The sequence below is a fragment of the Vidua macroura genome, chromosome 10 (assembly GCF_024509145.1).
Source record: "Vidua macroura isolate BioBank_ID:100142 chromosome 10, ASM2450914v1, whole genome shotgun sequence".
Classification (NCBI taxonomy): domain Eukaryota; kingdom Metazoa; phylum Chordata; class Aves; order Passeriformes; family Viduidae; genus Vidua; species Vidua macroura.
Window position 1 is genome coordinate 23,893,693 of NC_071580.1, and position 70,259 is coordinate 23,963,951.

Sequence of the window (70,259 nt, forward strand, 5' to 3'; positions counted from 1 at the left end):
CTTCCTTCCTTCCTTCCTTCCTTCCTTCCTTCCTTCCTTCCTTCCTTCCTTCCTTCCTTCCTTCCTTCCTTCCTTCCTTCCTTCTCCTTCCTTCCTTCCTTCCTTCCTTCCTTCCGAACTGCCTTCCGAACTGCCTTCCGAACTGCCTTCCGAACTGCCTTCCTTCCTTCCTTCCTTCCTTCCTTCCGAACTGCCTTCCTTCCTTCCTTCCTTCCGAACTGCCTTCCTTCCGAACTGCCTTCCTTCCGAACTGCCTTCCTTCCTTCCGAACTGCCTTCCTTCCTTCCTTCCTTCCGAACTGCCTTCCTTCCTTCCTTCCTTCCTTCCTTCCTTCCTTCCTTCCTTCCTTCCTTCCTTCCTTCCGAACTGCCTTCCTTCCTTCCTTCCTTCCGAACTGCCTTCCTTCCTTCCTTCCTTCCTTCCTTCCTTCCTTCCTTCCTTCCTTCCTTCCTTCCTTCCTTCCTTCCTTCCTTCCTTCCTTCCTTCCTTCCTTCCTTCCTTCCTTCTTCCTTCCTTCCTTCCTTCCTTCCTTCCTTCCTTCCTTCCTTCCTTCCTTCCTTCCTTCCTTCCTTCCTTCCTTCCTTCCTTCCTTCCTTCCTTCCCTTCCTTCCTTCCTTCCTTCCTTCCTTCCTTCCTTCCTTCCTTCCTTCCTTCCTGCCTTCCGAACTGCCTTCCGAACTGCCTTCCGAACTGCCTTCCTTCCTTCCTTCCGAACTGCCTTCCTTCCGAACTGCCTTCCTTCCGAACTGCCTTCCTTCCTTCCGAACTGCCTTCCTTCCTTCCTTCCTTCCGAACTGCCTTCCTTCCTCCTTCCTTCCTTCCTCCTTCCTTCCTTCCTTCCTTCCTTCCGAACTGCCTTCCTTCCTTCCTTCCTTCCGAACTGCCTTCCTTCCTTCCTTCCTTCCTTCCTTCCTTCCTTCCTTCCTTCCTTCCTTCCTTCCTTCCTTCCTTCCTTCCTTCCTTCCTTCCTTCCTTCCTTCCTTCCGAACTGCCTTCCTTCCGAACTGCCTTCCTTCCTTCCTTCCTTCCTTCCTTCCTTCCTTCCTTCCTCTCCGAACTGCCTTCCTTCCTTCCTTCCTTCCTTCCTTCCTTCCTTCCTTCCTTCCTTCCTTCCTTCCTTCCTTCCTTCCTTCCTCCTTCCTTCTTCCTTCCTTCCTTCCTTCCTTCCCTTCCTTCCTTCCTTCCTTCCTTCCTTCCTTCCTTCCTTCCTTCCTTCCTTCCTTCCTTCCTTCCTTCCTCTTTTCTTTTACTCTTTTAGTGAAAGACAGCCTGCCATTCTCTTATATTATATAGAGAGATACATGTATAGGTAAATCTCTACCTAAATCTATACATTTTCATCTAAAATATAGAAATTAGGAAACTTTATTTTCTTTTTTATCTTCTTCTATATTAAATGTACTTGGTACATCTTACTGAAAAGTGAAATTACCATATTTATCAATTCCTTATCTCAAATTACTTTTCCATTGTCAATGTCAATAAAACAGATATAATGCTCCTTCCCCTGCTTTGCATGCATGTGCATCCAGTAGCTGAAAGCACGTGGCATCCCTGCTATTAAGAACCAATCCTGTCTGGGAGAAATCTTAATTTCAGCCATGTATCTTGGATTGTCTTGCTTGGCCCATCCCCAATAACTGATGGATTACATTCATGCCTTAGGAGCCAGCTTGCAGTGTCACATGTGCTGCATTTTAACAGCACTGAGTGGACAAACTCATTGAACTACTGCAGACAATATTGGGATTTTTCAACTTAGTTTTTTTTTAAATATTAAATTTTCATCCTAAGTACTGTTTCTATCAAAAAATTGCTAACTTAGAGCCAGGAATCCACCAAAAGATCAGACAGATATCTAAATGCCACTGTTACCTACAAAAAATTGTTTTCTCATGTTCCAGGATGCCTTGGAGAGTTGCACTGGTTCATTCCTCAAACAGGGTGGGGTAGAACAAAGCCAGAGCCTTTCCCACAGCAGGGATGCTGTTGTGGGGCTGGAGATGCAGACAGAGAAGAATTACCCACACAGTGCTGTGAGAGGAGCAGATTAATGAGGTTTACTTCACTGAGGGTCCCCTAATCAACAGGAAAGAATGACCTGACATTCTGAGAGGTGCAGCAACACAGGATGAGGGGACTCACAGTTACCCTAATTTGCTGCTGGCTTGCTGAGCTGGTATTTTTTTCTATCTGAAGCACTAAAAGGGATTTATGTCAAAAAGAAAGCAGAAATAGACACACTCACCTATCCAGGAATTTTCCTGGAGAGGGGTATAGTTCTGGAACTGCTCTGCACTGACAGCAGCACAGTGAAGGAACACAGGCTGAGTGTTGGTGGGGATTTCCATCAGTAGCTCTGGAGACAGCATACAGCCCTCTGGGACACTAGCCTTAACTCCTTGAGTTACCACAAGAATGGTTCTAAACCTCCTTCTAAATGGCTACAGTGAACCCAAAATTGGGCACTAATTGCAACAGCTGAAACAACCTTTTCTCTTCATCAGGATTGTAGAACTGGAAGCAAAGTCCTTCTGTCATTGAATTCTATCACTTATGAGTTATGTGGAAACTTGAGGCCTAAGATATTTGAAAGTATCTCTAAAAGAGTTATTCAGATGAGGTAAAGAGGATTGTTTCTGTCGGACAAAAAGAATCTTTAAAATATTCTTCTAATGGACGAGAGGCCCTGCATTAAATGGCATTTCAGCTTTGATGGTCAAGCATGAACAAGCTAAAGGAGATAACTCTTTTCTTAGCTAAATTGTGCTTGTTGTGGAAGTATCAAAGAAAAAACCTCAGACTTCTTTCTATAGATTCTTCTAATTCAAAATCTATCCAACAGTATTCCAGTTCAATGTCTAAGTAAAACAAACTTTAACTGATAAAGATAAGAAGTGGCAGTTGCAATTACAAAACTTTGCCACAGAATAAATACAATTAAGGTATAGATTACAGTTACAGATATTAATGCATAGTTCATGCAGGGAATTCACATTCTGAAAAAATCTTTTAAAGGAAAATTTAACCAGCCTTAATGGCAATGACAAAGCACTTGAATGGGGTTCAGATTTTCCATCCACGCTGGAGTTAGTCCAGAAGGCTTTAATGCAGAATGTAAAAGGTTCTGCTCACTGATTGCTCTGCCTGGTGACTTCTTTCATGACCTTGGCCAAACCATGTTGTCTCCTCAGTTTTTCTGATTTCACAAAGGCTGATGATTTTTATCTGCTTCCTCGAAGCCTGAATAAAGAGCTTTGAATAAGTGCTCAGGAGAACTAACAAACAAATAAATTCAGTATTCCTCATTTATTTTAAAAATCAAGGTTGGTCAGTTTTATCCACTGGCCAATAGTTCTCTAGAGCATAATATTTCAAAATGTAAACCACCTTAATAAAAGTGAGTTCTCAAGGCAGTATTTTTTATGTTATCACTAACACAATCACAAGTGGCATTATGAAATCTCTAAAAGCTAAGCTAAAGTCCTTAGTTAAGAGAGGAGGGAGGCTTTTGATTAATAATGTGTGTAACATCTGCACCCAACTCCATCAACAAAATCAGATGGAGCAGGGGAGGTGAAAATGACTGAAAAAAGACAAAACCTCAATGGCTGAAAACCACTCACTTTACTTCTAAGAGTGATTTAAAGCATATTTTGTGCATCTTTGCTGAAGGTAAACACAAAATGTGCTGAACTGGCATAACTGACCTCTGTGCACCCTGTGTACACTGCTGCCTTTTTCCCATCCTGGAAATGAAACTCGAGATCATTTTAGTAATGTGAGAGCAGATCTTTATTTGCAGGTCTTCAGGGGAAGTTATGGAAAGATGTCCACAAAAGCTGCCCCCTACAGGGATGAGTACACAGTTATAGGTTTTAGGAAATCAGCACAATTGATAAAAGCACCAATTAGGAGGACAAGGGGAGATGCAATCCTCCCCAGGCCAAGCCCCTTCTCTGGAGCCCCCCTGGGCACTGGCTGTGCTCTGTCCATGAAATGGATCTCCAAGAGTTGCTCTCAGCTTTGGTTCCCAGGAAGAGCCAAGACAGCACAGGGGCCTTGTACCTCCCAGAGCTTGGAGCTCTGGGATTTGCTTTTTATTCCTGCCTAGGGAAGGGCCATGGAACAAGTACTGGGAAAACTTGTCACTAATAGAATAGGTGACAGAGCTACAGATATATGCACGAAGGAGACAGAGAATATAGAAAAGAAAAAAAGGCAAAAACCCAAACTGGCATCAACACCCTCATCCTCCCACAGCATCTGCACCCTGTCCCTGGTTTGTCACGAGGCGTCAGACAAGTTCCTGTTCTGAGACGGGAATGAGGGAATTCCCCCTTCTCTTAGGTGTCAACAACAAGTGTGTCCCTGCAGATTTCTGCTCTGGCGTGATCAGCTGAGAACTGACACCAAATAGTAAGTGTTTGGGCAACAAGAACTCTATGTGCAACTGGCCAGAATCCTTCCATTCCCTCTCAGGAGGGCAGAGCACAGCAATAAAGGCCAGGAGTCACAGCCAAACCTCCAGCTCCAAGGCACTGAAGGGGGCTTGCTCATACTGAGTGTGCCTGACCCAGCGAGAAAGGCTGGGATCAGCCAGGGATGGCCAAGGTAGAGCAGGGCCAGTCAATGCTGGGGGGAGGCAACCCCCACATGGGCCAGCAAACCGTATTTGCTGAGCCCCTCTCGCAAATAAAACCTTTGGATTCTGTCCCCTCCTGCTGTGCACCGCCTCTCCTCCTGCCACATCCTGGTGAGGTCCCTGCAGGACATCACACATGGACAAGGAGCCCCTTGCCTCCTTCCAGAGCACTCCTGGCGTTCAGAACATGACTCCTGGTGTTTGTGCAGAACAGAGCCCCCAGCCTGTGGGGACAGCACCTCTGACAGCTTTTGCAGCAGCAGCCATCACTGACTACATTGCAAGAGATTAATTTTCAAAAAAAAATAAAAAAAATAAAAAAATAAACCTAGTGAGTGCAATGTGCTAACAAGTTAAAAATAATAATAGGTGTCTGTGACCATGCTGCTTCTGTCTGAATCCTTCAGGGGGATTCAGTTGCTAAGAACAACTTACGCAGTTTGCCATATTCCCATGTGTTAAACAACAACCAAATAACTACAGGCAAAAGTCCCAGCTGTCAAGCATGAGGAGTGTAGGGGCTGCCTGGGGGAGTACCAGGCATTTCTCTCCTGTGTTATATCTGCATATTGGATAATTTAAAAGAAAAATTAAATGAGGCAAGGGCAGAGTGGGAAGCATGTTACAGACTCTTCAAAACACCATCCCCCTAAACTTTACAGGGAAAATTCCATTTGACTGGTCCTGCTGTGCTTTATATAGAGCTCTGACAGAAGAATTTTTCCAAGGGGATTGCACTTGCAGCTCTTTCAGACAGCAAGAAAGAGCTTTGTTCACCTACCCAGATAGAATCTCTCTCTGGGCAGGTCTCAGACACAATGGGAGGAACTGGAAGCGTTGGGAGCAGCATCCATGACTGCTGACTCTTCCACACAAACAGCATTTGGGTGTTTTCCATGAGAGCTTTTCCTTTCAAACTGCCTCTAATCAATCCAGATTCATAGGAACGAGGCAAGCAATGCCATCTTTGTTTCTTCACACACAGATAAAGACTGGAAAAGTAATTTAGGCTTTTAGCAGAAGTAAGTTGATTTTTTGTGACTTTGCTTTATCTCCACAGACTTAGTATTCAGCCATATAGCTTAGCCCTGTGTTGAAAAAAAATATATGAGCTCAGTGTTTCATTTTTAGCAAGTGGTTTTGCAAGAAAAAGGTGCTGAGAACAAGACAGTCATGGCACATAGGAGAGGGCACCTTATCTGCATTTCTCCAAATGTAGAGTTTTTCCATGGGAAGGTAATACTCTTTTGCCATTTAAAAACTTTGTGTATAGAGTACATAAGCAATAAATACGAAGCACAAAGAATAATTAATAAGATTTTAAGTAGATAATAAGTAAAAAATTTTAAACTTTGTTGAGAGGCAGGTCAGTGTAACTGCAAGGCAGAGCTGAGACTTGGAACTGTGCACCCAGGGCTTTCAGGCAATAGTGTGAGCAGTACCTGTGCTGTGCCCTGGCACCCTGTGATTTAGGCAGGCATTTGGCTGTGGTGGAGGTTTTACTGTCTCTCAAGATATTGATTCATAAACTGAATATTCTCTTTGTGGACCTTAGTGCAACACTCTTTTAAAGCTCATGAAGCATCACAGAACTCTGTCAAGTCAATATTTCATGTTTTATTAATTCCCTACTTAGCCAGTTTTCTGATTGGTTAAATGTAGTGTCTGTAAACCTCCTGGTTGTATTTTTACCTGAAAAGGCTCAAAATGCTAATTTAGGCTGATGGATACACACGTGCTTAGAAAATACATTTATTGGGAGAAAAATGTAAAAGAATTAATAAGGGATGAGCAAAACCAAAACACTGTGGGGAAAAGCTGTACAAGTATATGTCTATGCTGTTAACTAGTTATGAAATTTTGTGCAAAAGATGCATTCATGTCATAATTAATTTGCTCAGAATGTGCCTAGCTCTGCATATCTACAGCAATGGAGCCTTCTGTTACTCTATTAATGGACATTAATGCTGATGGTCACATGACACAGCTTCAGTCTCTTCCCCCACCTCACCAAAATGTGTTACACAGGAAGTAAACTATGTCAGAACTGAAATCAGTGAGCAGCTAAAATGTCCTGCCTTGAGCTTCTAGCACTTGCTCTGATTCTAGGAGATGATTGTAGACAGTCTGATATATTCTCATTTTTACAGGACCTTTTTATATATACATAAAATGTGTAAATAGTAGTAATGTATTATTGACATTGATGCAACACAGAGGCTAAGAAAGATGTGCAAAATCCAAATATTGCAGAAGTATTACATAATACACTACAGAACAAAAGGGGTTTAATTTTCACTTTCAATGTGGCATCACTCATAGAGTTCCATCTGGAATTTCGCAGAGTGGAAACAAACACATCAGTTGTAGATGTGATCAGCCCAATAAATCGTGCTGGAGACGAGACAGGTTTCAGAAAGCTGTTCTCATCCTGTGTAAAGCTGTCAGCTTCCCTGGATAAACTGCTCTGCAGACCAAGTGCACCCCACAGCCAGGGCTGCAGGTCATTTCCCGGGGCCATTCCCACAGGAATTCAGCTCCAGCTCCCAGTCACTGCGTTCCCTCTGCCTTTGCCCCATTGAAAACCCTCTTCAGGGCTCCTACAAGTACAGATCAGGATACTTCTTCTCGTTGTCTTAAATTAGCTCCTTAAGTTGAGGCATTTTAAGAACTCAACTCCCAGAAACTCTCAACTTCCTTTGGGTTTGCTTTGAAGGTTTTTTTAATCCCTGTACAAATTTTAAGCATTTGTGGAATTTTGCCTTAAATTTTGACAAAGTAAAGGCATAGAAGAGAAATCATAAGATGAGTAACTCTTCCCTTTATTTATTCCTGAGTAGAAGATCTAGACCTTAATACTTTTTCTAGCAAATATTACCATTAAAAAAAAAAAGGAGAGGAAGGCAAGGAGTTCAAGAAGTTTTTTACTTTTGGTCACTTCAGTTATTGTCTCTGTAGAGCCATCTGTACATTATCTTGACTGATTGAAGCCACATAACACAAAACCTTATCTTAAATTAATTTGGTTTTAGTACTTACTTTAAATTCCAATAAAGTTTGACTGCACATTCGCCATTCTGACACATTCTGAATGTGCTTATCTGCACAACTGAAATCCATGTTTTTCTCCACAACTATGTATAAAATAGATTTCCAATGCAAACTGACATGTTTCAGAGGAATTACAAAATCATTTTCAGGGCAGAATTGATATTAAATATGATTGATTTTCATTTTGTTTACATTTGCTAAACTTGCTCTTAAACCAAAAGAAAAATATGGAAGTGTAGTCAGTATTAGTACACCTATTGGTATATGGCAGATATATTGAAAATCAAACAAAAGCAAAAATATTTTGAAGAGGAGTATTCTGTTTCCTGCCCTGTCTAACATTTGTTTCACATTCAAGACTTCCATAAGCTTTAAGTGGGAGTTCTGGATGGGTCAGCTCTGTAGACTCAAATTCATAGGGAAAAGTGACACGTAGAAAGGAACTAAAAGCCAATTCACCTTGGAAACTTTAACTGGGTTGTACAATTTGCCACGATGTCAATATATTTCAAAGGTATCCCATAATAGCCAGCAGTTCTCTACAAAGGTCACTGTAAAATCATATCCTGTAATACTCCATATTTCTGAAATTGTTCCTTGTCTGCCAACTGTTCAGCTGAACTTTGTCAATGAAAGCAAAGTTTCCAGGGTTATCACTCTACCCCTTCAACTGCATTATCTACAAAACCATAAACCTGAGTGGAAAAAAAGATCTGGAAAGGTTTATAAAAGATTCCCTGAGCAGAGGTTGATTCCAGCCTCTCCTCCTGAGCTGAAGCTGGGTTTAGGCTCTCGCCACCATGCCTGCCGATTACAATGGGACCTGGGAAATGGTGACCAATGACAACTTTGAAGGCTACATGGTTGCTTTAGGTAAATGACAAAATATTAATTATATCAAGAGAAAATGGTTCAATTGTCAGTCAAATCCTTCTAAAAATTAAGGAGCTTTTTCTGTAATGTACATTGTGGCATAAGGGTTCCTGCCAATCACATTACAAATCAAGTAATTGTTTTCAAAATTGCACTGATCTAAATATATAAGCAAATGAAGGCTTGTAGCCAGAGATGTTATTCTTTACTTAGATAAATGAAGAAACAGATACAGGTGGGGAAAAAAGCCCCACACCAACAAGTTTTCAGATCTAAAAAGCCCCACACCAACAAGTTTTCAGATCTAAAAGCTCTTTTTTACTCCTGGTGTATTCGTACTGTAACAGTGGAGCCACAAGTTGGTTAAAGAGGAATAAGATATTCTATAGCAGTAAGGTAACAATAATGCCATTATTTAATGAGTGCTTTGAACTAATTATGGTACAGAGATGAAAACTTTGATACTTAAACTGATTTTCTACTAGTTTTACCAAAAAACCTTCATCCTAATTGATTGATCTGTTCAGATTGAAATAGAAGAAATATATAAATATATAAAATAAACTCTCATCATTATTCATCAACAACTGAAAGCAGTTGCAATTTTCTCAAAGCTTTAACTCTCTTAAGAGAGAAAGGCAAGTTTCACTATTCATGGTTTTTAGCTTCTGCATTTGTGGACAAAAACTCAATAACTTCAGGGACATCTGTAAATAATATGCATATACACTTGTGAGGGGTAAAAAGAGAGAGTGCTTGAAAATGAGAATGATTGGGAAAATGATTAGGACAATGTCTTGAATTTCAGGAGAAAGATATAAATTAATTGAAGTGATTTTTGTGCATATGTGCATACATAAACCATAAGTTATATATACACAATCAGCTATAGTAATTTAAAACTGCCAATGAATAAGCAAAAATAAGCCAACACCAAAACCACTGCAAAGATGCATATGCTGTAGGTGATTCTCAGAAAGAAATGGCAGGAAAAGGGTGAAAAGATATTCTTCTGCTCTTTTTCCCACCATTTTACATTTTGTTGATATTTTAAGTATTAATGTACTCAGATTCAAAGCACGCTGAGGTTTTGAGGGCTTTTTAAAATTCGTCTGTCCTTTTAATTAATACATACACATTTCTATACTTTAATTAAAGATTAGTTTTGCCCTCTAAGTCAGAAAGTTTGATTTTATCATGAACATGTTACAAAGTACTTAAATATACTATAATAGAACTACATATCATTTTTATTGCTTGTATAGTTCAAAATGCAGTTATGAAAACCATGTTTTAATAAAACCTCCCTGATTTTTCTCCAGGAGCTACAACACCAATATATTAGTCAGAAATAGCATTTCTTTAGAGGTCTAGACATTTTTTCCCTCAGAGAGAACTAAATTTTATGTTGCCTGGCTATAAATCAGCCCCGGAGATACCTTTAATCCACCACAGCAGATAAAATATACCCAAGAAGTCTTGAATATAAATACTGAGCAAGACCATTATTCCCCATGTTTAAAAGTCACATTTTTTTTCAAGCCTATCCTCTTACTCAATTCGATTAGTACTTCCCAAGTAGGATAATGAATCTAGCAAAAGAAAAGGGCTCCATTAGAGAGGGACATTGCTGGGCTGGCAGTGATTAATGCCCACGTGAAAGCACCAGAGGATGGCCAGCAAACCAAACCCACCTTTCAGTCTCTGCAGAGGCATGGGAGGTGATTTCATTTGCATACAGCACCACAGTAAGATTCCCTGGCAGCTGGTCAGAAATATTTATTGCAGATGGTGATGCTGCTGGCACTGGGGGCTGGCTGGGCAGCCTGGGATCGTGTCAGAGATGTTGTCCCTTTGGTGACAGCAGTGCTTCCAGTGCCAAGCAGCTGTGTGCATTATCATGTTAGTCCTCGTCATGAGCACAATAAGGGTGTCAAGGAGATCAGCACTGTAGGAAATGTTCATGGAATATGAAACAGAAACTGTCAACTGCTCTACACAGATACTTTTTTGACTTTTGACTTTGAATTTGTCTCCTTTTGAACTGCAATTTATTTGTGTGTCTGCTAACAAACAATAATGGATTTCATTTTTTATTTGATTGTTTCTTTTATCATTAATATAATTTTAATTCTTTTAAGCTAATTAATTAACCTCTCGTATGCTCCCAGACTACAGGTTCATCAGAAAAGTAACACACCCAGGTCCTCTTGATTACATACTTATTCTCCCTTGATTACATACCCAGTCTAACATGTTGAATTTCTGATAAGGAGTATTACTCTGAGATCCTTCTTTAGTGAGGCAAAAAGGCACTGTCAGGCTTAATAGCCCCTCTCGTTTCACATTCTTGAAAAAATTCAGGTGATTAAACACACCAGCATCTATTCACTCCTGGTTGTATGTTCACAACATTCACACAGATATCCCATTAATAAATAAATTTATTATCAGTGGAAGAGCCTCAAGTTGAAAGTGTACCTGTAAACACAAGATGATTTTTATTTGAAATTATCTTTTTCTCTGAAAAATGCTGCAGGTAAAAGCAGCATTTGTGGAACTGTGTTTCACTTGCTTTATTTTTTAATGTGTAAATTTAAGTGCTGTGGGGCTTTATTTTCGTTAGCAAATACTGGAATTTTCACTCTCTTTTCCGGTTTCTGACAGGTATTGATTTTGCAACTCGTAAGATTGCGAAACACTTGAAACAAACAAAGGAGATTGTTCAAAATGGAGACAATTTTAAAACCAAAACACTCAGTACTTTCAGAAATTATGATGTGGATTACACTGTGGGAGTGGAGTTTGAGGAGCACACCAAAGGACTGGATAACCGAGTGGTAAAGGTAAAAACCTGGGACCTGGTATCTGTTCATACTGCACTCAGCACCAGGAGCCTGCAGTTGCCAAAATCAGCTGAATACATTCAGTAAACCCCCCATATTTCACAGACATCAGAGGATTTTTATAAAGCAGAAGTAATTTGCATCCTGAGACAGTTTTCTTTCCTGCTACAAGCATTTATTAGAAATGCAAATCAGGATGGCTACTGAGATACATGAGGACAATCATTAATTAGGTTTTTCTAGTGGGGGATTTTTCCAGCTTTTCCCCATACACCTTATGTATCTAGAAAGCAGCAAAATTGTATTTTTATCTGTGCATCCTCCTTAAGGAAACTGGGGGTTGATCCCTGTGAATTTAGGACTGCATCAATAGAACTTTTCATTTTGGGATGACTGGGTTTGCACTGAGCAGTCTCAGCCAGGCAGTTTAACAGTTAGACATTGTTAAAAATAAACCTGCACTCATCTTTTACTGCTAGGGGAGCTTTGGGAAGGGGCAAGAAAAAGATGTGAGCCAAAGCTTGGAGCGTGGCAGGGCACTGGCAGGGCAGGAGGGCAGGGAGGCCAGCAGTGGGTGCTTCACTGCCTTGGGGATAATTGGAGTTACCTGAGCTCAGAACTGCCCCAGGAAGCTGTGGCCATTTGTTCAGACACCTTTCAGGGAGATTTGTGGATAACACCTGTATTAAGGGCCATGTTGTACCCCTTCCCTACCTCCTGTGGCAGAGTCAGTTCCTGAGGGAATCAACCAAGGCTCTCTCAGAGAAGTCAGGGAGGAAAACAATACACACGAGCACTGATTCACTTCCTGAAATCAGTTTCATGTTTCTGTATCAATACTGCCTCTGTTTTACTTTCTTCTCACCCTAAAAACTTAAGCAACACTTTCAGATGTAGAAAGGCCAGTAGATCTTAAATTTCCATTGGCTACCCCTGTCGGAGCCTTGCTAATCCAGCATTCCCTTCCTCCTTTGGTCATCATTCACTGAATCTCCATTATCAGCTCTGCTGATTTCCACACCTCTATTTCCACATCTCTGTTCTGCCACTCAGCTCGCAGCTGCCAAACTCTGAGAAGCTGAGATCAAAACTCTCTGTCAACAAGACCTGTTTGTTTTGGCAATTGCCACAGGAAAAGTGGCAGCATAAAGGACATGTTTATATTTGAACTCACATCCTCCCTCACTGGAGGGACACAAATTTAGCAGAAGATGAGGCTTGTTCACCATGGATCACTTTTAATTCTCAAACTAACTTTGTGCAGTGTAATTCCTATGATTTCTTCCGAATTATTTCTCATTCACAGCACTGCAAGCCATCAAAGAGTAAGACCCATTTTTTTTCACTATCCTGAACATCCCTATATCTAAATTTTCTTTCTGTTTCCTTGTCCAGTGGGCACTGAGTGGAACTAATTCCTGTGACAAAGTCTATGCTTAAAAACACTGCTCCCACACCTCTTCAGATCAGTGGAAGGCACCGCTAAGGATCTAAGGACTCATTAGTTTCATCACTCCTTAAACCCATCAATTAGTGCTCTGCCAGTGCTCATCACCACTACAAAAGCCTTGCTCTGCAATGAGGGAGGGAGGGAGGGAGGGAGGGAGGAAGGAAGGAAGGAAGGAAGGAAGGAAGGAAGGAAGGAAGGAAGGAAGGAAGGAAGGAAGGAAGGAAGGAAGGAAGGAAGGAAGGAAGGAAGGAAGGAAGGAAGGAAGGAAGGAAGGAAGGAAGGAAGGAAGGAAGGAAGGAAGGAAGGAAGGAAGGAAGGAAGGAAGGAAGGAAGGAAGGAAGGAACTGTGCATTTATAACCCTACCTGATTTAATTACTTTTGCCTAATATTCATTTCTAAACAAATCATGTAATTTGTTTCCGGAGAGGAGAAGGAAAAGGGACGAATGACATGCCATTACTTTCTGAATTGCTCTAAAAGTATTTTCTGGTCATTCTATTAACAAAACAATGCCTCAAACACATTAAAGTTAGATGAAGGTAATAAAATTGGTAGGCAACATTTAAATGTAAAGAGGGCATGGATAATTTAAAGAGCATGTAGCTTGAAAATTCCGTAAATAAGAAAGAAATTAACTGAAATGGAATGAGTTTTGTCTCATTATTAATGTAAAGCTCCCTCATAAGAGAAATAAATCATCTAGTGCTGGACTAGAAAATGAATTAAGCTCCCAATACGCTTGGAGCTTTATAATAACTGAGCTTCCATGGACTGTAACTGGTGTCTAATAAGGACTTGTCTGATACATGGTTAAATACTCCCCAAAAGGACAGTGGTTCAAATGCACAGCAATTCCAACAAAGTTGCTTTGAATGTACCCTGGCACATCTGTAGACAGATAATTCAGCCTATGAAGAGAACTTTTCCTTGCTGAGGGTTATCCTGCTCCTGGACAAGAATCAGCAAACCCTGTCTGCTGCTGCTAGACTGAATCATGCCAGACCAGGAGATGGCTGAGCGTGGAAGGGATCTCCTGAGAACACCAGGTCCAACCTGTCTGCTCAGGCAGGGTCAGCCACTTTGTCTAGCTTATGATCACACCTCTTTAAATTTCTTACTAATTGTTTTAATACTGTAGGAGCTGACATGTGAAGACCAGGTGTGCCATCAGACATTTAAGAAAGTGCATTAAAATATACAAACAAATTTAGTGTATGAGATGATAGCAACGTACTGTTCCTCTTGTTACTTTATGCAGAGCTAGAAAAGGTTAGCATTGCACTTTGCAGTACAAGCCTTCAAGTCTTCACTCATGAAAACCCGTTTTCATTAATGGCTTTAAACAGCAAGGAAAACATGCTCTTTGCTTCTATTGCATCAGTAGCTGCACACACTCAACAATTTACCAGTTAATGTGACCACATGTATGTGAAGAAACACATGGAAATGACAACAAAGCACTGCAAAAGCTCTCCTCTGTCACGCTGTTGGCATCCTGAATGCATTTGGGTTTTGTTTAAATGCTTTGGGGGTTTTTTATGAGGAAGTTGGAGAATGATAGGAAGCAACTGTAATTGTGTATTCACATTGTTTGAACTTATTTTTATATGTTCATAAATTTCTGGCTAATGTAACTGAGTTAATTATCTGATTCATGCAGTCCCTGGTGACCTGGGATGGTGACAAACTGGTCTGTGTTCAGCAAGGTGAAAAGAACAACAGAGGCTGGAAGCACTGGATTGAAGGAGACATCCTGCATCTGGTAAAGGCTGCTCCACAGATCCACAGCACATCACTGAGGCTGCAGCATAGGTTCAGGATTTCCATTTCAAAGGATTTTTTTTTTTTCTAGTTAGAAAGATCTTTAAACAGTTCTGATCTCTGAACTCTAAGGAAATTTCTCCTCTGCTTCAACTCAGGAATGCTCAGTTTCTGTCCACCTGCTCCCAATTAAGTCATAGCCCTGCAGTGGTTTTTTTTTGCTCCAGTCCACTTCCCTCCAGCTCTCAACCCTTCCTGTTATATTGGACCTCTAACATAATCTTATTCTTATATAATCACGGGGGGGGGGGGGGGGGGGGGGGGGAGAAGAAAAAAAACCCAATCAGATTGCAAGATAAATGTTACTCTTTTTTCTGAGCAAAACAATATGAAATTTTAGTACACTGTACTGATCTGTATTACAGTACAGTGTACTAAAATACACTGTATATCCCCTGGATATTCAAGAGGATCCCACAAACAGCCTATACTGCAATTATTTTTTCTTAGTTCAATAATAAATTCAAACATCTAAAGTAGCAAGCTATAGCCCAAAGATAGATGTAGTGAGTCAAGAGAGGCCAGAAAAGCCTGTGCAGGAAATCAGCAATCAGTGATGTGCAGAAAGATTTCAAAAATAACAGTATTGTAGAATCACAGAATCATTAAGGTTGGAAAGGACCTCCAAGATGATGAAGTCCCAACTTTGACTGAACACCACCACGTCCATTAACCTGTATCACAAAGTGCCACATCTGCTCATTTTTTGAACATTTCTCATAATGATCATGATTGCAGAGTTTCCTGGGAAAGCAGTCAAGAAATGAGCATGACAATACTGGGTGGCACAGTAGGTGGATGGAGAGAGATTCTTGAGAAGAGCCCATTGTTGTGTCCTGTGCTTTGCTGCAAGCAATCTGCTCCTGGTTTGCTTTACACATGCTTGGCGTGGGCAGTCACAGTGGCTCCCACCTCTGTGCCTGAAAGGGCAAAGACAGGAATTCAAAACCACAAAGTGCCACCCAACTACAATCACCTGTCCAGTGCACTTCTCCAGCTCTGTCTGAACACACATTCAAAAGCTGACCTAAAATGTTCTACATGCTGGCACCAAGATTTAGACTGAGGCTGGTGGAAACAAAGCCAAGCAGATCCTTACAGCAGTCTCCAGAAAGTGTCCTGCAGGTTTGGCCCATTGCTGGCCACCAAGGCAGCTTCAGTCCCTCCAGAGGCCTGTTTGGCTCAGGAATGCTGCCTGATGGCACCAACCAGACTGGCTGCATTGCAATGTGCCAGCCTTTAAGGGGTCACTGCAGCCCTGGGCAGCAATGGTGCACTGTTCTGGCCCCTGAGAAACAGCTGGGCACACCTCTGAAGCAAATCAGCTTTTTAAAGCAGTCCTCTTTTTTTTATTTATTTCCTTGTTTCAGTGCATCTCGTGAACTTTGAGGTAACATGAATTATAAACTATTACAGTTTTAATAACAGAACATGAAAAGGCCTTGAATTAAAGCAAAATTTTAATGCATTGTTAATGTTTATTCTTCTTAGAGTTCAATTCATGCATCAAAAACTAATTACTGCAACATGAGGTGCATACCTGCTGTTTGGTTACATATAGTGCTCTTTTCTTACTGTTCTCTGTTTCATAAGCATAAGTTTTTAATGCAGTGGCTCAGTTGTAGCAATTTCTGGCAGGATCTGATATATATGTGAAATAAAACTTCTACCACTATATACTTACTAATTGTTTTATTACTGTAGGAACTGACATGTGAAGACCAGGTGTGCCATCAGACATTTAAGAAGAAGAACTAAAATGGAGCAGAAAGCCTCCCAGATCTTCATCACAATGTTATGCTGTTATGTTTTGTCTAAAAAGAAGAATGAAGCCAGATTTTCATTCCTTTGACTCTTCTGTGTGAAGATATTATGTGCCTGTTTATGGAAACAAACACATTTTATAGAAACAACATCAAAGAGTTACAAACCTCATAAATTCCTTTGCCTTTCAGTCTAGAGTTAAATAAAAGTAATTGTCTTTCAAATTATGTTTCCCTACATCTTTATAATGACTTCCAGAGGAATGTCCATTAGCAACAAGGCTGAAAATTAACAGTCACAATTATTTCAGTCACAATCTATGTCTCCACAGTGCTGTATTATCATAATGTCTCTGGGTGACTGAGTAACACTGGATATTCACTGGACTGTTTCTATTTCATTTAGTCCCGGATCACTAAGTCCACAGTTTCAGGCAACAGAATGCCTCACTGAGCACAATACATGTCCTTTCACATCAGGACTGTTCCCTTGGATTTGGCCCAGGTCTAAAGCTGCTGCTGGTTATCACCTGATCAATATCTCACGGCCTTTGTGAAGTGCTGCAGTTATTCAGTGCGATCCTAACATGGATCAATGACAATGCTGTAACTTCTAGTTAGAACTGGCAGCCTAATAACCATCCCAGTGGAGAAATCTGCTGTTTGAAGCAAACCCTGCATTCAAGAGCTGCTCCATGGTGTGAAAACTAAGGCACACTTAGGGCTGTGAGAGGAAAACTGCAGAGTATACACAGTCTGCATGTAGCCTGTGCAGAAACTGCCCAGCATGCTGCAATCTTGACCTTGTACCACCTTTCAGAGATTGTAAAAAGAAAAAATCTTTTCCATGCAATTCTTCTCAGTTTTATTCAGGGTTTTTCAAAAGAGTTCATATTCTTTGCTAAAGGCAAGTTTAAGTTAACCATGGATGATGAACACTACTTCAGCAGATAGAAACTTTTATCATTCAACAAAACATATGCACACCTTCCCCAGAAGAGCTTGTATGCCCAAAAGCTCATCTGCTGTTTCCCAACGACATGAATTATTCTAATAAAATAGGCTGTCTTTCCTACAACATTGCCTTTCAGATAGAAAAACTTTCACATCAGCTTTAGCACTGTTAAGTTCCCTCTTGTCCATAGGCCACCATCCTCCGTTTAGTATGGGAGGAGTGAAAATCCACTAAACAGATCAGTGGAAGTACAGAAAATATGTGAAAAAGCTTTGGCAGAAATGGAGGAGCATATGCTTTCTCCTCATCTCCACCTGCTCCTCAGCCCACTCACTGTCAATAGCTCAGGGCAGGAAAGGGGGGAGTCTCCCAGCTGACAACTAGGTTACATCTGCAAAAATCTGATTAATATACCAGCAATACTTCTATGGCCATGGCCATTATCCTGGTTCCAGCTGGGATTGAGCTAATTTTCATTTTAGTAGCTAGTACAGGAGTGTGTTTTAGATTCAGTATGAGAATAATGTTAGTATCACACTGATGGTTTAGTTGTTGCTAACTCGTGCTTCCTCTAAGTCAAGGACTCCAGGTTCCCTGTTCTGCCTGTGAAGAGGTGCACAAGAAGCTGGGAGGGATCAGAACCAGGACAGCTGACCCAGACTGGCCAAAGGGATATTCCACACCACAGAACATCACGCTGAGCATATAAAGCTGCAAGAAGGAAGAGGGAACACTGTTGTGTTTGGGACGGCATTCCCCAGTAATTCCTTGGTTTTCCCAAGGAGCTGTTACACGTGATGGACCCCACTGTCCCGGCTGTGGCTGAACACCCACCTGGGAAGTGGTGAATGAGCTCCTTGTTCTGCTTTGCTTGCGCATGCAGCCTTTTCTTCACCCATTAAACTGTCTTTAGTTCAGCCCTGGAGTTCTCTCAGGGATTGGCTCTGTGGTGCTTAGTTGCCAGCTGGAATTAAATCACAACAGGCATAGAAGTGCATATGTCAGGATATTTTTATGAATTGGAATTTGCTTCTCCTGATAAAAGTTGATTTGGTATCAAATTTCCTGTGTCTGTTGCCTGGGCAATGCTTTTATGTTAGCTTGCACAGAAGAAACTGCACTTGGAGTTAGTAAACTCCTTATTTTGTCTTATTCAGCCCTGACCTGGACTTTTCAGTAGAAATTTATTTAATTCACAGTTCTAAGTCTCTGCTAGTTACAAGGATAAGAAAGTACCACAACTCATTAAGCTTTCAAAATATTATCAGAATGCAATCACTAAGAAACAAAATATGTATGTTTTAATCAGTGACATTTCTCCTGGTTGGTACTTGCCAGGAGTAACCCTGTTTGTAAATTCACACCAAATCATAAATCCAAAGAAAACCTTTCATATATCACAAGGAACTATCACCAATTCAGTAATGATGAGTCTGAAGAGGGAAAGCAAACATTCTTCAACTGGTTTCTTATTATGCTCACTAGTTCTGTCTAATGGTTATGGTTCAGAAGTAAAGGAAGAAGGGACTTGAGCACAAGTAGACTTAGATTAGGAGGAAACTGGATCTGACCCTATTTTTTTGCCTATCTTGAAAATGAAAATTTCAGACTTTTTAACAGAAAGTGAGGAAATATGCAAGCTTTTTTACTCTCCAAAACAACACTTTATTTTTGCACAGACTGATACACAAGAACTTGCAGCGTCCTTTACAACTGCACACACAGTGCTGGAGACAGAGGAGATACTAATTCTGTTGCATTGTCATTCCTTCCAAAGTTATCCTTGTTTGTATCATATTTGTGATGTTAGGCTGGTCTCTAAGCTGGTCAAAGTCCCTTATCTCCTTGTCAGCAGATTAAATACTTGTGCTGGAGGAACAGACCTTGCTGGTAAATCAAAGAATGTTCATTCACATTTTTTCAGCCCTCTGGCACACACTGCTGTCTCAGCTGTTTTGAACGATTACCATTTGCATGGATTCTTTTCCTCACAGAGAATATTGCTCAAATACAGCCCCAGGAAGGGAATTTATCAGCAGCCTTCTGATCCAGTGCAGTGGGCTGACCCTGGGTGGATTCTTGGAACCCACCAGAGGCTCTCTCTCACTCCCCTCTGCAGCTGCACAGAGGAGACAAAAAACCCCAAAGGGTTCATGGGCTGAGATAAGGACAGGGAGAGAGATCCCTCACCAGATACCATCATGGGCAAAACAGGCTCTAATTAGAGATATTCATTGACTTTATCACTAACAAAACAGAGCAGGACAATGAGAAGCAAAATTAAACCTTGAAAACACCTTTCTCCCAGCCCTCCCTCCTCCCCAGCTCTACCTCCTGCCCCCAGTGGTGCAAGGAGACAGGGAATGGGGTTATGGTCAGTTCCTCACCTGTGGCTTCTCCTGCTGCTCAGGGAGAGGAGTCCTTCCCCTGCTGCACGTGGGGTCCCTCCCACAGGAGACAGTTCTCCAGGAACTTCTCCAACGTGAGACCATCCCACAGCAGACAGTTCTCCAGGAACTTCTCCAATGTGAGACCATCCCACAGGAGACAGTTCTCCAGGAACTTCCCCAGTGTTAATCCCTCCCACAGGAGACAGTTCTACCAAAACTGCTGCAGTGTGGGTCACTCTTCCACGGGTCAGTCCTCCAAGGACAGGCTGCTCCAGCCTGGGAGCAGGGCCCCTCTCACAGAGGCCTCCCATGGGGTCACAGCCCCCTCCAGGATTCCCCTGCTCCAGCGTGGGCTCCTACACAGGCTGTGGGTGGATCTCTGCATCCCTGTGGATCCCCACGGGCTGTGGGTGGATCTCCATGAGCTGCAGGTGGATCCCCATGGGCAGGGGGTGGATCTCTGCCTCCCCCATGCCCTCCATGGGCTGCAGGTGGATCCCTATGAGCTGCAGGTGGATCCCCATGGGCTGCAGGTGGATCTCCATGGGCTGTGGGTGGATCTCCATGAGCTGCAGGTGGATCCCCACAGGCTGTGGATGGATCTCTGCCTCTCCCATGCCCTCCATGGGCTGCAGGGGCACAGCTGCCTCCCCTTGGGCTGTACCTCGGGCTGCAGAGGAGCCCCAGCTCTGGTGCCTGGAGCTCTCCTGCCCCCTCTTCCTCCCTGCCCTTGCTGAGCTGCTCCTCTCACACGATCTCACCCCACTCTTCTCTGGCCACAGCTGTGCAGTTACCTTTTCTCCCTTCTCAAATCTGTTCTCTCAGAGGTGTTACCATCACTTCTAACTGACCAGCCCTGGCCAGCAGCACGTCCTTCTCTGGAGCTGCCAGCATTGGCTCTGCTGGACACAGAGGAAGCTTCCAGCACCTGCTCACAGAAGCCACCCCTGGAGCTCCCACCCTGCCAAAGCTTGGCCATGCAAACCCAATAAATCCAGAATAGAAAAGCCTGAACAACTCAAAACCACTTCCTCGTGAGTGCAGTACTGGGGAAAGAATCAGTACCATTACCTGTCACTAGGCTTTTCAAATGACAATGACAAAGCTGCTTGGAACAAATGTTTATGGCGGAATTTCTAAAAACCTCTGCATTGAGCCAATTTTTCTTCCAAAAAGTTAAGCGTTTTATTACCAACTGCTAAAAGAAGAGAGCAACACTGCAGGCAGAGGCTGTAGAATAATGCTGTTAAAGCTGCTACCAGTTGTGTTCTGGGGCAAAGCCCTACAGTGCTGTCTTCCTCTGCAGCTCTGGAGGGTCACACACATGCACAGAATGCCTTCCCAATTTGCCATGGATATCCTGGATGCTCTGCTGCTTGTGAAAGATACTCCACTGCCATCTGGCAAGAAGTCTGAGGTTTTTAAATCAGCATTTACTTCAAGATCTGATGGAGACATAATTAAACAAAAAAAATGTTGCTTAGTAAGATTTGTATTCTTTTAAGCAAGGGTATATAATTTTCTTTAGTGGGGAGAGATTGATAGAAAGGATTTCTTTAGCAAGTTTTTTTTCCCACTAGAAGACATTATTTTCTTTAATTTGTGACTGATTTAAAGGGCAGAGGTTGCAGATACTTTAATTTCAGCTCGCTGATTACTTCTTTCTTATGCAGATTGTGAGGGTTAGAAGAAATCATTTTGTGAAAATGAGATTTAAAATAATACTAATGAGACAAGATTTTCAATAGCTGCAAAAAATTTTTTTTCAGTTATTCTCTAAATAGCACATTTGCTTTAATTATATCTCACACTGCAGTGCTTCAGTCACCATTAAATAGAAATGGGAATGCAATAGATGGCAGGAGATATTCCAGAGTTCTTCAAGGTGGAGGAATCCGTGGAAAGATGAGGAGCTTTCTTTTATGTGAGAGCAAACATGGCTTCACTTGGAGAAGGAATATAAACATGGAAGGAATAGGGGCACACTCTCCTCCATGCTTCAGGAGAGGAAAAGATGGACAGGACAAGAAGGAGCAGCCTGGAACTGCAGCATGGAAACTGCAGGTGGCCATCAGACAGTGCCTCTGCTCTCCAAAGAGCTGCAGGGCTGGAAGAGACCGGCAGATGAGCCTGAAGAGTCTCTGTGGTCCCACCATAGAATCCACTTTCTTCTGTCAGCAAACCTATCTGTGTACCTGCAGCAATAGTTGGCAAAAAGACTGGCAAGAAAGTCCCATAAATATTACAATTCTGACTGCTTTTATGGGGGAAAAAGTTCAAATAGAGCCCTGCAGTAAGAGAAAAGCTACTAATGTATGGTAAGACCCAGAAACAGGAACATTGGAAGTTTTCTTTACCTGTTTTCATGCTACTGCACTTGGGATTTCTGCTGGGTTTGGTTTAGGTTGCAGTCTTTCAAAGAAAGTTTTCCTGAATGTCTGATAAACCCTTCACAAAGGCTTTTCCTGTAAACTTATTATGACTTCAGAATTAAATCATGGCATGGAAGTTAAATGGGATGGCTCCCTGTGAAAGCTGCAACAAGCATACTTTGAACTGCTTTTTAATGTGTAGCGCCCTTGCTGCCTGTCACTGCACCCAAAGTTAATTGTTTTCCTGTAATTTCTTAATTGTCTTCCCCTGCCACCTCTATTTCATTCACTTTTGGGTATACACATGTACCATATCCATAGATATATATATATATATATTTATGCATCTTTACACACACATGTATTTACATCCAGGGATAGAAAGGTTCATAGGTGCCCATGGTATTTGTTTGCCTACACCCCCACATCTTTTGAACCAGTTGCCCAGGGTAGACTGGTCAAGCAAACCTGACTGTAAAGTATAAAGTCTCTAAATGTAATATTTCTACAATATTATGTGAAAATTAATAGTATGATAGAACACCTCCAGTAAAAGAAAGGCTACAGGGTGATCTCATGTTCATCAAGTCCCAGAAAATCATTTAGGATAATGCCTGTAACGATGGAAAACCTTCAGCTGGATGCCAATGAACTCAACCATGAGATAAAATCCCCTAGAAACCAAAGCTTGGTTTCAGAAACAGTAGTACTTGTTTCATTGTCTACTTTACAATATTTAATATTTTTTCTACTTACTAAATGATACGATTTGTCTTTTTTTGGCTGTCTCTCTAGGAACTGACTTGTCTTTTCAAAATTTGCTCATTTTTCCCTACACATGTGTATGGGAAAAGAACTTTAATAACAAAAGCATATGTTTTCTCTTGGAGGTGCCATAAAGCCAAAGTTTCCTTAAATTTCCTGATGATCAGACTAAAGCAGTGTCTTCCAACAGGGCAGCAGTCCTAAAGGCCATCTGAAGAGTTCAGTGTGCCTTTTCTACACATTGTCTGAACACACCCCCACTCCATGGTCGTGCTTTCCAGCTTGAGCAGAGAAAGGTTAATGAGCTTCGGCACAAAAGTGAGCTACAGTCATAATAAAAGTCTGTTGGTGTAACAAGTAAGACAACAGTAGGTTGTCAAAATATATCATTTTATCTTTTCTTGATATGGTTTTAGTTAATTTTAAGCTTTTGAAATAATTATAAGGGTGTCAAACTAGATATTGGAGCTTGTTTTGCAAGTAGTTCTACTTAAGTCAGAGCACTTGCAGGGAGTAATTTATTAAGTTCAGCCAGATCAGATCCTGATCAGGCCTCTACTGAAAACAGACTGTAGACTCTGAAGCTGCAGAATTGAATGTGTTCAAAGTACCAGGGTCAGAAAAATGTGTATTTGTATTCACTGTTGTTGATACAATAAATGAATGCAGTGAAGTTCCTGAATGTTTAGAGACAGGGTTTTAAGTTAAACATTTTTCTTTTTGCTTAGATATTGAAAAGAAGCAGCTAAAAATAAAGGCATGTGACATATGGCTTTTTTTTCCCTGTCATTTAAAAAAAAGTGAGAATTTACATTTATTTATATACACACATATTATATTGTATTCTTTTAATAATCACGTATAACTTAATTTAAATTAGACTTTCATTTTCTAAACACTTTTGGGAAGCCAAAAGCAGTCAAATAGTCAGGAAAATCACCTGGAGGATGAGCTTTACTGGTTAGAGGATTAAGGCAGAGTTGAATTGCTCCCTTTGTGAAATAACAGCCTTGATTCTCTGAAAACACAGATTGCCGTTTGCTACTAATGGGTGCTTTGAGTAGCATTACAGCAAATTGCTTTCCTTGATGGCACAAACTGAATACACAGCAAACACGAGCACTTAGTTAAAATGCTAGCACAACCAGAGCTGCTAAACAAAAATAACTGTTTTCAACAGCAAGGCCTTGGATGATCAGAAGGGAAGGATTTCTGGTTTAGGGGATTTGTGTCATCCAAAACAAGAAGCAGCCCCAGGTTTTCTACGGCCACGCTGATTGCACAGGGTTCTGCAGCAGAGCAAAGGGACAGAGGCTGGGGCTAAGGGACAGTGGCAGTTCCAGGTTTTTATAACTGGATTCTTCATAAGGATAAATTTCTAGATGCTGTTAATACAGTTTTTGTCATCTGTTTCAAATAAGGAAGTCAATCCTTCACAAAGTCACAAAAAAAAAAAAAAACAACAAAAAACAAACAAACAAAAAAACCCAACTGTTTTGCTTACCCTCAATATAAACAAATATAAGCAAGGCTGTGCATGAAAACACTATAACAGCTTCTCAGATCTCAGGCTCTATTTATAAAGTATGTGACAGAACTCAGTACCTGTCCTACTGCAAAGAATTTAAATAAAAAGAGACCCAGAACATATTTGGAATCTTCCAGTGAAAAACTGAACATATTTTGGCACCTTGGAATGGGTTAAATAAGGCTCAAATAGCTCACCTCACATTGTGAATTTGTTTCTTAAAGGGATTGACACAAAATTCTTTCATAGAATAAATGAGTATCACAACAGTGCAACCATTCTTCTAATAATCTGGGCTTGCAATTTATTCCAAATATTTGCAGTCTTCTGCCTTGATGGCCAGCAATAGAACAACCAAGAGTTCTCAGTCCATCCACTCTGGATAGAATTCTGCAGCCAAGTGTGTTCACAGCCTCACACCCAGCAGCCAGTTTCCCCTTAAATAAGTAATTTCCTCAAATAGTAGGTCAATGCTAGGGCATTTGAGGGACATGTTTTGTTTATTTTTCTGGATTCCACTTGGACTTAAGGACAAAAATATGAAAATATTTCTATCAATTGGTCTCACTTTATTAAAAGCTTCTAATTTATCCTTCTTCCCTGATGGTTTTGGTAATGAAACCATTAAACCATTACTATCATATCCTTCCCTGCCAGCTGCCTCAGCAGTAATTAATCTCCACTGACTGAGGAGCATAAAGGTGCTTTTATCACCATTCCCCCCCCGCATTATAATGATTATATAGCCAAAAAAAAAAAAAAAAAAAAAAGAGCATCTGCATCTTTTGGTAGGAGAAGATTTCATGTGAGAACTTCTATATCCGGTTCCATGTCAGGTCTTCTTATCTGGCAGTATTTAGAGAGAAAAAGAAATAAATCTTGGTTTCTGTAGTTCCCTGTAAAGTATGAAGTTGTAACTTTCAGAAGTTACGTGGAGCCACAAAAGAATTTGCAGCGTCTACTCTGGAGATAAATGCATTAATTCAGTAATATTTGGTTTTTTAAGAGCACTTATATGAGTAGTGCAATAAGCACTTTTTTTCTATACTATTGCATTCAGCATAGAAAAATTTCCTCAAAGTCTTGTCTACACTGCAAAGACTTATTGCCAAAAAACTGTTTTTGTCACAAATCTATAAACACAAACATGATGACAGCCAACAAAGCCCAGTTTTTGTCTTGTGGAAATCAAATCTACTTTCCCAAACAGCAGAATTCTCTCAGCCAACACACAATCACAAAAGATCCTGCTGACAAAATGACATTGTCTCCAGTGTTATTTTATAACATTTCCAGCTTCTGTTTGCAGCCAGAGTCAATCTTCTGAATCCCATTTCAGAGGAGCTTCCAAACAACTCCAGCACTAATTTCTAATACAATGGAATGTAACAATATGAATCAGTTCTCATGGAATAGTTCACGTCTAAAATCAGACAGCGTTTTCATTCAAGTAATTTTGTAACTAATTTTAAAAAGTTTCTAACAGTGGATAGCACCTCTTCCAGTTACACACCCATACAATAAGACTTGATTTTGTCAGCAAAACATACAAGTTTGCAGAGAACAGAGCAAAATCCTAAAATCTGTTCTATTTGGGGGTTTTGTAATGGGTATAGTGCAGCCCCCGGACACAGCAAAAGGTATCACAAAGGAAAAAAGCCTTGTTGGTCAGTTTGATGCCAGGAAACGTTCCCATGCCATTGTCTGCCCACATATATTTACACTGAAGAACTGCTGAACCGAAATTGAGGGAATTCACCTTTTTTCATTGAAAGACTGGAGTTAAAAGGCATCAGTGAAAATTTAAATAATTTTATTTACTTCTGCAGAAGACATTAAAAACTATCGTTTGGAAATATGTGATAAATATTCTTTCCCAGACAGATTTACTACAAAGCCAGTTTTGGGATTTTGTGTCAAGACATCAGAGAGGAAAAAGAAATGGAGATGAACAGAATCAAGGCGCCATCGAGTGGTGAATCTTGTACTCACACTGCCCTCTTCCCTCAAAACAAAAATAGTCACTATTGTCATACCTCTGTGGAAAATTGAATAACATCCTTGTCATTTCTTTTTAAGAACAGAACTGTTAAGATAATTTTTGTACTCATAACCCATCAGAAATTTCCAAGTGCTTTTACTTTGGGGGGATGAAATTCCAAAAACATACTGGCTACATGTTGTTAAAACTCCTCAGTTTTAATTTGGGAAGCCATATAAGAAATAATCCATCTCCAATTTCGATGGAAGAATTGCTAAAGGATATAAAAGTATGTGTGGGTGATGGTTATTATCACTGCTTGGAGGGAGGGGGAAGCTGAGTGTATTACAGAATGGCAAGACCAGCAGCATAAGAGTTGAAGCAGAAGCCTCTTGCATTAAAAGCCTAAACTTTTTTAGTCTAAACTGAGATTCTGTACTCATCAAAAGATTTTATACTTCATCTCTGGGAATGAATTTGTCCAGAAGATCTGAATGCTGCAAATCCTATATCAGGTTCCATTTATGTAATATACTGAGCAAGGATTGAAAAAGAGATATTCAAAGCTAAAATAATTCATTGCTACAGTCTGAGTTTAGAAATTCAAACAATGGGCAAAGATTGTTGAGATAACTTGCAGTCTTCAGACTACACAAAGAAGGTACACACCACACACTAATATTGTTGAATTTTTTTATATATGACTATATCTCTGAAAAAAATAATGATTCAGGTTCTACTAGAAATGGGAAACATTACATTTGTTACATTTGCCTCTGGAAGTATGCTATTTATGTGTGATTATTGTAAAAGAGCATGGATAAAATTTAATATAGCTTTCATCACAGCCTGCTCTCCTACATAAACAACTTGTTACTGGGTTATTGTGAAGAAAAATCTTCCGATACAAAGACACACATTCAGTGCTGCAGAAATGCCACAGAATCCTGTGTGCTGCTGGTTTTCTGAACACAAAGCAAACTCATAAACCATGTAACGATGCAGCTCCAATCAAAAATACAGAGGGCTTTGACCTTTCCTAGAAAAACACCTACATATTACACTGCTGTAAACAAATTTTAAAATAATAATAGATTTTAAAAAAAGTTCCAAACCTGTTGACAAAGCCACCTTCCATTTGACAGGCATATCTCGAGAGAATAGTGTTGGATTGTGGTCACATTTGTGGTTTCTAGAAGGTCATTCTGACACCCTGTGTAAATTACCAAGACAGCAGCAGGGTTTGGTTTTCTGTGTCTAGCGCACCACGAGGCTGAGCTGCATTGGAGCCCATGGGGAAACGACTGCTATCAAATGATAAAGACAAAAGACTTTGTGCCTTGGGATCTTAGTGACAACAGTGACATCTGTCCTTTCAACCCAATCCCCTTTCCTTTGCTGACGAAATGCACAAGGGGAAGGTAGTGTCTGATATCACTGCACTGCCACAAAAGCAGTTTTACCATCATTGCTGTTCCTTGGAGACAGGCACTGTGTAGGCTGTTGGATAGGATGTTGAGATCCTCGGATTCTGGATTGTTCTGGACATTGTATAGACGTTGCAGTAGGAGCTGAAGCCTCACCTCTGCATTTGGAAAACGCAAAACTGTCAGATCAAGAGAAAACAACCTACTTCCTTCCTTCACAAGCTACAGTCAATTATCAAAGTCCGGCCACAAACCTTTCACGTTGACTCAGTGTCCGTAGTGCTGCTTTTAAATTTCCTTTTATTACCACTTTGTATCTGGATAAAAAAAAACTCTATCTCCATTTTGTCTAACTTTAATAGAAAACAAACACAGTGTTTCAGTTTACCAAGGTGCTGGCAACCCATGCTATTCAATAAACAATTTTTGCAAGCTTATGGAAAATCTGATGCTGCATCATTACCCAAAAATGCTCCAGCTCTGTAGTCAACAGCAATAAGTTAAAAATATATAATAGCAAATAAAAATGGAGATCACAGAATCTCTCTGTCCTGAAATCAATGTCATTACAAAAATTTTTAAGTAGCTACTGGACTGATACTCCTCAGACAAGAAGAAATCATTTTAGGATTTCTAGTTCATGTTATCTCAAGACTATATTCAGGGCAAACTAAACTGCTCACTGAATCAGATCTTACGAACAGTTTGGCAGGTTTGAAGATGAGCAGAGAAAATGGAATAAGATTATCTGAAGCCTCAAAACTCAGTAAAAGAACATTAGCACCAACATTTTACTAGAGTGGAAGGCATTGTAAATCTGATAAAGAAAGAAATTACAAGCTCCAAACTTGGAATACCTGGGAGGATATAAACTGCTGCCTTCTGAAGCACTTCTGTGGGTTAAGGCCTGCCCTATTGCCACCAGTCTTAATGGAAATGGAATCATGCCAGAATTGGAACTGTGGCCTCCAGGAAATAAAACAAGAAGCAAGTGTTAATAAATCAGGAGCACTAACAGGTCAATCAGGATGGTTCTTGCTAAGTGATTACATGAATGATATAAAGATAGCACTTATCTAATGAATCAAATGGGCCCAAAGAAGCTGTAGCACAAGAGGTCAAGAACTGGAGTCTTTATATTATGTACAACACTTTGGTCTCTCTCACTGACAACCTTTTTTTTCTCAGAGCTGTCTGTTTAAAGACATCTCTCCTTGTTATTACCATGTGGGTATCACATACTACATTGCTACTACAATTAATACTTTAGATTTTCTCTTTAAATTAAATCCATATCAGATGCTGCTGAAAGTATGCTGATTGTCTTGTTGCTGATTTTAAAGAAGGTGGTATTTGTGCTCACTTAAAACCCCTTAAAAATAGTAAACCTTTCTACTGAAATTTGAAAACAGTCTCAAATAGGTTATCTTGTTGAGATGAAGACACCCAGCACAAAAATCCAAACCCATGTGGCTTAGGTTTGGCAGAATTGTGAGTTGAAAAGGTAGGTCTGTAATGAAAGTGTCAGGCAATATTATTTTAGATGACACAAAATACAAAACTTCAAATCTCTCCTTTACTGAGTCCAGTAGCTCATTCCTCTGCATATACCACATACATGATTGCATTTGAAGGAACAACCATTTTTGGAAACAATCATTTTATGCTCCATCAGGCTGCTACAGGCAGGTTGCAGGTTCTGGAGGGGATTTTTTCTAATCTGAACTCTAGCCTTTTGGCAGTTTTTATTTATTTACTGGCATTTAAATTCCTCATTATTCTAGTCAGGTTAATGTTTGGTGTGTGAGCCAGGATTGTATCCAAGGCTGGGATGTTTCCAAGAGAGTTTAGAGACAGCTCAGACTAAAGGAGACAAAGTGCATTCCACACCACTGCTGCCCCTGAGCCACCACAGAGTGAAATGCTGTCCTAACAAGGGAGGCTTTAATTCAGATTTACAGCAGGGTTTGTCTCACAGCTCTGCCACCTACACGTTAATAACACCTTTCCTTTAAACCCACCATGTTCCATCAATCTTCACTGGCTGCCAAGTTAAGGCTGCAACGAGTTTTGCTTCAGTTCACTGCACTGCAAGTATTAACTCCTGGCAATCAGCAGCACAGCACATTAACTCCACATGAAATAAACACTTCACAATACTGTAGAGCTGACCTGAAGAGGTGAGTGCCTCTGTTTCTCCTAAAAGCAAGGACCTTAGGAGAACAACACAGCACTTCAGGTTACAGGGTATCTCACTTAGGGAATTGGTAAACCACCACCAGCAGCTCAGTGAGCCAAGCCCCGAGGCCCTGGGGAGCTGAGCCCCAGGTGAAATGCAGAGATCCCAGGAGGTGCCACAGAACCCTGTGAGGAAAACCAGCAGTGCCTGAAGCCTGGAGAAAGAATTTGTGTCCTGGGTACATCAGTCAGGGCAAAGAAACCCTGGACCCCAGGACTGAGCTGCCTACTGCAGCAAGCAACAGTACACGTTATATTTATTGCATATAAATATTACATGTAATACATGTACATTACATTCTATTTATTACAGCTATTATTATATCAATAATAGATTACATTTATTATTTATTTTTAGGTATTGTTCTACCTGACAGCACTCCAGAGCTGAATAGGAATTTTCACACATTTGTGAGGTGCCACAAAGATAAGACTCTTGTTTGCAGACCTCTAGTCTTACTTGAGAGAAAAAAAAAAGTGGACTGGTACTTCATTGTTAAAACAGCAGTTAGAATTCATTTGGTACACTAAGGATAAACAATTGGTGCTTGTGACTGGTATCCCAAACTGCTTTCTTCTTTTTCTCTGACATAATAATACTGTATTTTTTTTTAAACCTTAAAATGCTATATCCTACTCCCAAAAAATCAAATTGCCAAACAAATTCAAAATAAATCTGCCAATAATTTTATAGCCAAAAGAATCTAAGCTGAAATCTCAGAAAAGTAAGGTTGAGTGGATTGGCTCTCCTGAGAGACAAATATTTGGGTAATAAAAAAAGTCTTTTTTAGTGCTTTGCACTGAGAACTTTCAAGGGATTTTAAAGTAGCTTTGCACCTACAGGAAATGTGTCCTGCAACACCCTGTTAGCAGTTCCTCTATTATACACTTGTAGACACACCTATATCCACCCTTACAGAAATGCTGCCTGTGCTCCTAACAAGAAGGCAGTTGTGGAATGGCCATTCCCACTGCACTGAAAATGTTCTGTACAGCTTTATTCTGGGTTTTGAAGGAAGCCAGGCCTGTGGCTGCACTCTTCTCATCTGCAGCCATCTCATCATTTCCCTGCCTCATCCTCTCCAATCCCCTTTCCCTGTCTGTGGTCCATAAGATATCTGGTAGCTAGAGGAGACAGGCAAACTCAGGTTTGCACCCTTCCTCTGGAGTAAAGAAAATGTCAGGTTTCTCCCAGGCCTGGGAGGAAAGAGCCAAATGCCCAGCCCAGGTGTGCTGCTCCAGGTGAGCTGCAGCAGGTGCTGCTGCAGAGCCAGGCAGGCAGAGGTGAGAAAGGGGCACTGAGGAACTTCAGTGCAATGCCCACAAGAAACAGAGTTACCTCTCTTTCACTGCTCTGCAATAAAACACTGCATTTGAGGTTTTTTACCTGAAAAATACCTTTCAGTAAACAAGCACAGGAATAGCTGTTGAGTTACACAAAGAACCTGAAGCAGATTGTGTTCTCATGTAATCCCTGGGCTTCTCAGAGACACGCCACGGTTCCGGTGTTTTGGATGCAGGCCCCAGTGAAACAGTGGTCAGTACAGGATACACAGGAAACCCCAGGAAAGGCAAACCAATACATATCATATTCCCTCTGTATACCCATTTAATTTCCACACTGGATCATGGTTTGGACTCAGAACTCATACTGGTAAACTTGCCTCTAACAACTTGTGAGGGATATTTCTTATTTCAAATTTAATTGCTTTTTTTCATTTCTTCTTTCCTCCTGTAAGGTCAGTCTTGGCTTATACCCTGTGCTTTTTCTCTCCCCCTTAGCTTTTCTATTACTACAACTTCCCAGGAGAAGCTAACAGCAAAATAATTTCTTCCTTTCTCTGCTGTTATTTTCTTGACTAACAAGCTCTACTCCATCTTTCCCTTACCTTGCTGACCATCTCTAATTGCCCTCTAATGGTCTCACCTCTCTCTGGACAGGACTTCATTGAGTTTTTCAAGGAAAAACAGTGTGTGCTGTATATTCCCCACCACCTACATTCTCTATTATGGTCACTTTCCTCTACATCTCCTCTTTCAGTGTTCCGCCTCAGCCATCTAAAAATCCTGAACTACACTCAAAATTCATACATTTTACTGAAAGTATTCCTTTTAGGCAGGGTTACCTGGATTCTGCATCCTCAGATACTGTACTCAAACATTTTAAGTGTTATTCATTACATTGTAGAATCATCACTGTAATGAATTCAAAGCAGAAAGCAAGACTTAAAGAAAGCTGAAAGTCTCAACTCGTCCATAGCAGTTGACAATATTGTGCCCCTTTTCTTGCTTCAGGCATTTCTCTTCTCACTTTTCATCAGATTTGTGGGGTTTTTTAAAGATTTAATTATCTGTCTTTTCTCTCTAGGAGTGAAAATCACAAGAATTGCAGTAACTGTTCTGTCTCTCTCGCTTTTGTTTGCTTGTCCTTCAGACTGTAAACACTCCAGGCCAGTGTAATCCTTCTTGCAGTGTTGTGGGATAGAGGACACAGGGCTCCTAATCCCCAGCTGAACACTTGTATCGAAAGGAGAATTTTCTTTAACTGGATCCCAATGAATATAAAGATCCTCTGTTATTCCTCTCCTTTATACAACAAAATATGGGGGATGCAATTTTTAGAGATGGAACTTCAGTCTGGGAGTGGGGTAGGAGAAATTCCCTCAAGAGTGGTTCCTTGTGCTCTGATGCTTCCCAAACCTCACATTCCCCATGTTTCTGTTAGATGCTGTTTGGAATTGCAGCAATTTTAGCTGGCAAAATGATTGAGAAAAGTGTCCCATTGCCTGTCTCGGGGTCTGCAGCACTGTCCAGGCTCGCGTGTTTGCCTTTGGGAGAGATGGGCATGCTGGGCTCCCGGGCAGGTCGCCCCAGAGCGCTGTCACCAGGCTCCTGTCCCCTCAGCAGTGTCACCGTGGTGCACACCGAGACTGCACTGAGGGGACAGGACCGGGCACAGCCGGGCTCTCCTGCAGATCGTCACCACATCTCCTCACTGAGGGCTCCAGGGCCACACACGGGACTCTCTAGGGGGCACTGAGGGGACACAGTTTGGGGCATCGCAGTATAGAAAAACTCATTCAGCTATCCGGGAGTGTCCAAAGGAGGCCGCGAGCATGGTGAAGGCGGGATGCCGTGGGAGTGCTTTAGGACACTTGGTCTGTTCAGCCTGCAGGAGACTCGGGGAGAGCTCACAGCAATCTCCAGCATCCTCATGAGGGGAAGTGAGGGGCCAGTAGCGATCTCTGCTCTGTGCTGACAGCGACAGGACCTGAGGGAACGGCAGAGAGCTGGGTCAGGAGAGGCTGAGGCTGGAGATCGGGAAAAAGTCATTCTCAGGAGGTTGGACACTGAACAGGCTCCGCAGGGCGGTGGGCACAGCACCAAGGCTGACAGGGTTCAGAAGGTGCTGGCAAACGCTCAGACGCACGGGGTTCCGCTCGGGGTGCGGTGTGAGGGCCCAGCCGGGTTGCACGGTCCCGGGGGTCCCGTCCCGCGCTGCGACCCCGCGGCCCCGAGCCGCCTCCGCGCCTGAGGCAGCGCGCGCCGACTACAACTCCCACCCTGCCCCGCGCCGCGCGGCCCGGCGGCGCCGACTACACGTCCCGGCATCCCACGGGAGCGCCTCGCTCTCGCGAGACTAAGGGGCGCCCTGGCGGCGCTGTCGCGAGAGCGGCGGGCCCGGAAGCTCCACGTCGGAGATCGGAGCGGGCCCGGGCGGCGGCGCCGGAGCGGGGCCGGGCAGCGCCTGGGGACACCGGGCGGCACCGAGCGGCACCTCGGCACAGCGGAGCCATGGTGAGCGACAGGCAGGGTCCCAGGGGGCGCCTCGCCCCCGCTGAGGGAGGGTGACCATTCGAGCCGGCCCCGGCGAGGCGGCGCAGCCCCGCGATCGGCGGACCGAGCGCATGAGGGGCCGGCACCGGGCCGGGGCAGCAGTGTGGTGCTGCCCGTGGTGTTCTCAGCCCCAGCGAGCGGCTGTCCCGGGGCTCGGGGTGCCGCACCTCGGGGCGGCCCTTCCCGGCCCTCGGGAGCTGCAGGTCCCAGCGGTTCCCGGGATAAGCGCGGAGCCAAGTGTAGCTGTGCCTGCCTTCCTGGTGTTTGGAGCAGGAGAAGCGAACCCAAATTCATCTCCACATCCCATGTCATAGCTGTGGTACAGGTACTACCTGATAACCTGGTGTTCCTTTTCCTTGCAGTGTCTAATATAGATAACTGCAGGTTTTATTAATACATGCACTGTTCTTTGGTCAGCCATTATCCACTGAGCTCTGTGAGATAGAAGCAGCGTTAAATGATCGCCAGTGAGTGTGTAAAGGAATCCACAATGCCTCGAATATATTAAAAAATTACTCTGCCAGACTTCATGCCTTTTAAATACTCTGGCTGTACATTGCCAGTGATTAAAGTGGAAGGTCAGAGCCGTCCTTGTAAGAGAAAGACTTAAACTTTTCCCTGCTGTCAGTTTCTACAAGACAGTGTTCCATTCTAAAAGGTAATTTTTGAATTGTGAATGGAAGTGGCAAACGTTGTTGTGCTCTATTGTGGTAGCTGACTTTTCGTCCTGGTTTGTCAGGTGAAGTAGCAGGAAGATTTATTGTCTAACATTTGTATTAGAAGCAAATTCTTTTTGCTTTGCTTTCATAGTTCAGGCACACCAGGAGGATGTGCAGTGCATTTTTTTTTTTTTGGCTCTGCTGGAGATACTTTTGCAGTATGAAGAAATTCTGATTTTCACAGAATTAAATTAAGCAGAGCCACTGCCGTTGGTGGGGATGTGATGTCTTCTTACAAAATCAGAGACACAAATAGTAACCATCTGTCTGCATGGACAGCAGGATTGGATCCTTTTATTCTAAGAGTAAACTGCAGCTTTCCTTTTCCCTTTTCTGAGCTAGTTTGCTGTTAAATCACCAATTCAACAGCAATTTAATTGCTGTTTAATTGGTAGTCCCAATTGTTTCCCCCAGCCTCTGCGACTGGACATCAAGCGGAAGCTGACCGCCCGCTCTGACCGGGTGAAGAGCGTGGACCTGCATCCCACGGAGCCATGGATGCTGGCCAGCCTCTACAACGGCAGTGTCTGTGTTTGGAACCACGAGACACAGGTGAGGGCTTCAGCTGTGCCTTATTGTGAAATGTGCATAACTGACAGATGTGTATGTGGTGCTGGAAAATTGAATTTGTACAGAGTATTCAGTCACTGCTGCTAACTGACTGTGCTCTCCTCTGGCTGAGTACAAGAGTCACTCTAGCAGTACACAAGGAAGTGACATACTGGATACTGTAAAGAAAATAGAAGGAGCTCATTTCAAAGTCAGTATTTTCTCCAGTGCTATAAATGTAACTGTTTTTATTTTCAGACTCTGGTGAAGAATTTTGAAGTGTGTGACCTGCCAGTGAGAGCTGCCAAGTTCGTGGCAAGGAAGAACTGGGTTGTTACTGGAGCTGTAAGCTGGTTCCTGTTGTGATTTCCTATTCAGCTGCACTTTCTCTGATCAATTTTCATGCCATTACCTTTTGCATCACGTAATAATCTGATCTGATACGATTTTGTAGAGAAGGGAATACTTTACTACAGTTTCCCAGAAGTTTTCTCCTTTAAGGACGCTTAGAAGTTTAAATTTTCATTTCGAAAGAGAGCAGCCTGCTAAGGTGACTGACTTTGCAGGTAATGCCAGGTAGATGGAGTTCAGCTTTTACTGCCATGTGGAATGTACTCAGCACAGAGTTCTGACTCAGTATCATATATGCTACTTAAACTAAGATTAAACTATTGACAGTCCTAGGTAAGATGAATTTGAAATTGCTTTCTACTTTTTTTCTTGGTTATATTAAAAATAATTTTTTAGTTTTGCTCACCACTAGAAAAACATTGTCTGCTTTTATTTGGTGAATGTACCTTGAGAGGAATAGCTGTATTCTGATCTTGGTAACACATTTTTCTTTATGGAGTGAATATTTTTTGGCTAAATTAAGGTAATGCCTAAATATTTTTGTCTCAACTTTCATTTCCTAGTCTTCTGCCCTGTACCCAGAGTAAAAATGTATTTTCATTTCATTACCATATGCTGCCATGACTCAGTTACTTGTAAAAATGAAAATTTGGTTGAAGTTTTTTCCATTTCATAAATGACTTGAAACAGCAGTGTGTAATGTATAGCTTTCTGCATCCAAGTATAATTTGTATCATTGGCAAGCAAAATTCCTAAACATTTTGTTGTCTTTAATAGTGGAAAGGTTTTTCCTTCCTTCCCTGCGTTGCATAGAAGGTGCAGTGCACAAAAGACTTCTGTTCATGTGGCTTTTTCTCCCTTTTCCAGGATGACATGCAGATCAGAGTTTTTAATTACAACACCCTGGAAAGAGTTCACATGTTTGAGGCCCATTCTGACTACATCCGGTGCATTGCAGTGCACCCCACGCAGCCCTTCATCCTCACAAGCAGTGGTGAGATATTTTGGGATATTTTCATATTCAGCTGTTCTCAGGCTCCTGTTTCCTGTGGAGTGAGTGCTTCCAGGTCTTCTTGGGAAGACTCAGGAGTCCTTGAGCAAGAAGCCAATGTGACAGTTGTCATTTTGTTGTTTCTTGGCAGAGGCATTCATGTTTTTTTAATGGCATATCAACTGCACTTAAAATTTCAAATATAATGGCTTGTGTTCTTGTCAGAGAAAAGCAAAGAGCCTTCTCTCTTAATATCTGCCAGAGGAAACATTCGTATATGTCCTAATTAGCATGGCAAACTCTAAAATAACAGCTCAGGTTGTGGTTTTTAAAAAATTTAATCGTGGCTTGGAGTAAGTTTTTAGCTGGGAATCTGACTTGAAAGCAACAGACAGCTTTCATCTCCCTGTGGTCCTGGACTGATAATCCTATAGATGCAACTAGATTATTAGCAGTGCCTCCTTTCCATACTGTACCACGAAGTTCTGGAGGATTATGCACTTTAAGGAGGTCGTTATCACCCACTGAAGCTTGGTTGTTTGTTGTTTGTGGTTTTTTCCAGATGACATGCTGATCAAACTCTGGGACTGGGATAAGAAATGGTCTTGTTCTCAGGTGTTTGAAGGACACACCCATTACGTCATGCAGATTGTCATAAACCCAAAAGACAATAACCAGTTTGCCAGTGCTTCTTTGGATAGGACAATTAAGGTAGAGAAACTGTATCTGGGTTTTTTAGTCATTAAGTGATTTTATCAGTGTACACAAACCAATAATCCTGTATGGATGATAGGTCAGTATTCTTAAAAGCAGGTGCAGTAAAAGAATTTTGACGGAAAAATTCAGTAAATTTACCAGCTTACCTGTTGTCTGTAACAATTGGAAAATAGTTCTTTAAACTCTTTTAAGTACTGTATCTCCATTTGGACTGCACAGAAAAATGGAGAGGAGTAATAGTTTTACTTTCAGTGAGAGATTTGGGAGTAGTGAAACTGTATAGCGGATAAAGACTTTAAATGTGCACTAAAAAAACAACCCTGGTAAAGGTGTCCTTGGCTGTCTATGCATGGAATTGTTTCCCAAGATGCCTTCAGCCTCCTCATGTTCTCATCTGCTTTGCAGCTGTTACTAAATACCTGTGAGTACAGCTTTGCAGCCACTGAGCAGTAACACCTCCTCAGATTTCCTGTACATTCTCAGTATATTGGCTGTAAAAAGCTAGCACTGATTTCATATGGCCACAGATGTTGAGATCAGGTGCATATAAATGTTGATTTGATGTGATAAACATGAGAAGACACTAGTATATCTACACTTGACTTGCTTCATTTTGTATCCTCATTTAACATGAGATTTGATGTTCTTTAGTGTAACTGGAAAAATTAAAATTCAGGACATGGAGGAAACTCGTGTGTAATAACAATTAGTTACTAGCTAATTTTATAAACACATAGTACTTCTTAAAAACAGTGCTTTATATGGTTTCATGTCCTTAAAAAAAGTTTAAAGCAACCAATTTCAATGTTTAGAGGTATGAGCAGAGAACATGGGCAATTCAGCATGTTATTTGTGTTCATTGGGGGAAGGACTGGAGCAGTTGTTGAGGTTTTTCACCTAAGAAAACAACAGTGTCTTTGGAATTCTGTGTTATTTCTCTTTGGAGTTGTGAAGTACTTCTGCATACCTGTTGTGTGTGCCAAGGATGACCTGGACACAGCAGGTTGCTGGGTACAGGTGGTTGTGTTTTATTGGTCAGGTGTGGCAGCTTGGATCATCCTCTCCCAACTTCACCTTGGAAGGCCACGAGAAAGGAGTGAACTGCATTGACTATTACAGTGGTGGGGACAAGCCATACCTCATTTCTGGGGCAGATGACCGCCTGGTGAAGATCTGGGACTACCAGGTGTGTGCTCAGCTCTTCAGAAGCCTTTGTGCAGGCTGACACATTTGGTATAAAGTTTCTGTTGTTAGATTTTTTTTTCTTGTGACAAATTGATTCCCTGCCTTTTAGGCCTCATGTTTGTGGATTAAGCTGTTCCTCCTCTATGTTCAAATGTAAATATTGCTCATGTATCAACTCTTTCCATCCTTCCACCTCTCTTTTTTTTTTTCTTCATTCTTTATAGCTTTCTGTTTCATTCTGTTCACATTGGCACAGTCCCATGTGTTGCATGCACACCCATGCAGTGCTTCTACCCCCAAACAGGGCAGGAGTGATAAGGTGCCCTGCTTGAATGCTCCTCAGGAAAGAGAGATCTAATCCAGGGATTCACTTCTGTTGCTGGAGCCTGGAGCTCCTAAGTTCTTCCTGTCTGCAGGTCTGAATGGCCAGAAGGGCAAGACAGAAGTTGTTAGGTGGTACTTTCTGGTCACTAAAACTTACTGCCCTGGAGTAAATCCAAGTCCAGAAGTTGAAGCTGGCACTGTTAATTTAAGTATTCAGTGCAGTCATGAACAGTACATGAGAGTACTTGAGATTTTGCCACCATGTGCAGCTGGAGACACTATACATGCTCCGGTCTAAGTTACCTCAAGCAGAGTAGCCTGTCTTTCACAACTGTGTGAATGAACATTCTTACCAAAGACCTAAATTAGATCTGTTTTCACCTGTGATGCAATGTTTGGTTATGATTTTTCTTTTTTGCAGTGAACTCAGCTTTCTATCATGCTTTAATGTGTTGTGCTATGCAGCTCTAAGAAAGCATATTTTCTAACCATAAACACATCTGAAAATAGAGGAAAACACTTCTGTCAAGAGAAATATTTTCTTCTGGGCAATAGGTACAGCTCAATACAATCAGTTTTTAATAGCTTAGTGCTGTTTGAACACCTTGTAAATGTAAGAAATCTAGAGAATTTTCAGATCTATTTTGGATTTGGGGCAGATTTTTTTTTAAGAAATAAGGGTTAAAATATGGCATTGTGTGCTCTCTTTCAGAATAAAACTTGTGTTCAGACACTGGAGGGCCACGCTCAGAATGTGTCGTGTGTCAGCTTCCATCCGGAGCTGCCCATCATCATCACTGGCTCTGAAGATGGTAACTTTGGGTTTTCTGGTGTAGAAAGGACAGGAAAAGAACTGAGGGGAGAGCTCTTGTGGTGGTGTGGCTGCACCCCTGCTGCCCTCACACCAAGATGAAAGGATCCGTCCCTGTGTTTTTCCCCAGGCACGGTGCGGATCTGGCACTCCAGCACTTACCGCCTGGAGAGCACCCTGAACTATGGCATGGAGAGGGTGTGGTGTGTGGCCAGCCTGAGGGGCTCCAACAACGTGGCTTTGGGGTATGATGAAGGCAGCATCATTGTTAAGGTACAGTTAACGTTTGAAGTGAGAAATTGTGATTCATCGCTGGGATAATATGTAGAATACTGACATTCTGGCATTTTAATTGGCATTTTTTGATAGAGATTGGCTATTTCACTTGATATTTTCAACTGAAAAGGAACAATGTATTTTTTTCCATAGCCTCACTTCTTTCTTTCTTTCTACTTTCTAGCTTGGACGTGAAGAACCTGCCATGTCCATGGATGCAAATGGAAAAATTATTTGGGCTAAACATTCCGAAGTCCAACAGGCTAACTTGAAAGCAATGGGAGACGCTGAAATCAAAGATGGAGAGAGGTTGCCACTGGCTGTGAAGGATATGGGCAGCTGTGAAATCTATCCTCAGACAATCCAGCACAACCCTAATGGACGGTACCACATTCCTTCATCACTTCTCTTTGAACTGGCTGGGGTTTATTTGTTAACAGGCTCAAATAAAAGGGATCCAAGGTCCAAGAGGTGCTCAGTGGAGACCAGAAGGAGCATGACTCAGGAAGGAAATGGAGTTCCTTGACATTTTAGGCACAAATAAAGCTCATGCTCTGTGTTTCAGTGATAACCTTGGGCATGGGAGCCTTTACCTTTACAGATAATCTGCCTTCTTGCTGCTGCCTGCTGACCTGGACACAGATACCTGACAAGTGCCTCTCTCTCCTGCCCCAGGTTCGTGGTGGTATGTGGTGATGGTGAATACATCATCTATACAGCCATGGCTCTGAGGAACAAGAGCTTTGGTTCAGCACAGGAGTTTGTGTGGGCACATGACTCTTCAGAGTAAGTCTTGAAAGTTTTTTCCTTTGTTACATATGCTGCTACTTTAGTTTTCAGGCAATGAAAACCAAAACATGCATGTAAAATGAACTTTCAGTAATTGTCCTGCTTGAAAAGTTTGGATTTTTAGCATTCTGCTGGTTTTAGAAGATAACTCAAATGCAGTTGTTTTGTAGCAGCTTTTGGTTTAGTAATTTCCTACTTTGGAAACTAAATAATTGTTTTGTTTATTTACAATTTAATCTCTATTTAGGTATGCAATCAGGGAGAGCAACAGTGTTGTAAAGATATTTAAAAATTTCAAAGAGAAGAAGTCATTCAAGCCTGATTTTGGAGCAGAAGGTAAGTACTTTAAAAATAGATATGCTGGTGTGGATTTTGCACAATGTGGATTTCTTCCACTTTTATTTTCTTCCAGGCATCTATGGTGGCTTTCTGCTGGGAGTCAGATCTGTTAATGGCCTGGCATTCTATGACTGGGAGAACACAGAGCTGATTCGCAGGATTGAAATCCAGCCCAAACATGTGAGTTTCTGCATGGGACTGAAGATACTACCTGTCTGGGTTTACTGATTCCTATTTTTTTTACTAAACTGGTTTTCTTGCATGAAGCAAAGCTGTCAATAATAAACTAATAATTTAAGTTTATCTCAGTCATGTAGTAGAAAGGGCAGAAAAATTCCTGTATGTGTTGGCTTCTCAGTCCTAAAGCTTCTAGAGTTGTTGTGTTTTACCCTTAATTCCCACATAATCCTTCTTAGCCTGGGGTTTGTAACACTGTCACTGTTGATTCTGCTGTCACAGATTTTCTGGTCTGACTCGGGTGAGCTCGTGTGCATTGCTACAGAAGAGTCATTCTTCATTCTCAAGTACTTGTCAGAAAAAGTGGCAGCAGCCCAAGAAACACATGAAGGTGTCACTGAAGATGGAATTGAAGATGCCTTTGAGGTACCTTCTATTTAAAAAGTGGAATGAGATTAGAGATGGTAGAAGCAAGAGAGTGCAGCAAACTTAGTCCTTAACATAGTCCAATTTAAGTGTTAGTTTCCAGACCATTTTTAATATCACACATTGTGCACCTGCCTGAGGAACACTTAATAATTTTTCTGGGATTCATGAGGAGTGTATCCCTGTCTGAAACTCAGCATAATAGACCTTGATGCCTGCATTTCTCTTCATCTGTTCACTACTGTCAGAGAGTTACAGAGATTTTTTTTTTAAACACACTTTTGGGTCATTGCTTAATTTTTTTTCTACAATTTTGTAATGTTAGTCAAGTTTGAGAAGTGAAAAAACCTTACGTGGTGAATCAAAATTTCAGATGGAAAGTTACCTTTGATTGTCTTGCTTAATGCTTAGTTTGGTGCTTGTTTCCTAGATTTATAATTGGCTTAGTTAGGAATTAGGGTAGCAGGCAAGTTAAATGAAATTATCATTTATGTACTTCTAATCTGTATCTAAACTTATATTTGCAACTTGCCCAACTATTTAAGTATAGAATATGGAATTATATTTTAAATTGCAGTAGTCTTTCTCCTACCTAGAAGTACCTTTTTATGCATCTAATTACCCAAAATTTGCTTTGCAGGTTCTTGGTGAGATCCAGGAGATTGTGAAAACAGGTCTGTGGGTCGGTGACTGCTTTATTTACACCAGTTCTGTGAACAGACTCAACTACTACGTTGGAGGAGAGATTGTCACCATTGCCCACCTGGACAGGTGAGTTGCTGCTTTGGTTAAAGTGTTCATGGTTCTCTCAGTGAAAGGGGTTCAAGGTGAATCCTGGCAGCTGCTGCTGTGCCCTGCTTTAGCACCAGAGGTGGGAAGAAGTGGGGCAGCAGTGCGGTTCTGAGGGATGAACAGTGCTGTGTGAATGAGTGCATCCAGGAAAAGCAGGGTGTTTGATGGGAGTATTCTTGCTACCATAAGAACTACTGGAATGGTTTTTTAAAGACTGTTTGTGTGGATCTGTTGGAAGCTGACTGCTCTTTGTTTTGTTTCAGAACAATGTATCTCCTGGGGTACATCCCCAAGGACAACAGGCTGTATTTGGGCGATAAAGAGCTAAACATTGTTAGTTACTCTCTGCTGGTCTCAGTGCTCGAATATCAAACTGCTGTGATGAGGAGGGATTTCGGCATGGCTGACAAAGTTCTTCCCACAATCCCAAAAGAACAGAGAACCAGGGTCGCACATTTTCTTGAAAAACAGGCAAGAAAACTACTTCTTGGTTATCCAGCTAAATAAATCAGTTTGTTCACATTCTTAATTGAGTTTGCTAAGCAAAACCCAGTGATATCTGTGAGCATTAACTCTTGTTAATTATCCTGTTTGTTTGAGAACACTGTAACCTTCTGTTCAGAGTGCTTTTGTTAAAGTATTTAGGATTATGTTTGACCTGACAGGTCTCAGCTTCACTGTCAGATTTTTATTTTAGGGCTTCAAACAACAAGCTCTTGCAGTATCTACAGACCCAGAGCATCGTTTTGAACTTGCTCTTCAACTTGGAGAATTAAAAATAGCCTATCAGCTTGCAATGGAAGCAGAGGTAATGATATAAATTTGGGTGATTCATCCTGGATTCTGAGTATTAGCAGGTGTCTGAGAGGCCCTTTAAGAAAAGGCAGTGGTATGTGGGGATACAATACAACTCCCTAAACACAACTGAAATGCCTCCAACTCCTTTAATGAAGTTCTTCTGCCCGTGATTCAAAGGAATCTAAGCTGTGGGATGGGGACCAAGAATGGTGTCTGCTCAGAAAGCTACAGGAACTCCTGGAGAATACAAAACTTGAGCCCAGAACCAAGCCTTAATCTCCAATACTTAACAGTGAGAGGAGGAAAGATAGGGCTGAAGCCTTCAGACCTTTGTTCCAGCATTGGCAAACTTAAGACTGCTGCACTAAAAAAACTGATTTGTCCCATCGTTATTATGCAGAGAGTCGATCTCACTGTTCCTCCTGTAAAATAATCAAGTTATTTAGAAGGAATGTTAACTTAGTTACAGACACAAATGCCTTTCAGCATTGAGGAGCATTTAACTTGGGAGCTTTAAGAGATTGTTATAGTTAAATTTCCAGAGTTATGCCTGCCTCCCCCCTCCATGTTTACTGAGAAGCTGTTTAGTTTATGTAATGTTACAGCTAGGTAGGGATCTCTTAACACTCACTGTGTCATGCTGGGAAGCTGCAATAATTACAGTACCTCAAAGGGAAGACAGGTGTAGTCATGGGATACAGCACTTTCACAAGTCAACTTACATTTTCATACTGAGTGCTCTGAAAACCTTTAAATGCTGTTCAGAAATGTGAGTGGTTTGGTTTTTTTCTTTCCCTCCCTCTCCCCTTTTTGTACAATCAGTCAGAACAGAAGTGGAAGCAGCTTGCAGAGCTTGCCATCAGTAAATGCCAGTTTGGCTTAGCCCAGGAGTGTCTCCACCATGCCCAAGACTACGGAGGGCTGCTGCTCCTGGCCACAGCTTCAGGGAACGCCAGCATGGTGAACAAGTTGGCCGAAGGTGCAGAAAAGGATGGCAAGAATAATGTGGCATTTATGAGCTACTTCCTGCAGGGAAAGTAAGTGCAAGCAAATGAGCTTCTGATTGTTCTGTTCTGCTTTCTCAAGTGCTGAGACCCTCAGGTTCTTCAAGTGGTTAACTTCAGCTAACTAAAAACTAAATGGAGAAAGATGGGCATAGGTCCTTCTCAGAAATGCTCATTCTATGATGGCTGCTAGATTTAAAATCTGAAATGAAAGCACCTTAAATTAATGGAATAGAATAAACAGATTTCTAATACAAGATTTTATTAAGTTTACTGGTTAAAATCACATTTCAAAATCTTTTTAGGCTTGATTCATGTTTGGAACTCCTGATCAAAACTGGGCGTCTCCCTGAAGCTGCTTTCCTTGCACGGACGTATTTGCCAAGCCAAGTTTCAAGGTAATTTCTAAGCATATGCAGAGCATGAGCTGTGTTGTCTGAATGAGCTGTAACAAATCTGGTTTACATCTCCAGGGTTGTTAAACTCTGGCGGGAGAACCTCTCTAAAGTCAATCAAAAGGCTGCTGAGTCCCTTGCTGATCCTACAGAATATGAAAATCTTTTCCCTGGATTAAAGGAGGCTTTTGTTGCTGAAGAGTATGTTAAGCAAAGTCTTGCTGACTTGAGGCCGGCCAGGGAATATCCCCTTGTCACTGTAAGTAGAAGGTTTTACTGTCTCTAGAAAAAGAACATTTGGTGCTGTGTAAAATCACCTCTAAGCAACTCAGTGCAACACTTAAATGTGCCTGGTTTTTTTTTTTTTTTTAACTTTTAGCCAAATGAAGAAAGAAACTTACTTGAAGAAGCAAAAGGATTTGAGCCCTCTGGAATAATGACATCTCAGGTCAGTGACTGATGAATCTAAGGGAGAATTTTGCTATCTTACAGTAACATCTACCCTGGACAATATTTCACCGGTAATGGACAAATTGTTGCTTTTATTACCTTGACTGTAAGTGCTGCAGTTGGCTTCATGTTCTTTTGCCTCAGATTCTTTTTAATCTACATCTGTACCAACTAACAGCTTCTTGACTGTGAAATGATTTGTATGCTTCCTTACCTTGGGTAACCCTGTGTAGTGTGAGTAGTTCTAGAGTCTTTCAATTGAATTCACCCTACAGAAAGATAACTCCAGTTGCATTTACAAACACTGCCTTGACTGCAGCTGGTTTTCTAAAAGCTCAGTAGCTGGAAATGGAAACTCTTGCCAATTACAGCAGTGACAAATGCTCTGTGTTCTTTGCTGGTGTGCTCCATGGTTCTAGAATAACACTGCTCCATAACTAACTGACCAAGTTACTCAGGTACTTGAACATAGGTTCTAATCAATGTCTGAAGTAACAAACTAATTTTTTTACCACCTCAGTTGTCCAATTCTTATGCAAAAAATAGGACAAGTATAAAGTATAAGCATACAGATTGAAACAAGCACTTAAAGCTTTTCAGAGCCTTAGGAGAAGATGACAACTTCTGATTTTGCTCAAGTCAAATACACTACATTTGTATGTGAAAATCGTAATGCGAGGGTTTCTTGGAGGCAGTGATGCTGGCACAACTCTTTAGAGGCTATAAACATCTAAAATCAAAACTGCACTGGAAACTTTTCTCTCCTTTTCTGAAGTAGAAACAGAAAAGCTACAACTCTCCATTGTCTATACATTTTTCCTCATAGGAGGTACACTACAAAACATAGTTTTGGACATCCCTGGCAGAGCAGAGAGATTAAGTTACTTTCAAGCCTCTGTAGTGACTCTTTGCCACTTGTGCATCCAAGGAAATACTATTAAAGCAAAATCAAACTTCTATGCACATTCGTTAAAGACGATAACATTGTCTGGACTACCTATGGAAACAAAAGGAAAGAACTGAGAACTAGCTTGCCATAGAAGCTGACAAGAAGACCTCAGTGTGTCTTTGCATTCAGCTCATGATTGCATAGAAGCCCTAAACCCCAGTTGCCTCTTACAGCTGAGGCTGAATATGGGATGTTTTGTAGGAGATAGGTTAATTCTATAATTAAATATAGTTAACTGAATAGTACTATTGCTTCAATAAGAGTACTGACTGATGAATTATCTTAATATAAAACTTGTGCAGCAGTGAATCAAGAAGAAAGTGTTAAACCATTATAGGATTTGGAACACAAAGCCAAACTACTAAAATCTGCTGTCAGTCTCAACTTACTTAGTCTCTCCTGCTGAGGATGTTGAAAATCACTAACAGCACTTCAGTATTTAAAATGAACTGATAATTTCTGACAGTTCTCATTTTATCAGTTCCATCATCAACTGCTTCAAATATACTGGGGAGGGAAATAGTCTCCAGTGGAGTGAGGACTAGAATCTTTTCTGACAGTGAAGATGTGGCTCAAGAGTACCTGAGGGAAGCTGAAAGAGAACCACTGGGCAAGGGGCATTAGAGGTCTGCTGTTGTTTACCTGCTTTTATTGAAAGAATTTAAATTGAAAGAAAACTAAAGGAATTTCTTTGCCATTAGAAGAAGGCTGAAGAACCAGTTCCCTCTCCTAAACAAGAAGTGATGAAGACAGTTGTGCAGAATTCTGATAACCTTCCAGCAAGAGATCAAAAGGTACCCAGTTTTATGATGGGAAGTATAAGCACTCAATTCATTTTACATTAAAGACTTCAATGAGTGTGATTTAACCAAGCTACTGCACACCTGACTCTGGCAGTCCCAGAGCAGTGTTCAGAGCCCTGCACACAGTAACAGACCAGTTCAGCAGGTGGGGGTGACAAGGGCAGTTCAAACCTAGCTGCTCACAGCATAGTAAAAAGCTGCACTGGTGGAAGAGGCTTCCTCACCAAATAGGCAGCTGCTCTCCAGCCTCCTTTAGCACTTGTGTTCCTCATGAGGCCTTGGCTGTGGTTTGCAGAGTGCAGACCCATCCTACAGAGCCATCCATCCCATAAGGCATCACATATAACCATAGTGGTATCCCCCTCATCCAGTCTTTTCTCTCCCTAGACACTGCTGGACTTGGAAGATGACTTAGATAACTTGGATCTGGAGGATATTGATACCACAGATATCAATCTGGATGAAGAGATCTTAGATGAGTGAACATCCTTTTACAGATGACCAAATCAGGAAATAATTTGGTCAAAACCCAGAGAAATGAAGTTCTGTGGACTATGTGCTGCAAGTTATTTTGATTTTTATATCACAAGTGGACCATGTACATGTAGAAGGAAGTATACAGCTAGCAACTGTACAAAGAGAATCAGCTTCCAGTATGTTGAAATTCAAGATGAAAGCTTCCTCCAAAACATACTAAAAATGTTTTCATTTATCAAGCGATTCAATAAATCCTTTTAAACATTCTGCTCCTCAGTTCTCCATTTACTAGTAATATTTACTAAAAATAGTAAAATTCTTAAGAATAACCCAGTTTCTATAGTGTATATTCCAAATCTGTGAAAGAGGAGCACAGTAGCTGAAAAATAGTATTTTAACCTGACTTTTCTCAGCACCTACACTGAGGTGTGTGGTTGTGTTTTCACTGTGCTGCCATCTAGCACTGGTAACCACCAGTATCAGCTCAGTTACTCTTTCAGACACCACTTCTAGCTAAAAGCTCCAACAGAGCAGTGATACAGCTTAAGGGTTAGAAGTGGTATTAGTTACACCCTTTTCTAAATGAAGCTGTCCAGACCCTGCACTTTAAATTGTGAGCAATTCCTTAGATTATAAAAAAATAGAACTCGGGGTACAGTGTTGGCAAAAATAAGTCATGATGGCTGCTCTAAGTTCACTTACAGAACTTTTCAAAATAAACTGCTGTACTGATTCACATATATTTCAGTAATGAAAAATACATTCTATAGCAGTCATTTTCAAGTATTTATTGTGGAATCCTGTACAGAAAATGCTTATAAACAGACTTAAAACTTCTGATGAACTGAGGTTTACTTCATGAAGCTGAAGAAGTAGCCATTGCTTCTTCATAAGCCTGCAGGGCCAGCTGGATATAACCTTCTCTCTGGGATTCAGTTTTCACAAATACCTGCAGCCACGGCAGGAGAGATGTTAATATAACAGCAGAGTCATCATGCCAGTGGCAGATCAGCCACCCACAACTGAAATCCTGGTGCAGCTGTACGTATAAAGTTTAAAAACCCCAGTGTGGCATGTACAACAATTCTGGTTAAGTATCTGCTTCCTAAGGTAAGGAGAAATTTAACTACTAAATAGGGTTCTGCTGGTTAAAAAACTCTCTTCTGCAGGTTACACAGCTTAAAGCAGAAAAGCTTACCTTGATCAGATCAACTCCTTCAAGTTTCTGTTCCTTAGCTTCCTTTGCTGACTGACATTCAGGGTGAAGCATATGATACAGTGTAATTAAACTTGTAGCATCATCCAGCCTAAACAAATAAAGGCTCATTTTAGCAATTCCTTTCTCTTCAGAGTATTTACTGAGAGTGTATTTTGTGATGTACTTTGCACAGCACAGGCTGTCAAACTGCTGATTCCACTGAGTATCCAGGCCCTGGAATACACAGGCAAGTACCTACATCTGTCCCTGCTGAAGCTGAAGCCTGCTCAGCAGTAATACAGCTGACATCCTTCTGAAAATATAATTAATTACCAATAATGAATATTTAGTGGAACTTTCTCACACTGACTGTGATGACCAGTATGTTTTACAGAAGCAGCATGAGAAATCCTGTGACACTGAGCTCTCAGCTGAGTTTAAAACTACTGAAGTGTGTGGCAGGAAAAGACATTCCAAACTCTGCTTGTTTAAATTGGCCATATACGTGAGTTTTCCCTTTACCAATCTGATTCTAAACCAGCAACCTTCCTGATTTCTCCATATGCTCAGGTTTAAAAGCAAGATCTGACCATCTGTTTCAAGTTTCTAACTGAAACAGCAGGAAATAAATGCCACTATCACTGCAACTTGGAGTTCTGATTGTACAAATTTCTCCCAGCTCTAGTGACATTTTGAACTATTGAATATTGTTCATTTCAGGGAACTTTGAATAACTTTAGCACCATGTTTTATAGAAATTCATCCATTTAAAATGAAACCTTATCTACATGTTCCTAAGCTACTTAGGAATTGCTCTAAAACCCAGAGTGTATCAACCTTATAAGCCAAAAATTAGCTCAGTATGGAAAGGCTTTAAGATCAGAAGAGTTCAGAGTTGGAAGTGTTCTGACAATTACATGGGAAACAAAAATAAAAACCCAAAAACTACAGAAGGCTAATTTCTGCAGAAACCTATATATACCCTACACCTTCATGGACTGTTACTGGTGCTCCTGTACAGCTAAGAGTAGCTACACAGCTAGCTGCTAGAGCTGGCCTAAAACATCATGCAAATGAGAACTTGCCTACATCTGACAGAAATACTGTTTTTACTATTGAAAGGCGGTACTTGTTCTAAGGCAAGGCAGGATTCCCAAGTGCCAGGCTGTACTTACAGGTCTCTGTTGATCATGTCTATGAGTAAGCCATCTGTCTTCTTCCTGCTGAGCAGGTACCACACCATGCCCCCGAAGTGCCTGGTTGAGCGCAGCAGGTCGTACTTGCCGTGTTTCTCGATGTCCTCGTAGGTGCGGTGGTGAACCTGCGCGCACACACGCTGCTTTCATTGCAGAACTGGAGCCTGGTGACAGCTTTCCCCCTGCACCTCTCACAGCTCTTAATCCTTTTCATTTCCCTAAGGTGCAGGGGTAAGCCACATGCTGAATCATATGCCTGTTATAATTCAGGGTAACACCGGGCTAGCCCAGTCCTTGGTATTTAGCCATAGACCTCCTTATGGTAAAAGGAAACTAAATCCTGTCTCCTGAACTTTTGGGGAGACAGGGACATAAACTCTGGACCTTCACTGCACTGCGGGCAAGCTGCATCTGTTCTTTCAGGAGAAAAATACTAGAGCAAGGAGCTGTGAAATTTTACTTAGGAAAAAAAGTTACTTGAAAAATCGCCTAATACAAGTTACAACTTCTCAAATCGCTGTGAACATTACAGTTTAAAGAGAAGTAAACATTTTAAAAGCAAGTGTAGACTAGCATTTACCAGCAGCTATAGCTACTAATTTTATTCTGCTAGATCTATATTTTTGTAACTGGTCTTTGTCAAAAATAATACTTTGTGCACAGTGCTGTTTCTGAAAATGCACTTTTGTCAGCTCCCTAGCTAGTCCTGCCAGCTCCTAAGCCAGCAGTCAGTGTGACTTCAGCAGCAAAACTCTGCTCAGAGCCCCTGTCAGTGTTACCATCAATTCTGCTTTGCTTCCAAAAGTACCTGAATAAAGACTATTTTTGTATGTGCAGTACCATTCTAGGCTGGTGAAAATTACTTTTGCAAAATCCTCTTTTACTGCTTTGCATAAAAATAAACCCCAAAACTCATCACAAGATAATCTATATAGGAAAATTAGAGCACATATGACCAACACCTCTGCTCCCCAGATAACAATTCTCCACTAGGATTTTTTTTTTTTTTTTGCTAGAAAACTAGAAAGTGAACTCACTCTGATATAGTCAGGTGAATCTGGCTCAAACTGAGCAATGCACATGTTCAGGACATCTTCGTGACGGTCTTGCTGAAATACAGTCTGAAACAACAGTTCAGATTCAGGGATAGATTATGTAATCACACCATCCCAACTTCCCTAAATCAAAACAGCAGCCACAACTCTGTTCTGGACAGCACTTACAATGAGTAAACCCTTCATCAAAAGATAAAATGGACAGAAGTACAGCAACTGCCTTGATGACATTATATTAATGTTTCTTGATTTTTGATTCTGAAACACCAGTTCACATTTCCAGATGAAATGTACAATTGTTTCTAGTATGACACAGTATTTACACCTACCTAGGATTTACCTGGCCCTGACCTGGAACTTTGTTTCAAGTATTTTAACCAAGTTACAGTGAAAGGCAATTGTCAAAACAGAATTCAAGCAACTAAACACATCCATGCAGAATGGATTACTCCGAGTTACTCTGCCCAGAGAGCAGAGTTTCACTGTCAGACTGCAATGAAGTAAAAGTGCTCAGTTTCAAAGCCAAGAAGAGCTTACCCCAAGGTTCTCATCCTTGAATAATGTTGGGGGAATCACCCTGCGCCCTTCCTTTGGGAAGAATATCTGGATCATCCTGTCTCGTTCCTCCCACGTAGCTTTGCGTAACACCCCGTTTGATTCTCTAACTACAATGAAACGTTCCTGCAAATGAGGTAAAAACCAAACATTGTCTAAAGCCTTCTCTCTTCATAGCCAGAACCATCCTAAAAAACCCCTCATTTGTCAAAGTCCTTCTACTCCTAAAGTCACCCAAATAACACCAGTTTCTAACTGACTGTTGCCATGTACCAGATTCATCATTTCTGCCTTACTACCTGCTGAATAAGTGCTGCTTTTGCACCTCAGTTTTGCTATCTGACAACTGTGCATGAGCCAACACTGAAAGCCACGGCTCTGGGAAGTTTACAGATAACATGACTCACACCCAGACAGGAAGTTAGCCTGATTTTATCATTTAATAACCCATACAAAATTAGGAATGCAAGTGTCGTGCACTTTTGTACCTTTTTTCCAGAGGTACACTAGAATGAAGTAAGAGCAAGTACAAGGCAAAAAATACAACAAATTAAACAATATACTCAGATCTGTTCAGAAGCATAACTGCTTTAGGGTGGCAAACAGGAAAGTTTGTTGGACAGAAAAGTTTTCAGTATGGTTGTTGAGGGTTGGGTTTTTCTTTCCTTGCTATTTGTGAATTTCTTTTCCCATTGAGTTGCTAAGAAGCACTGACAGCTGGGTGCTCTGGTTTTTGGGAGTTTTCTTTCGGGGGAGACAGAGATACCACAAGAGTAGAGGCAGGTAAAAGACAGCACTGGGGAGTTGGGAACTCTCTCTCTCTTATTTTGGCATCAGAAGAGGAAGCCAGGCTGTCACTTACTGCGGGGACAATTCACTGGCACCGCTGGAGCTCAGCCCTGAGGGACTGATCACCATCTGCTCGTGTGCCCAGGAATCCCGAACCCCATGTGCCTGGGAATCCTTAACCCCCTGTGCCCTGAGAATCCCGAACCCCGTGTGTCCCAGGAATCCTTAACCCCATGTGCCCGGGAATCCCAAACCCCATGTGCCTGGGAATCCTTAACGCCATGTGCCCAGGAATCCCGAACCCCGTGTGCCCGGGAATCCCGAACCCCGTGTGCCCTGAGAATCCCAAACCCCGTGTGCCCCAGAATCCTTAACCCCATGTGCCTGGGAATCCCGAACCCTGTGTGCCCTGGAATCCTTAACCCATGTGCCCTGAGAATCCCGAACCCCATGTGCCCTGGGAATCCTTAACCCCGTGTGCCCTGGGAATCCCGAACCCCGTGTGCCCCAGGAATCCCGAACCCCGTGTGCCCCAGGAATCCCGAACCCCGTGTGCCCCGGGAATCCCGAACCCCGTGTGCCCCGGGAATCCCGATCCTCGCCTCTCCCTGCCCTGCTCGGAGCCGGGCCGCCGCTGCCCCGGCCCCGCTGTTTCTTTGCTCCTGCTCTGAGTTTCCCCACGCCGTAGTCCCGCAGTTCCAGCTACCGCCGTGAAACCTCTGGTACATCTCACCCACCAGCCCGGGATTTTGCTCATTCCTGCCGGCTGTGACGGTAACTGCACCAAAGGGGAAGTGCCTGCAGTCGAGAAGACTCTTACCGGGTCCCTGGTTCTGTTTGTTGCTAATGCTGTAGTTACTGGTTTTTGTTTGCCTTGTTACACATCCTAGTAAAGAACTGTTATTCCTACTCCCTTATCTTTGCCTGAGAGCCCCTTAATTTCAAAATTATAATAATTCAGAGGGAGAGGGTTCACATTCTGCACTCCAGGGAGGCTTCTGCCTTCCCTAGCAGACACCTGTCTTTCAAACCAAGCCAATGGTGCAGCAGGAGAATAAACAGCAGTTTCCTGGAGAAAGCTCTCAGAGTAATAGATGGAAGACTGGGCAGTTCATTTCAGAGGATCATCACTATATGCATGTTTGAACCATGAAGGGTTCTTGGAATCAGAACTTGGTTAAGAATTTTTTTGGCCTCTTATTACTGGTACTTAAAGACAATTGAGATGTTTCATTACACAAAAGAAACTTTATCCTTATACTCCCCAATTCCATTAGACAACTGTTTCTTTACAGCTTTCCTGGGAACTCCTTCATCATTTCCACAACTTTCCACCACATCTTTGCAAGTGTGGAGTAGTTCCATCTTACAAAGGAATCCAATCCTACAGAAAGCTTCTTGGAGCATGGAAGAACTCAGCACTCCTAGCATATCAGAAGCACCTGCTTATAAAATAATTAACTACTTACCACACAGCTTTCCCATGCCTGCTTTTGAGTAGCAGAATGTAATTTATGATTATCAGTTAGAAGCAGGTATTTAGAAATACATTTTTCTCTACTGCCTTGTACCAGACAGAACTTTCAACTCCTCAGCCCTTTTGCAAACTGCCCCAACTACATTTGCATTCAAGCTTATTTTGAGAACAAATTAATACTGTTGATCACATTACTTACACGATGTGGAATGGAGTAACTTAAATCTGTAAAGACATATTTTGCAGTTTCAGTTCCTTCAAGGACTTTGTCTTCTGCTAAGACATCATCAATTGGCTCTCGTTCATTCAAAACAGGGGGCATGATTAGTTTTGTTTTAGCTTCCTCAATGGCTTTTCTTGTGGCCTTGTAGGGGAAAAAAATTTAACAATTAAAAATATTATCCTATTGGAAAGATAACATACAATTTGGGGACAAATATTTTCATTTAGAGAAGCTTACTTTTCTTCCTCTGCTGTTGAGAAAAAAATGAGGCACCAATTGCACCTCTAGGTAGGTGAATTTCATGTAAACAATTTACCACTACTAAAACCTGGACAAAATGCTGGAGGAAGTTACAAAACTACAACAGACAAACACCAAGTTGCAAACACCAAGTTTATTTCAGTGTTTTTCCATGGTAAATTTCCCCCAAAATACAAACCATAACCAACAGTTTGTATATAGCTTTAACTGTGGCTACAGCAGAACTGGCTTAAGTCAGGCCCTTTGTCATCCTGAATGAAGTCAGACCAGAGGGGAGAGGGAAAAAAAGTAGTCAAAGGATTCCCAGAGCTATAACTTAAGCATCAGATGAAGGTATTTGACAGAGTTAGGAACCATTAACAGGTTAATAAAGAGAAACTATCACTCAAAAAATATCAGTTTTCCTCCCATATTCCATCAAAATCGCATAAAACTGGACAAACCAAACTATTGCAAGTGAAGAAACACTGATTTAGGGAATAATCCGAAACAAAGTAAAGAAAACAGAATGTTTTCAAACGCAGCAGTAAGGAAGGTCGAAATATGGGCTATTACAGGCATTTTGCTAAAATCAACACTTACTTCCGAAGGAAGCAGAGCAGCCTACCTCTTCCAGCTGAGCTTCGGTCATCAGCTTGTAGTGGGGTGGCTTGAGGCCCTTTTTCACAGGCCGGAACACCTTGTGCAGGTCGAGTCCCGTCATTTTGTAAAGCAGTGTCTGAACCGCTTCGTCCGTGAAGGCGGGCTTGGGCTGGGCGGCCTTTCCCTCTGCGGGAGAGGGCACACGCTGTTACCCAGGGGCTGAGGGGACGCCCACGGTCACCCCCTGCCCTCACGGCTCCTCCCGCCCCGCCGGGCCCTCCGCGGCCCCACACCCGCCCCGACCCGCATCCCTCCCCACACGTACCGCAGCCGCCCACAAGCACGCGGGGCGGCTGGGCCCCGAGGCTGCGCCAGCCGGGAGCGCTCTGGGGGTGCCCCCGGGTCCCCTCGCGTACCGCCCGCATCCGCCGCCAGCGCCCGCCGCGCGGGGAGCGCCCACAGCGCCCGCAGCCGCGCCGGGAGCGCCGCCGTGCCCCGCGCCCCCAGCGCCGCCATCTTCGCTCCCGCCCCTTCCCGCCCCGCGGCGCGCCGGGAAATGGAGTCACGGCACGGCCCGAGCGGGCGGGGACACAGCGGCACCAGCGAGCCCGGCTCCTCCTGGCCCTGCACAGCAGTCACACCCTGTGCCAAGAGTCACCTCATGTGCCAGGAGTCGCATCCTGTACCTGAGAGCGTTGTCCAAATGCTTCTTGAACTCAGACAGGCTTGGTGCCCTGCAGAGCCTGTTGCAGTGCCCAGCCACTCTGAGTGAAAAACCTTTTCGTGATATCCAACCTAAACCTCCCCTGACACGGCTTCAGGCCGTTCTTTCGGCTCCTGTCACTGGTCGCCAGAGAGCAGCGATCAGTGCCTGCCCCTCATGAGGAACCTGTAGATTGCTATGAGGTCTCCCGAGTCTCCTCCAGGCGTGGGGGAGACACGCGGTCCCCCGGCACTTTCCCGGGGGCAAAGGGCAGGAACGCTGCTGCTCCGAGCGCTCCCAGCGCGTCTGTGCTTTGAAAGCGCTGCGGAGGGCCTGCTGCGGGCGGGGAGCCCGTCCCGCGGCAGCACCGCCTGCTGCCCGGCTCCCTCAGCCGCCCAGGGCGCGGAGCAGGGTTGCGGCTTTCCTTCCTTAGCGGGGAGTCTCCGTAGCAGGAAAAACGGTGGAATTGAGGCCACCGTGCGGGATTAAAGCGCTGTTGCCCCGCGGGTCCGGAGGGCTGCGGGCGGCAGCGGGTGCGCTGTACTGGCAGCTGCCCGCTGTGAGGGGCGACTCCCGGCCCCGCGTCCGGGCAGGCTGCCCAGAGGGAGGAACCGCTGGGAATTCGCACATGGAACCTCACCTGGCTCTGTCTGTGTCACTGCGGCTCCGCGTGGTGCCCGGAGGCGCCTGTACTGTGCGGGGCACCGGCCTCGTCAGCCGGCCACGGCTTCACTGCCGCGGGGCGTGGGGAATTGCTGCCCTCATGTTCAGGGAGCTTTAACGCTTTTATAAAGGAAGGAAAATACATAACTGTACTTAGCCTTAAAACCAAAATTAGCGTTATACTCAATAATTACGACATACCGGCTTTAACGTCTGTGAAGAGGGGATACTGACTTCTTATAACTGGGCCTGTTTCAGGGGGTTGTAAGTTTATTATGACTTGAAGTTTATTTATTCTAGCTGGTCTGTATATCTTCCATTCTGAATTTCAGTCTTACAGACTGTGCTTAGGGAGGTGTGAAACCGAATTTGATCATAAAGATCTCTTCCAGTCTTGATTATTCTATGATTCTCTTATCGGCAGGCAAGTCTGTGTCCAAGAGCCCTGAAAGCCAAGCTGGCTGCTGCCTTCCCACTGAAACAGGAAAGAGTTCATCTCCAGGAGGGGCAACACAAGCAATGTGCTTATGTTCTGTAGATCTCCAATTGTTTTAAACTTTAGAGTTTTGTTCATTGCTTTGCCAGATCAAAGTCTAAGTTCTGCTGCTTTTGAAAAGGATGATTTGACGTCTGGGAGAAAATGAAGCTTTTTTAACGTATATTGGTTTTAGTTAAAATGAAGTATCAGCTTAAAGAAGTGTATTTGTTTCTTATCATTGATCTTTTTTGAACTGGGGAGCATTCCTGTTTTTCTCAGACTTATATCTAAACACATGCTCTGGGTTGAATTTAATACTCAGGCTTTTCAATATCCTGGCCTTGTCAGGAAGGTTGCAGGAGGATATGTTCTTCTCATATTTGCCTTGCTACAACTAAGATTGAAATTACTGGGTATTGCAGAGGGCAAATGAAACCCTTAATATTATTTTAATGTAATTTTGTGCAGAATTTATTTAAATAATGCTAAGAAATTGAAAAATAATTTTGATGAAATGGAGAAGGTGTTGTTTTTCAATTCTTGCATGGAAGATCTCTGGAGTGAGAGCTATACCCTATAAGGGAATTGGGAAGTTATTTGGCGACATGCCTAAAAGCCACTTCAGACCTGTTCATGTGTTTGGATGTCAAGCCAACATCCATTTTAATTCACAGAAGTGCTTAGAAAAACAACAGAATTTATTGGGCAATATCCAGGAGAGGTTAAATTCACATTCAGTCTGTACTGGAGTAGTAACAGCTGCTGTGAGGATTAACCTTTTTGGTTGGAGGGATGAAAGGAAATATTAACTAACTATACTGTAGATGGAAGTATAGCAGGTTAACATAATTTATAAAGTAGGATCATTTATAATGGGTAGGTTGGTTATATTTTATTGTGGTTTAAATTTGTACTGAAGTAACAGCTTTAAGTAGGATGTTTTATATTGATGTAGTTAAAAACGTAACACCAGCTTAAAGAATCTGTGGTGTAAAAATCAATAATGAAATAAGGAATCTTTCTGAGCTTTTGTTATTATTGTCAATGCATCCCAGGACAGTTGCTGTTGGAAAATTACAACCACGTGATGATGGGTGGATGTCCCCAGTGAAACCCACTGGTGGTCCAAGTCTGGATTCTACTGGGAAAGTGTCTATCCAAAATCACCTGCACAGTTGGCATTAATTTCCTTTTCACTGACAGTTTCAGGAGAGCAAAAGGATCAGATGGCTGCTGAGAGTGCACCGGTTGGTTGACATCTCAGGGAAGGAGGAGACAAGTGAGGAGCTTAGGAGCTTGTGGTGTTGTTTTGCCTATTTAATTGATAAAATAAGGGGCTGCAGTTTACTAGTCTTCCTGAGCCATAAATAGGTCAAACTAGTAGTGAGAAATTGTTTGGAAAGAAGAATTCTTTCTTGGAAAAAATACAGAGAAAAATACAAACTGTCAGGTTCAGTAACTGTGCATCCAATTGTTATGTGAAGAACACAGAGCGAACCCAGACAGGTTGTGCATGTGTTCACAATTGATGATGTGACCTTTTTACAGTTAATAGTTGGTTCTCTTGATCCTGGTAAGAAAAAATCTGGCAATGCTGTGGAACATTATTCTGAAGGACACAGTGGACCAGGTTGGAAGCTCTTTTTACTAAACCTGCATGGATAAGTCTGAAGATAAATTATTTTTTTCCAGAGAAGGCATAGAGTCTCCTGATGTAGGGGAGATGACACAAACCTTATTATATCATCAAAGCAGTTTTTAGAGGAATTAAATACTACACATGGTTTTGTTTCACCACGTACATTGAAGGAGTGGGTATTTTTTGCTAAAATTGTTGGAGTTGTCATTTTCAATGGGATTTCCTATTTTCAGAGTTGCCCACTGAACCTCAGGTGCTGGAGCTGGGCTGCCTTCTGCTGCTGCAAACGTCCCCAGGGAGAGGGCTTGAGGAAATGAGGCAAAAGGCTCCTAAAGCTGTTCCTTTGGTGCTGTCACTTTTAGCAAGTGCTCCTAGTCAGCATAGGCTCAAGAACAAATGCCCCTCGAGGTTTTATTTGTGCCGTGACTATTGACATCTGTGTTTCAATTCGAAGGGGAAATGACAAAGCAGGAAGGATTATCTGTGCTCTTTATTTTCAGTTTTCAGCCTTGTTTCAGCCACGATTGCCCTGCACTCTGTGCTGTGTTCCTGTGGGCCACGGCGAGGCAGGAGCCAGGGCTTAGAGCAAGGGAAGTGCCTGAGGAGCTGCAGTGGGTAATGTAAATAAACTGTTTTCATTAATGACCCACATTTGCCTCTGTCTCACATAAAGCTGCCATAATCTCACTTTAATAATGATAAATTAGATACACACAAAGACCGTCTCCAGTAGTTGGGATTACATACATTATTTATAGTAGGGATATAAATTCCACTTCAGTTTATATTGTTTTCTTTGCTACACTATAAGGGCTTGAGCCAAAGCCCATTAAAGTCCTTTCCTAACTTCAGCGGGCTCTGAATTAGTAGTCCCTATTTTTCAAATTCATTTTATTATTTCTTTCTCCTCTTGTAATACTTATCTTTTAAAAATAGTTATCAAGGAAAGAAATAATAGTACATATTCAGTATTATTCAAAGTAAGGTATGGTTTCAGTAACTGGTTTTTTTCCCCATTCTAAATAATTTTTAACTTCCCTCTACATTCTATCACTGTTTCAAGTCCTGTCCTTCTGAATCCAAGCGCTTGCCAAGGCACTGTGAACTGTAAATCTGGTGCGCAGCACAAACTGTTATGTGTGGGCAGGTGTGGGCAAGTGGGGTGTGTGATCCCTTTGTTTTCACAGGAGAAGGAAGAGCAATGTCCTGGCAGATTTGTTGGTTTGTTTTGTTCTTTGGGCACAGAAAATTAGGAGAAGATGGCACTCTCCAATTCAAATTACAATATTTTCATTCTCTCCTGTTGCTAGCACAAGTAGTCAATACCTTGTTCTCATAATTGTATCTTTATCTGTTTTTCACTGAAACCTGACACCTGAGAGAATCTTCTGAAATCAAAACTGTCCAAATTAAACCTAGATATGTGTTATGTGTATTGCCTGGCCTGTTGTCAAAGGTTTCATAAAAATCTAAATCCCATGTGTCTGCTAGTTACACTTTTTCATGTTTTATCATCCTTAAAAAGAAGCCTGGAGGTCTGTTTTTCCTGCTTTTTTTTAATCCAAGTTTCATCTGGGCTGTTGTCTAATTTTATGGTTTTTAATTTAATCATTTTCTCAATTAATTTACCTGGCAAAGAAGCACATCCTCCTAGTTATAAACTGCTTTAATACCACTCAGTGGTATTAAACTGCCAAGTTTTGTTTCTTCCAGCCTGTTCCTGATTTTATTAGTAGGCAACCCCTTCACTCTTCAATTGCTTCAGAAGGTGAATATATTTGTCTTCTTGTGACTTGTAACAGTTAAACACATTAATTTTTTCTCCAAAACTGGTTCAATTTCTATAATTTTGTTTGATTATTTTTTTCCAGTTTAACACCAACCATCTTGTTGCTTAGTGATGCCAAGAAACTACTCTTATCTGCATGCCATTCCCTTCTCAAGTTCTTTTCCCCTCTGAGACTCATCTGTTTGGGATTCTTTTACAATTTCACTTCTCCCTTTATGCAATTATTTTTCTTTAAGTCTCTCAATTGTTCTTCATAGTACCCCTAAGCCTTCCTGTCTTCATATTACTTTGAATTCATCTGGATTTATTAGAATTTGTTTTGTCACCTTGATTCTTATTTTGTCTTTTCCCAAATTATTTTTTGTAGAAATAGCTCCTGTAGTTTGCTATTTAACAGTCTGCACTTTTAAATTTATTTTGTTATTGTTGATAAGGGCAATGTGTACCTTTGGCTTGCTATCATATATATAAATAGCCTGCATGATAGGGCCAACTTTTTTAACTATTTCATAACAATATTACACTATTTAAAATAGAAACACTGTAGGAACCCAGGACAGACAGGGCGATATTCCCCTTGCCCTGGGTTCCCACAAAACACCTCTCTTTTAAAGGTGGCTCTGGAGATGTGTTTGTGTGTTTGGTTTTTTCCTTCTGTTTTTTTCTTATTTTTTCCTTTGGATCCAGACTGTAATATAATTTAAATTTGCTTAAGCAAACCCACTGCACATTTTAAAAAGCCATTTTAAAGACAGGATCCTGGGGGTCTGACAGAAAAGCTAAACCAGCTGTGCTCTCCAGGACAAACAACACATAAATCTACAGTATCTTTTCTTCAGGATCAAATAAGTGAAAGAAAAGCCTCAGAAAGTAAAATATATTTTTATCTCACAGAAGCAGAGCTAAAAGAATTTTGTGTCAGTTCAAATCTTAGCCATTCCTGTTAGACTCGTAAAATCCAACATTTTTTTCATTTTCATTTTAAGCAGAAGCATTTTCATTTGCTAATCCAACAGCTCCATTTACCTGTTTGATATGAAGGTTGTCCTTAGGTCAAGGAAAAATGGTTATTCAGCTCTATAGTGAAGAGCCAATCTCACAAGAACACGTTCCAGTTGTTTTTGTTCTAACTGATTTGCTTAAGTAGAAAGGAAGCAAGAAAATTCTAGAAACCGAAACAGAAATCTAATTAATTTGGTCAAATAGTTACCGGATTATTTTCCGCATTTATTTCCAAATTAACTTCTTGACATTTATTAGGTTGCTCACTGGAGCTAATAGGAAGGCTCCCATCCATTTTTGGACAAACTGTCTGATTGGAGAACGAGACATCACCAGATGATTTCCAGAAGAGCCACGACAAAAAACAATTCAGCTGGTGTTATCCCTGCTGTATTTGGGGCAAAATATATATGTATGCTCTTCATAAAGTGTTTTAAACCTGTGCAACTGAGGAAGCAATTGCATTTATGCTTCTGGGGATTTTCAGAGAATGTTTGTGGGTAGAGCCCTGCATTTCCACAGGGCTTTCTCCTGCATGCCCTGCAGAAATGGAATGGGCACTAACAGATGTCAGGGTTTGTATACTGGGGTAGAACAAGTGCTGGCATTTTGTGAAGGCACATATTTCATGCCTTAATAAATAATGTAGCTGGGCTGCTGGAGGCATCCAGTAGCAGTTTTATTAAATGCTTTAAGGGGAAAAAAAGCCAGCAGACAGCCAAGCGTGGCAGGGGAAATATTAGGGACAGAAGCATAAAACACAGGCCTGACTCTGCCCTGTGCACAATGCAGGGTGTCCCCATTGTCAGAGGGATGAGTGTGGGACACACAGAGCAGGGAATTCTTTCATTGTTGGGGAAGGGGATAAGAAACAACCCTACAGCAAGCAAGCAGAATGAAAATTAAAATAAAAAGTGAAAAGTGCTAGAAGTCCAAGTGGTTTTGTCTGGTTAGATCTTTTTTATTTATTTAAATTTTTTACAACTGCACAAGAAGAGGGAATGTCTTGGTCTTCCCTTTTATTTACCTGTTTCTGGACAGGCTGTCTCTGACTCCTCCCCTTATATCCACTCAAAATACATTATATATTTTCATAAACAACTTCAGTATATTATCTAAGTGAAAACAATGAATCCATTTTCTTTTTGGTTATTTAGCTGGGTCAAGTCACAGAGGGACCCACTGAGTTCCAGACCCTCCGAAGGAGAAAATGGAAGCAGAATCTTCTGCTTTGTTAGCAGCAAACCTCCAGATTGTCACAGCTTTTCAGGTACATGCAGCCTCAAGATGCAGTTTTATATCTGCCCAAAACTGATCTCAGACTTTCCTGTTCCCTCTGTTCAAGACCTCCATAAAAACATTTTGTTCTTCATAACAGTCACTAAACAGAGTCAGTAATTTTCTTGTGAATTTTGATTAACAGCACAGTAGTTTGTGACACAGAAATTCAGGATCTGACTCTAAAAGGGAGCTTAAATGGAAAAGCAAACTGGATTCCATCCCTTTTGAGTCTCTGCAGCAGCATGGACCTCTCCTAAACCTTACAAGGTATTTTACTGAGATGCAGCCAAGCCAAGGATATTTCACAGGAGAGTTTGGCAGCACTGACACAATTTCACTTTTGTAGGGAGGCAGGGGAGTTTTCGATTGATACGTACCAATTAAGCAGAGTATTGCTTGGAGGGTTTTGTGTAACAGTCCAAAATTAACTGTGCAATTCTTACGCACATTTCTGCCTGAAGGACTGAATATTACCCTTAAAGCAGAGCATCATTTGAATTAGTTCTTCACTCTTTTCCCCACTCCTTTCCTTTCTCTTTTTTTCGTTGTAGACCCAATTAAACTTCTAAATGCTGATACGATATGTGCAATTTACTATATTCTCTAAATATAATTCTATTTCCTTCTAATGATAGTTCAACATTGCTTATAGTCAGACATTCTTTTGCTTTCTCCTCATAGTTTCCTCAATCCTACTCAAAAAAAAAGAAAAAATAAATCTTCCTTGTCATCTCTTAGATGCGATTGCTTTATTATATAGTACTGCACTTGTGAAAAACAAAATTGATCCGTGTTTGTTATTGTGAGCTTATTTGGAATATTCTTTCCAAGTTCTCGTTGTCGCTGCGGGTGTGGCCTCGGGCGCTAGATGGCAATGTGGCTGTGTGACATCCAGGGAACGGCAGCAGCAAAAGTCTCAACACGAGAGTGAATCCTCATGTTTCAAAAATATTTGTAATATTGCCTTCTTATTATGAAAACAATTATAATGTGTAAATGCTCCTTTTTTTTGCAGTCTAAAAGCTTTAAAAAGTTTATTTTTCCTGCATTATGACTACACGGGGAATATTTCTTAATGAGTTAGACTGGTGAGTACAACATTTACCTGTTTTATGGTCTGCTGTAAAGCTCTCCAACTGATTAATCTATCAACAGGCAGAATTTTCAGTTCCTGGCATCGTCAGCGTCTTCCTTACCATGGAAGAGGAAGGAGGAATGACAAGATGTTGCCCTCCCCTCTCAATTAACCTTTTACTAGGTGTCAGGGCAATGATGAGAACAGACATTTTAAGACTGAGGTAAAAGCAAAAGGTGTTAGGTGGCAATAGCAACCTTATATCCCTATTTCGAGCTCTGGAGCCATCCTGAAGACAACCATTGCAACAGCTGTTACTCTGTCAGTGTTTGAAAGCTTTTGAGGACTTCAAAAGAAGTGGCTTCAAAACCACTGACCTTACACAACTGACAACTGTTGAAGGACTCCATCCTGCACAGGCTCTCTAGACAATACTGTGTGCATTTTGGGAATGGAGCTGAGCCCCTTGTGGTGTGTTGCTACTTTTCCATGTCATATCCTACCTCTGTCCCACTGCTTCAGGTCTCCCTCTTGACCAGCCTGTGTGGGTCACTTTTTATCAAGATAAGCTGGTGCCCTATATTTGTGAGGCTTAATGATCTCACTTTGCAGACAGACGGGAAGAAATAATTTCTCAAGGAATTTTGCATGGAGTGTATTATTGCTGTTCAGATGAGGGGGAAATCAGGAATGGTGAGGGCCCACCATGGTTGTCAGGGGTGGGCATTCTGCCTAAGGCACCCCAGAATGGTTTATTGCTCCTGCACTGGAGTGCTGTGTGTGGGGCAGGAAGGGTTTGTGTCTGCAGGTGTGTCTGCCTCTGTGACAGGAAGATGAAAAGGCTGTTTGAGCTGTGCTCTGATGGAATTGAAGGGCCATCCATGGCCTGTGGCTCCTGCTGGGATGTAGGATGAAGGGAGCACTGTCTCATTCTTTCTCTTCTCAGAGGCAATGCTGCTTTCCATGCCCAAAAGGAGAAGCAGAGCCCAGAGCAGACATTTGATTTCCAGTTTCTCTCTGTTGCCTTCTCCATCTAGTGCAGCATCCAGTGCTGTCTTGTGATAAACACCAGCAGTCATTCCATTGGGAAAGGAAGCTTGGATGGGAAAACTAAGATATTTATGGCCTTTATTAATGACCCTTCTCTGCCCCCAGTCTCTTTTTTGCTGTTGGTCTCTCTGCTCCATGTTCCCCACTGGTGCTTTATTTTGACATTTTTGACCCCTCATGCACTTCCTTTTTTTTCCCACCCATTGTCTCTTTCTATCCTCCTCTTCTTTTCCTGGTAATAGGGCGTATCCGTGTGGCATTTGGTTTTGTTTGGTTGAGGCTGACACCAGTCCCCACTGAAAACATTTTGGTTTGGGTACTCATAACTACTCTGTGTAAGTGTAAACCTCTCATGGCTACAATCTTTTATTTCTCAATGAGGAACACAAACAAGTAAAGCCCTTGTTTAGTGGAAATGAGATTTGGGACTTCCTGCAGACTGATCAACTGTAAAATTAAAGCTGAACATTTTGGAGAGCAGTGCTAAAGTAAAACAAAATACACCCAATGAATCATGAAAGAATTTTCCTGAGGCTTGAACTTTTGGGGTTTTCTTTCAATGATTCAAAATAAAATAGGAATCCAAACTGGCCACGGAGCTGTCCCCATCCTCTTGCAAAGCAATCAGTCTCAGAGCAAGCAGATCTAGACCATGAGCACATGCTAACTCCAAACTGTGTCCCCAGTGCTTTAAAAGCCAAGGGTCTCCATGCCTTCCCTCTGCCAGGGAGGCCACCTGTGCTGAGGGGCTGGGGCCTGGCAGGAGCTGCAGCCCAGCCCGCTCCAGGAGCCCCTGGAGCCTGGCTGGGCCCTGCTGTGGTCTGCCTTGAAAGAGAAGCGGGGCACAGATACTGCTTGGGAACAAAGCTGTCCTTTGAGGTTATCTCAATGACCAGATGATACCCCCCCCCCCTACAGAAGGAATTTTTCCTCCCATCCTTCCCACTGATGGCACCAGTGCAGAGGACACAAAACTGAGTGTGCTGTGTCTGGGGAGGTGTCCATGTGCCTCAGGGCTCTTCAGCTGGTGGGGGGAAACTCTTCACAACACCCTTTCCAAATCAGTTTGTTTTAATAGCAGATTAAATGCCCTCAAGTCTCCTACTTATGTTGTCAGTGAGAAAATGACCGAGCAATAACTGAAGCCCCTCAGAGAAACAGGACATCCTGAGCTGTGGCAGATGGACTTCCTTTACACAATTTTAATGAATATTTTCAACAATAGCTCTGTGCATGTTCTTAGGGGGGTTAGCAAGTGCACATGTTTATGTATACACACACACTGTGCAATGCTACACAAGCTTTTTAAAATAACATACAAAATACTCGGTATATTTTGCTGGAAGAAATTTGTGTTGCAAATTTTATATATATATATACACTGTGTTATGACATGAGGCAGGATTAGGTGGAGAGAAAATTGAAAATTTCAGGACACGGGTGGCCACAGTTGAAGGTCTTACAGGGAGTGTTCAGTAAAATATCCTTGGAAGAGCAAATTAAAATAAATGAAGAATAAAGTTAACCAAACTATCAGTGAACATAAACAAATCTTCATGCTAAACAAATAATCCAAGGAAGCCAAAGTGCAATAATTAGAAAGGGATAATTATGCTTCCTCTACTTCCTAGAAGAGCTATGTCAGATTTTCAGTAATTTCCTAAATGCATAGTGTAAGATGCTGGCAAAAAATTACAAACCCCTGTTAAAATATATGATATACAAGAATCTACTCTGCCTGAGGGCCTGCCTGTTTCATGGCAATAAAGACATAGTAAATTTTTAAAATATTTTAAATAGTCTAAGGGTGCTGTCTGCTATAACACAAAAATATCTAGAAATGTAACATATAAGAAAACAAAACAGTTACGATGCTGTCATTTAGACAGGACTGTGGTAACATATTTATCCAGTCATTGACTGTGTTGTCTTTAGCTCACACTAAAGATTTCCTCTTCTGATGGAGATTTTTTTTTTTTAATCTTTGTGATTGCTAATTTCAGTTCATTTCTGAGATACCAGTTTTCTTGGAAGAAAAACAGATGGGCACTGTTCTGATGTCAGTTATCTGGAACTGTTCTGTGGAACTCAGTTTAAATTTTGAAGGAATGCTCTGAGGTAATAAACTATTCTTATGATATTTTAACAGAATTACATTGTTGTCAAAATGCAGTAACAGCATGAAAAAAACATATTTATTAAAAACCCTCTGCATTTTTTTGTATATAATAAACAATCTGGTCTGCTCATCCCTTCTGGATGAGCTGAACCTCATGCCCATGCTTAGAATGACCCAACCATAATTGCAGCATCACCTTCAGCCTCTCTTTTGTGTTTCTGTTGTCCTGTATTCTCAGAAAGGAGTCAGCATTAGAGGCCCACAAACACAGCGAAAAAGACATGCCCCAAAGTTGATGCAGTCATAAGTGGGAGGCTTTTCTGTTATTCCTGTTAGCACAGTGTGGAGAAGCCTTCCCAAGGTGCTTTAGACAGACCAAGGCTATAAAAGAGTAGCACTCAATGTTTTGTTTCAAAAGTTTGAATCATACTTAGAACTACAATAAAGACTTTTTGTTTTTCTAATCTCAAATGAAGATGTGAAAAGGCTCTCTCATTTTGTGTTTCCAAATTGGAGCCTGGTTTTGGTGTTCCTGGGAAGTAATGGACTGTGGGCAGGGAGTGTTTGCTCCAAAAGAGGAGCACCATGGTGTCCCCATCAGCTGGAACAGCTGAGCCCTGACAGTGTGTGGCTGTGGCAACTCCACTTGCAGGCCAAGAAGAGCAGCCCCAGGGAATTTATAACTGCATTTAACACACACTCAAGAATAGGGACAAGTAGCAAAACTCATGCTAGAAAATGTGGATGCAGGTGAGCAGGGTTTGTTTAGATCGATGGATGTGAATTCTGGAAAAGATAATATAAAAATTTACACAAAATGCATCTCATGCAGAAGAAATATTTCATCATCTTTAATTTTTCTATGGATTTGACTGTCTTGCATCTTAAACTCCATGATAGATGATATTTGTACCGTAAACTTTCTGAGAAGATTCTTAAAGATTCTAATACAGCATCAGAGGAAAAAATAATTGGAACAATAAGTGGCAATCAGATGCATTTTACTAAGACAGACATTTGCATGGCTTGTGCTATGTCCAAGAGTCATAGAACTTAAACCTGTAGACTTTAGGAAGATGTTGGTTTTATACCTCAGGTCAGAAATCTTTTCACTGTCAATGTCTTTAGAGTCACTGTGGATTTAAACAGAAAAATTATGTCCAGAATGTTTTTGTTCTACTGTCCTTAGAGCCCTTAGGAAGGGGAAAGCCCATTGCCAGTTATTTTGGTGTGGTCTAACACTGCACCTCTTTAGGATCTGTGGAATGCTTAATGTCTTGTGATGGGTAATTAGAGCTGTTACTGGGAATATTCCTGTAGGTTTCTGTAGGACCTAGTGAAGAGCAAGAGGGCTGATAAGTGGCCCTAAATCAGGAGAAGGTTTGTTTGTTTGGATGATGTTGGAATTTGCTCAGTGACTCTGCTTCCTGCACACTGTTTGGAAGGTGAAGCTGCACATGGGGCTGAGGAGGAAGAGGATGAGTGTGAGCAGACAGACACAACCATTTCAATGCAGGGCAAGAGTTTGTAGGGATTTGCCTCCACACCAGGAGAAAACTTACAGTGGAGAAAAGCATCCTGTGGCCCTGTATCCTGAATTTTTTGTTCTGTTATAAAGCTTTGATTTTAAGGTTTCCATTTCCATCTCTAACCAAATCTGAATTCAAAGCTGAGCCTGAAGCTCAGGACACAAGCTGTTATCCTGCTTCCTGTTTTATTTCCAGAGTTGTGCTGCTTGTGGGACTGAATAGGATCACTAGTCACTTGTTTCTAGTTAGGATTTCAGTGATTGGTTTTTCACAATGCCCAGCAGATCCAGTGGATATCTTTGAGAAACCAGATGCCTCATTTTCAGTGGTTAAATGTGGTTTCAGGTTTCCTAGAAATTTAATCCCACAACTGTCTATAAAGACAATTTGTACCAAAAGCTGTGATTTAGGGTTACATGGATGCAGCTTTATGTTGCCACATCTTTCTTCTTGAGGATGATTTAAGATCTTGGGGTGCAATATTATTTTATAACCCAAGTTTCGAATTCCAGTCTTGTCTTTCTCTGAAAATGAAAGTTCAAACAAGTCATTCTTCAGTTGAAGATTTGATGCACTTACTAAAATAAATCACTACAGAAGTTTGATAAATTCTTCACACAGATCAAAGTCAAAAGAAGGCTTTTCTAGACTGCATTTTACATAAGTAACCAAAAGCTGCAAATACATTACAAACTTGGTTAGCATCCAAGCATCTATTAACATCATGAAACAAGTAGAAACACCTGCTGTGATTCAATAACCCTGTTGTCTAGAGGGTAGGAAATTCAATTGGGTAATGCCAGATCCTTGTTAACTGAACTCGAGAGCATCATTGAGCTGTCTTCCAGAGGTTTTATTTTCCTTGCAGGTAGCAGCACTGAGTAGAAACAAAATAGCTCAGAACACAAGGGATAAAAAGGGATCATCTAGGAGCACCAGACAAGTGACCTAAAACATGAAGTGGTTTATTGTGGATTAGTTATCTTAATTTTGGGATAGTCCTCAGAGAATGAGTGGAACCATCTCTCCAGCCAGAAGAACCCAAAAGGGTGTGAGCTCCCAAGAGGAACACGTGGGATTTATTTTGTTTTGCTCAAATCTCAGACATTAATCCACGCAGGCCTGAGAAATAAAGCTGACCTGTTGAAATTATCATACTGCTTTCTGTAAGTGAAAACTCTGGGCTAACTAAGCTGAGCATGTGAAGGTGTCTTTTAGAGGAATGAGTGTCTTGGTTTCCCACAGCTGGATTGCACAAAGAGAACGTACTCTGTGTGACAACTGAAAAGGAGGTGTCATTCAAGAAATTACAAGCCCTCTGTGTCCCCCTTTAGCTTTTAAGCTTGGAAGAAAGTAGGGAAATGAAGTCTTGGCTTCCAGTGGAGATAAATTTCTGTTTCCTGATTCCAGCAGTGTCACAACTGCACTCTCACTAGCTGGAGTGCATGTCCTTTTTACTCCCTCCCTGCCAGCTCCTGGGGAGGGGGGTGTTGCCTGCCTCGGTGTTTGGACTATTGTTGCCCAGGCTGCTTGTGATCATGCAGTTTCACCTGCATTAGACCTGGCTCTGCTGTTTCTTCTGTACAAAAGCTGCACCAATAACACCTCCCTTAGTGTTAATTAGCTCACACTGTAGAGGAGGGTTGAGATATGGGTATGAGCTGCTCTCACAGGAACAAGACCCCATGGCTGAAGTTAACCCCACAGGACTTTCTTAAAGCCATGCAGGAAATCTGTGACAGATCCCAGAATAAATCACAGATTTCCTGTCTCCTTCACTTGTGCTGTAACTACAAGGCCCAGAATTTCTTAGCTGAGGAAAGTGCTGTCCAATATTATCTTTCTTTTTCTGGTTTACTGTTGCTCCAGTTCACTGCACAAGTTGCTGCCATATGTTAGGCTGTGACTGTTCACCCTATGACTCTTTTTTTGTTGTATTTTATGGAACATGCATGAGTGTTGTACAGTGAGCAGTGGTAATGCTGAGTACCACTACTCCAGCATTTAAACAAGCAAACCTCAATAAAAGTGAGTATTTGTAGGTGAAGGTAATTTATTTTCTGAGACCTTCTTCAAACGAAACTGCCCATACCTCTAATCTAAATAGCATTCATAGAAGCAGGTTTGGTACATATCAAATAATAACTGCCTGTGCTAAGACAATACATACTGATAGAGTTAAATTATTTGAATGAGTAATTTTCCTTTCTGCATATGCCACTTTGTACTTTGTAAAATTGGCATGTTCTGTTGTTCTCAAGCATCATTCCTCTTCAATGAATCATAAAGTAACAGATGCAGCATTAGCAAGGAAAAGTAACTAGTGGATC

General features: G+C 41.7%; 3 protein-coding genes and 1 long non-coding RNA gene across 7 annotated transcripts; 2 read left to right on the forward strand and 2 right to left on the reverse strand.

Annotated features, from left to right (window-relative positions):
- Positions 1-8,496: 8,496 nt before the first annotated feature.
- RBP2 (retinol binding protein 2) lies at positions 8,497-16,445 on the forward strand. The gene is made up of 4 exons (XM_053986441.1): positions 8,497-8,569; positions 11,237-11,415; positions 14,527-14,628; positions 16,392-16,445. The coding sequence occupies exons 1-4, from the start codon at positions 8,497-8,499 to the stop codon at positions 16,443-16,445; spliced, it is 408 nt and encodes a 135-aa protein (XP_053842416.1).
- A 9,811-nt stretch (positions 16,446-26,256) lies between these two features.
- On the reverse strand, positions 26,257-33,630 carry LOC128812471 (uncharacterized). The gene is made up of 3 exons (XR_008438725.1): positions 32,233-33,630; positions 28,726-28,834; positions 26,257-28,026 (listed from the first exon to the last, which is right to left on the reverse strand). It is a non-coding gene; the product is annotated as an uncharacterized LOC128812471 (long non-coding RNA).
- Positions 33,631-33,793: 163 nt separating this feature from the next.
- COPB2 (COPI coat complex subunit beta 2) lies at positions 33,794-47,532 on the forward strand. Of its 3 annotated transcripts, none has more exons than XM_053985979.1 (22): positions 33,794-33,904; positions 35,077-35,214; positions 35,470-35,556; positions 36,430-36,556; positions 37,116-37,264; positions 38,310-38,456; positions 39,492-39,591; positions 39,721-39,863; positions 40,051-40,250; positions 40,542-40,652; positions 40,903-40,991; positions 41,068-41,174; positions 41,454-41,597; positions 42,238-42,368; positions 42,653-42,860; positions 43,087-43,197; positions 44,010-44,224; positions 44,497-44,589; positions 44,665-44,845; positions 44,966-45,034; positions 46,690-46,779; positions 47,176-47,532. In XM_053985979.1, exons 1-22 carry the CDS (start codon positions 33,902-33,904, stop codon positions 47,269-47,271), a joined length of 2,739 nt encoding a protein of 912 aa, XP_053841954.1. In that variant the 5' UTR covers positions 33,794-33,901; the 3' UTR covers positions 47,272-47,532. The 3 variants fall into 3 exon arrangements, with proteins under 3 accessions (XP_053841954.1, XP_053841953.1, XP_053841955.1); XM_053985978.1 differs by having other exon boundaries at positions 33,795-33,904; positions 46,687-46,779; XM_053985980.1 differs by lacking the exon at positions 33,794-33,904 and adding an exon at positions 34,175-34,268 and having other exon boundaries at positions 46,687-46,779.
- A 506-nt stretch (positions 47,533-48,038) lies between these two features.
- Positions 48,039-55,307, reverse strand: MRPS22 (mitochondrial ribosomal protein S22). 2 transcript variants are annotated; one of them, XM_053985982.1, is made up of 8 exons: positions 55,288-55,307; positions 54,627-54,787; positions 53,735-53,899; positions 51,252-51,395; positions 50,697-50,780; positions 49,639-49,784; positions 48,464-48,572; positions 48,039-48,214 (listed from the first exon to the last, which is right to left on the reverse strand). In XM_053985982.1, the coding sequence occupies exons 2-8, from the start codon at positions 54,720-54,722 to the stop codon at positions 48,122-48,124; spliced, it is 837 nt and encodes a 278-aa protein (XP_053841957.1). In that variant the 5' UTR covers positions 54,723-54,787; positions 55,288-55,307; the 3' UTR covers positions 48,039-48,121. The 2 variants fall into 2 exon arrangements, with proteins under 2 accessions (XP_053841957.1, XP_053841956.1); XM_053985981.1 differs by lacking the exon at positions 55,288-55,307 and adding an exon at positions 55,018-55,117.
- Positions 55,308-70,259: the final 14,952 nt, after the last annotated feature.

Excerpts from the sequence above, each read along its gene's own strand:
- RBP2 (XM_053986441.1), top strand. The coding sequence starts at position 8,497 with ATGCCTGCCGATTACAATGGGACCTGGGAAATGGTGACCAATGACAAC. Across the intron at positions 11,416-14,526 it reads TGGATAACCGAGTGGTAAAG|TCCCTGGTGACCTGGGATGG; the intron begins GTAAAAACCTGG and ends TGATTCATGCAG. Across the intron at positions 14,629-16,391 it reads AAGGAGACATCCTGCATCTG|GAACTGACATGTGAAGACCA; the intron begins GTAAAGGCTGCT and ends TTATTACTGTAG.
- COPB2 (XM_053985978.1), top strand. Across the intron at positions 42,861-43,086 it reads CACATTTTCTTGAAAAACAG|GGCTTCAAACAACAAGCTCT; the intron begins GCAAGAAAACTA and ends TTTTTATTTTAG. Across the intron at positions 43,198-44,009 it reads AGCTTGCAATGGAAGCAGAG|TCAGAACAGAAGTGGAAGCA; the intron begins GTAATGATATAA and ends TTGTACAATCAG.
- MRPS22 (XM_053985981.1), bottom strand. The coding sequence starts at position 55,117 with ATGGCGGCGCTGGGGGCGCGGGGCACGGCGGCGCTCCCGGCGCGGCTG. Across the intron at positions 49,785-50,696 it reads ATTCACCTGACTATATCAGA|GTTCACCACCGCACCTACGA; the intron begins GTGAGTTCACTT and ends GTGTGCGCGCAG. Across the intron at positions 48,573-49,638 it reads GACATGATCAACAGAGACCT|GCTGGATGATGCTACAAGTT; the intron begins GTAAGTACAGCC and ends TTATTTGTTTAG.